At 35.0% G+C, this 72,089-nt stretch overlaps 2 protein-coding genes and 1 long non-coding RNA gene across 4 annotated transcripts; 1 reads left to right on the top strand and 2 right to left on the bottom strand.

Moving 5' to 3' along the window:
• Positions 1 to 27,066: 27,066 nt before the first annotated feature.
• Positions 27,067 to 31,151, top strand: LOC137402742 (P2X purinoceptor 4-like). The gene is made up of 4 exons (XM_068089246.1): positions 27,067 to 27,179; positions 28,336 to 29,402; positions 30,422 to 30,505; positions 31,012 to 31,151. Exons 1-4 carry the CDS (start codon positions 27,067 to 27,069, stop codon positions 31,149 to 31,151), a joined length of 1,404 nt encoding a protein of 467 aa, XP_067945347.1.
• Positions 31,152 to 36,977: 5,826 nt separating this feature from the next.
• LOC137401615 (uncharacterized) lies at positions 36,978 to 66,765 on the bottom strand. Of its 2 annotated transcripts, XR_010979363.1 has the most exons (7): positions 66,619 to 66,765; positions 63,194 to 63,250; positions 61,384 to 61,440; positions 51,234 to 51,366; positions 46,550 to 46,663; positions 40,895 to 41,032; positions 36,978 to 37,420 (listed from the first exon to the last, which is right to left on the bottom strand). It is a non-coding gene; the product is annotated as an uncharacterized lncRNA (long non-coding RNA). The 2 variants fall into 2 exon arrangements; XR_010979364.1 differs by lacking the exon at positions 51,234 to 51,366.
• On the bottom strand, positions 52,158 to 54,649 carry LOC137402069 (uncharacterized). The gene is made up of 3 exons (XM_068088536.1): positions 54,516 to 54,649; positions 53,561 to 53,576; positions 52,158 to 53,494 (listed from the first exon to the last, which is right to left on the bottom strand). Exons 1-3 carry the CDS (start codon positions 54,647 to 54,649, stop codon positions 52,298 to 52,300), a joined length of 1,347 nt encoding a protein of 448 aa, XP_067944637.1. The 3' UTR covers positions 52,158 to 52,297.
• Positions 66,766 to 72,089: the final 5,324 nt, after the last annotated feature.

The following is a 72,089-nucleotide window of genomic DNA, read 5'->3' as shown; positions in this document are numbered from 1 at the left end:
TTTATACATATATCTGCATGTACACAAGCCAACAAAGCATAACGTTTTGTTCGTAGTTGACTTCAAATGTCCCAAACTAAAAGACTCATACCATAGCCTTTACCATGATTAAAGAAGGAAAAAATACGATTTAAAGCAATTTTCAGTATTAGGATTCAAGCCTTGCCATCATAGCTGCAAATTATTAACATCACTTAACATTTAGGCAAATGAGCATCTTTGCAGATACCTGCTTTAGTTGGCTGAACTAGCTAGAATATAGATGGGATGTTTACCTGCACAGCTCGTCCATGGCATCAGCCATTACTTTGAAGCAGGGCTACTAAAGATGATCTTTCTCGGTAAGTTGAAACTAAAGAATGCAGCATTGAAAAGAACGTTACAGCGATGAATGAAGGTCACGTAGAAGCTAGTTCAAAGCAATCATTACAGTGGGTCAATTATGTAAATAAAGACGATAGGGAAATCCCCGTCACAAAATTTCCACTGTGACGAATTGTTACTGAACTAGGCTGTATAGCTACTAAAACAATGACTGACATCTCTGACTGTGTGGCGTTAGATCGCCTTGTCAGGCTTGAGTGATTCAGCAATGTATTGTTGTCCATTTGAGATAGAAAGTACGAGTACATTTTTTAAGTTAATAATCGAGTAGAGGCTATGAATTTTACTACAAAAAAGCAATTTAAACTTCTTAAAGTTATTAAGACACTAACTTTACTGTTTAAAAAATTCATCTGCCAATGCAGTGCTTTTGACTCAATTTGCATATCGTTCAAACATTTTATATTTTACTAGACACCACCTATATAAAAGTTAATCTAGCTTTTAACATTTGCAGTCAAACATGGTGGCCAATTTGTAAAATTACTGTAACATACATGTAAATTAAAGAGAACCTGATTGCTTGGCTGATTCAATCAGCCTGTCAAAACTGAGCCTAAAAAGAGTGTAAGCTACTGCTACGAGGGCATTCCAAGCCGACTGATTTGTGATGCATGTGCTCATTTGCTCAATTGTTTAAAATATTGATCAGCGAAAGCGCATTGAAAAGTTATCCTGGAACTGTAATCGAAATACACAGGTTGGTCAGCATTTTGCAACTATGCCTTTCAAGGACAGGCCTAATCTTAGGGTCTACACAATGTAGTATTTGACTTTCAAGCAAAATCGAATGAATATTACAGGTACCTGGTGAGGTTGTCAAATTATATCAATGAAAATCAACAATCTAGTTTTTTGCATCAGCTTACAGAGTACTGATAAATGTTGCACATATGGTTTAGGTTTTCTCTTAAACTGCCAATCAATATTTTTATATCAAAGTAACATACATGTACACCGAAAGTTGATTACAAAACACAGATAATACTAGTACATAAATGAGTAGAAAAGGTTATATTAACAGGAGATGTTGATAGATTAAGGGTTAATGGACAAGCACAGAATATTATTGAGTTTAGGTTTGAATAACGTTCATGGTATAATTTGGAGTGAATACTATGTTTTATCAGCTTCTTAAAGTTGTGAAAGCGGACAAAAAGATTCAAAATCTTGGAAGGATTTTTTGATGGAACACTGCTAAATGATTAAATTATAATCACTTATCTTTGAACCTTTAAACTACATGTAGGTTACATAAAATTATCCGTTCAAAAGTTTTATAAAAGTGGAGCATGTGTTAAAAGGCAGTAAATAGAGAATTTACCAACAATATCTAAGTTTAAGAAGATTTTTTTATTGATATCATCGACAAAGTTTTTGTTAGCACGCTACACGGGATTTATGCAAAAAACAGATTGATGCAGTTCTATATCCATTGATTAAATTTTACCACGGGATGTATAAATACAAACCAGACCTTTCGCTGTAAAATCATGGAATTCGCTAAAAGAATCCGCTTGGGTTGTACAGTACAATTATCTATCGTGTTGGGTTGCCTAAGCATGCCGTGTGACATTGAGATGGAAAAAAAGCATTAGACTAGTGACTGACAAAAATGGTTTCATTAGAAATTCATGCGCTGGCTACTCGTTGGAATGTTGCCAAAAAATGACCGCATGTCACAGCTTGGAGCTTGCATTGTAATTTTTGCCTTCAAAACTGGTGCTTTGCTTTTTATCATGTAGGTTGTTGCTTCAAAAAATACTAATTATAACTTTTAAATAAATGTAAATATTAGAATGGTGTCAGTTGACATTTAAGAATAATATCAGATTGTTTTAAACTGTTAGAACACCAAAAATGTGTTAGAAAATTGTTGTCCAATGTTGCCATTATTGTCATATTATAATAATAAGGCATGTGGCATATAAATATTTTTTATATCAAAATACAAAATGTAGTGCTTTTCACATTTAATGAAACAAAGCTTGCTAGCGTCACACTTTCGCAACATGTTTACTGCGACTAACAAAAACAATTAATTTCTAAACTTGTATGAATTTAAATAATATAGCAAAATGATATATGTGACACTTTGTACGTATAGTGTATATAATCAACTGAAGGGATTTGTCTGAACACTCAATCAGTAGTTTTGTGTGGTGCATGAGTTTTAGTGACTCTCAGATGCCATTGAGATGTTTAGTCATCAAAATAAAGAGCCTCAAATAAAAATAGCACTAGCTCAAATTGCAAAGGTATTGCATACATACCTCTTCATGAGTTAAGTATAGTGGTCTTTGTTTCTCTGTTTCTGGCTTGTAACACTCGGGTGTCTTGTACCTGCAGAGCTCTCAATCTCGTCAAGATAGCACTTGAATCATGGGTTTCCTTCAAATCCAAGTGTGCAAACTGAAAGGAAAAAATAAAAATCTCAATGCAAGACTGAATCTGAGTCAGTAATAATAATGTTATTGTGAAATAACCAACTAAATTCCTCTGCTTGCTCTACAAAGAAACAAAAAAACACAAATGCAAGGCAATAAATATGTATATTTTTTAGCAAATGTATAATGATACAGTTAAATATGCAAAGAACATGTAAGTAGCTGCAAATGATGAGACTTCTAATTGCTCTGTTTTCCTTGCCTCTGTAGCTCCGTTTTTACTGTTTGTCTCTGCTTCGCTCTGACCTTTGGAATGCTATACCGAATACTTATATGCAATTAACATTTAAGTATTAGTGTAAAGGTTTTATGCACAAATCTTACTGCTGTACAAGTACAAGACTCCGTGCAAAGAGTTCATACACAAATTTGTCTGCTTTGTTATAAAGAGTTACAATAAATGACATGCAAATGTAATGAACAGGCGCAGGGCAGCTCTGCCTTCTCATCTGAGCGTGTGTTCTTATATAGTAAGAGGCCCCCCTCTTGTTTCACTTAGCTGGACTCAGCTTGGCTCGATTTGGCTTGGCTTGGCTCGGCTCGGCTCGGCTCGGCTCGGCTTGGCTGGGACCACAATAGCACAGAGTGAAACTTCCCGACGCTCTGCTCTTTGTTGCTTTTGCGGCTTATTCATATTTTTCATTTTTCCCTGGCTTTGCCTTGGTTTTTTGTAGCATGGTTGACTCAGCAGCCAATCTTTTGCCAACAGAAAATATTACCGGAGGTTGTGTCTTCTGCCTTGTTGAAGTTTGTTTCAGTTGAGACATAGGTTGCCTCGGAGGTCAGCTAGGCTCCACCATTTGGCTATGGCCTAAGTGACCATTTGCCACACTCTTTCCTAAGTGAAGGCTCTGAAAGTTGTCCATTTAGCGCTGAGAAGACAGATCTGCTGTGACAAAGATTGTTATGTCAGGCACTTCCCTCTAGGCATCGGAAGTTAATCTTTGCAAGCGTAATGGCCTTCCCAGTCAGGTTCTCGGCCTTTATTAAAATGATAGTTGTAAAAACTAGGTCTTGTCAGCAGCAGCTGCTTTCCATAAATCCGCACACTCTCCCTTCTTGCCGGCTATAACACACTCGAGCTAGTTGCTCCGAGCGTGACTCAGTCCAAGTTGACGGCCTTTCGGCAAGCCTCCTAGGCTGGCAAGGCGAGCTGTTGGCTTGCTGCTTGGTCCAGCAAAGCTGGTTCAGCTGTAGAAAAAGGACCCTGAGTCTCCGAGTCAGCTTCAGTTCCTACGAGTGAACTTGTCTTTTAGGTGGACCTTTTTTAGACAAGTGCCTGTTCACACTGATCAACATGGCTTCCAGCTCCTTGGGGGCAATGCGCTGCAGTCCATGTGGGGTTACATGAGTTCATAGAGAAGTCAACAGGCCTACTTCTCTTCTGCAAAAAGGTAGTTCACTTAGCCCCATCAACAAGGTAGACAACACCCCAACACTTGTCTCTCCTCCTTCTGTTTCTCAGTGCACATAACCTGATCAACGGAAACGTGTTGCTATCAGCAGAGACACACATAGATAGCAAATTGTTGTAGCATATGCTTCCTACTCCTTTGGCTGCTCGGCATCTCTTTAAGAAGTTTGATCTGAACTGGTTTTGATTGCTCACAGAAACACAGAGCACTAACTGGGTATGACTCAACATGAGTCCCTCTGTTTGAAACAGAGTTGCTCATAAAGACTTTGAAAATAAAAATAAAACGTAAAAAAATAATAAAAAAGTCTTTGGATAAAACATTTATTAGTATTTAACATATAACAACATTTGCTGTTCTAACTTTCAAAAATTTCATGAGAAAACTGTTTTTTGTAGTTGAAATAAATTAAGAAGGAAAATAAAAACAACCGTAGCGGTTTTCAGACTTTGTGAAACAACTGTAACTTTAAAACTTCATAACTTTGGTTATTAACCATAACAAATGTTTGTGTCTCATGATGCTAAACCTGCTTAACCTTGTTCTTAACTTCTGTGGCAAAGGTTTTTGTTCTTATCATAAACTATATTAGAGATTCCACTGTCATACAGCCAACAACCAGAGTGATATTGGAAAAAAGAAAGGGTACTGATGGTTGAGAAATGCAATATTAGCAGTCAAATGGCACTGCAGCGCACTAGGATAACTGCAATGGTAGCTGTAATGTACTTGGTGTGGGTGTTATTATATACAACAAACAGCAAAATATAAAACCAATGCACAATTTTGTTTACATTTTAAAACGTCATAGCTAACAATATCAAGAAGTAATATTTATATAGATTTTTAGAAAATATATTTTAAAAAGAGTTTGGTCATGACAAACAGCAATAATGAAAGGAAAATATTATATGTTTATATCTCTCCTCCTGCAATAGGAGAAATATTAGAAGTAAAATGCACTGATATTATTAGAATAACCAATATTATTAATATAGTAATACAGTAAAAATAGAAAACCAATAAACAATTTCTTTACATTTACAAATGTCATATCTAACAATATCAAGAAATATAAAAAAGAATATCCAAACTTAGTAATGGTAATACAGTAATAATAGAAAACCAATGCACAATTTTGTTTACATTTCAAAACCTCATAGCTAACAATATCAAGAAATATCAAGGAGAATATTCAAACTTATAATTAAATATCGTAATCTCATAAAAATCGTTAGAAAAATATCATCGTCATTTCCTTTACTTCCACTGTGTTGGACATCAGTTAGAATACCATAGCAGTCAAATCTGTCTGAAATGTCAGTAAATTTGAAATCGGCAAAAATGAAACGATTTCAGTACTCCTTACGTTAATTATCGAAACCTTCGGCAATTCGACAATGCTATAGACTAGTGAAAAGTGCACGTTATATTTTCATGAAATGCGCACGACTTAATCGTTCTATTCTTTGTTGCTCGGCGATTCAATTTCCGGTCTTAACTTTTATAAAAGTGAGGCTTAACAAGTTTCAATAACGATTTTTGTCTAAATAAATCTGTCTATTTGTGTATAATCCGATCAGATGGGTAAGTTTTAAGATGATAACGACGGTTTACAAAGACTTGGTAACATATTTAAATAGTTTGTATGTGTTTTGTATCGTTATTATACTTTAATGACTCTACAAAACGATGGTAAAATTTGTTGATGAATTTTTGATACAAGGGTATCGTCTCATTGTTGATGAATAATTTTCGGGAGTTGTGTGCACATGTGCATTTATCATAAATCTCCCAACCAATCGCTTCGCTCTGTTTGGTCGTGGGAATAGATAAAAGGAGCATCATTATCTTTTAGGCTACCTACCCCTATTAGAAAGTTCCAAAAAATGTTTATCATCAACTGAAAAAGGGACTTTTGGTAAATTATCTTACTACATTTCCCAATGTTGTAACTTTGGTTAAGCAAATGAGATGTGCATTACAAAAACACTTTACCAGTAGGGATCTTTACCTTTTTTATCCCACTCAAATATGCACCTATCTCAAACAAAAGCTAACTGCTTGAAGCCATAAACTTTTTTTTACCAAAAAGTGCACTATTCACTGATAAGAATTAAATTAAAACTGTTGAAAGTACTTCAGAGAGCCCCTTGTGAAAACTTGAATGGCATCATACCATGGTGAACAGAATGGCGGCATATAATTTGACAGCAATTACTCATCGGTAAAAAATGTGTTTGGTTTATATTTTGAACCAGAAGCACAGTTTAGTAGACTTCAACTTTTTTTGCTGCTAATGAGCCTCAACATTTTATATAGTTTTATATGGTTTTATAGTCTTTTAGTTGTATACTGAAACTTTTTTCTCAGTTGCATTTGGCCATTTAGCTTTAACAAAATGTTGTTTACTTTTATTTCGATGATGACAATTGCTAAAAACAAAATGATCTAGAGCTAGTACAGTAATATAAGGTTACATTATTGTGTTAATGTTTATTAGTTATTTATTAGGTAACTACTAGTGTCAGTTTATCTTTAAGTTGCTATTAGACAAGTCAGTGTTCATATGAAGACAAACACTGACAAACCATGAAACTTACACTTATGGGCAAATCAAAGACTAACAGAAATTTTTAACTACATTCATGATCAACTCAAATCTTTCATGAAATGGCTCTAACTTCTTTATTTTCACCATATATTAGATTATTTTGCCAGTACTCATTCTTTTAGAAGCTTTAACAATTTGGCATTTGATTGCTAAGTACTGACATAATTTGGTTAAATTAAATCAGCTCATTGCAGTAGACTACGTTGAAGGCCTATGTTAACACACTACTTTTTAGGCATTTATCACATGCAAGCAAATATACATTTTAAAAATAGTTATAAACGAGCCGGCAATGTGCCAATGGTGGCTAAATTAGATCAACTGTTAATTTTCTCTTGTATGTGTTTCTATGAAAGCTAGATTGAAGCAGCGTCTAGAAAATACTGGTGCAGTAATTGGCCAAAAGCCTAGTTGAAATTTCACTGTAAAGCAATAGGTACGTATATCAATCCTCATCACTATGTTATAATGTTTTTCAACATGTTCTATTTATTCTATACAAGCAGAAAATATTCAATTCTACTACTATTAGTAATACAAATATTTCTAATTATAATCAGATTGTTGTGCAAAACATGGAGTAATGCAGCAAGATCTGTAAAATTTCTCTTTGAACTCTTGTCTTTCCTCAAATACAGAAAAGCAAACAATGAAAAAGACTAGATGCCGGCTCTGTGCTGTATCGAAAGGAAGGTAGCTCGGAATATTTAAGAACTTGCACGCCAGTTTACCGCATGATATCAAAGTAAATAAAGGAATATACAACAGTTTTAACAGCAGCTACTTACAAAGGTTGCCAACCAGAATAATTTCTAGGAGCAGAAACATTTCAAGATACAGATGAAATTTTAATGGAATCCTCTTTTTCTGATCATGGACTTTCCAAAAGCACAAATTTTAAAGTACGAGAGAATTCATTGGTAAATAACAAAGGCAAAGCATTTATGTCAGAAAAAATTGCAGCTATCCATTTTTCTCACTATTTTGCAATACATCTACAATAATCTGTGCAATATTAATTGCTTCAGCAATGGTGATTGGCTGCTGCAGACTGCTTGAAATATATTTCCCTTCATGCCAGTTGTTTGAGACTAGCATTTCAGCATCCAAATTGTGTAATGAGAATATTATGTGGCAGAATATTTGCTGATGCAGATAAGTTTGTGAAAATGTGAACAATGATCACAGACTATCACATACTATCACAGACTATCACAGACTATCACAGACTATCACAGACTATCACAGACTATCGCAGAATATCGCAGACTATCGCAGACTATCACAGACTATCACAGACTATCACAGACTATCACAGACTATCACAGACTATTAAATATGTATTGTGGGATTGCTGCTGCACACTGTGATACGATTTGTGCAGGTATTTACTGACAAACACAAATATCGTTGTAGAACATAGGTATAATAAAATAGTGACGTGTAGAACACAATCATGAAAGCTTTTAAGTTTGCTATGGGCAAAAGCAATAATACCAAAATCGTGCAGGTACCAGGTAGTATGACTTTAATATGTTTTAACTGACAATGCAAGTATCAAATTGCAGTTGCTTTTGAAGGACATACATGTAAAATAACACAAGGTTTTGCTTTTCTACATGCTCTGCAGCTTTGACTACTTTGCTTTCAGTCATTTTTTGTTTCTGAGGCCTGTGTTAGCGGTATTAATAGGGTTAAATCTGTGTATTACTTAGCTCATTCAGACTGAACGTGTTACACAGGCATCCCTTCAGGTTAACCTGACAGTTCCAGAAGTGGTAGATACTGAGAACTCGGTCACCTCTTCTCTACTATACCACTCAACCCAAGCATGCATCGCTAAGATTCAAGTCATTGTCGACTCCAGCCCTATTATTATTATAACAGACAGCCCTATTATTATTATAAATCAGCGATAATGATGCTGTAAAGCTCATTTTAAAAACTAACCATTTGAATTAGGAGGGGGAAGACTATCAGACTACATCTTTGTCATGACTTACAAATCGATGGTTAAATGTGCAAAACCAAACATAAGAGCACAATTCCTAAATGCTATTGAATATTTTAGCAGAAACTACCTAAAATGAAGTGAATGAGCTGAAACTGCATGGGGGCAGATTTCAATTGTCTAGACTATTGATATTTCTGGATGACGGGCAATCATTTCACCGAAGTTTTTCATGAGGAAAAGATGAGAAAGATTACACTACTGTTTGTTTTTCTATACCTAAATACATTATATGCATGTATGTAAACCAACAGAGCATGACGCTTTGTTCATAATTAATTTAAAGGGCACTAAACTAAAAGATTCATAACATAGCCTTGAACATGTTTAGGATATAGAAAATACTATTTATAGCAACCTTCGGCATTTTGGATGAAAGCCAAGGCATTATAGCCGCAAACTATTAACATCCCTCGATAGTCAGCAACAACTTAGGAAAGTGAGCATCATGGCAAATACCTTCTTGAGTTAGCTGATCTAGCTGAAGTATAGATATAGTCTTTACCTGCACAACTCGTCCATGACATCAGCCATTACTTCAAAACAGTGCTTTAAAGGTGATCTTTGTCAGTAAGTTGAAACTAAGGAATGCAGCATTGAAAGGGAGCATTACAGTAATAAATGAAGGTCAAGTGGAAGGCAGTTTATAGAAATTAATACAACTAGTAAATTATTTAAGTAAATAAACAATAGAGAAATACCTGTCAAAATGTATCCACTCTGGCGAATTGTTAGTGAACTAAGCTGTATATCTACTAAAACAAAGAGCGAGGTCTCTAGCTGTTTGATGTTATCGGTATACAGTGTCAGACTTTGCTGATTCAGCCTTGCATTGTGGGTTTGAGACAAATATATGCACACTTTTTTTACAGATAACAATCAAATAGTGGCTATGTATGACCTTTACCAGAATAGCAGGCAACTAAAACTTGCATTACTAAGACATACTATTGCCTAGGTACAAAATTTACTATTTAACCAGTTCATCTGCCACTGCTGTGAAATTTACTCAATTTGAATGTTGCACATTGATAGTATATATTTTACTAGGCAGCATTTTAATGAACAATTTTTCTAGCTTTTAACATTTGCCGTCAACTATAGTGGCCAAAGAATAAAATGTTTTAACATAACTTACAGAAAATCTGTTTTTATGACTGGTTCTGCCAGCCTTTCAAATCTGATCCTGAAAATACCACAATTGATTGCGTATAGGGTATCCAGAGCTATCTGATTGGTGGTGCAGGCACTCATTTGCTTTATTTTTAAAAACATTGGTCACTGATAGTCATTATTCATTGGGTTTCCACGCTTCAAATAAGTTTGGAGTTGACCTTTGCCAATGAATGTACTCTACCATTTCAACAATACTGAGTTGCGCTTCACCAATTGTTCCAAGACCAGCGATACACTTTTTAAATCAAAATTTGTTAATGCAGACTTGCTTTCGGATTATAGTCACTTTCCATTTCATGCTTCATACTCATGTTGCACTGTCAGAATTTCCTCTATTGGTAATATTATTCCTCAATATTACAAAACAGCAATAGAGATTTTTATTTGCTATACAGGTATTACTTCAAAGATTGCATGAACGACAATTGCTTCTAATAAAAAACCTTTTCTATGCTAGAAGAGTTAGGCATAGGAAAAGGCCGGCTCCAGTTCAGTGGGAATCTGTGCAATCGGTAAGTTCAGTTAATTATTGAGCAAAGTAATCGAATAAATAATAATGTAATAAACTCATCATTGTCATATGTGCAACCTATTGTCAGCGACAGTAATTGGAACATACTGGCGTGGTAGTGTGATGAGGCGTGCTGATTTTCTTTACTTTTTTAAGGAAAGCCTAACCGCATATTATCCATTTAAATCTATTTGCAGTAATGCGTTTCTGCAACTTTAAATAGTAATCTCGTTGCAAATTCCTTTGCTCAAATTTTTTCAAAGCAAAATGACGTCGAATCTGTTCAGATTTTACTGTTTCTATGATTTGGGGTGGAAGCAACTCCAAAACTATTTGAGGCATAGAAACCAAGGAATAAAGTGCTCTGGGGATTTTAGTCAAAGCAAACTTGTTGATTGGAATCTGACAACAATGCTAATGACATGCCTAATCTTAAGGCTAGGTCTTTGTGGTGTTTGAAATAGAAGCAAAATTGTCGAAACATTACTAGCACCTGGGATGATTGTCACATGATGTCTATGAAAATCATTAATTACATTTTTTTCTCTACTTACAAACTACAAGTTAATGTTACACATAATATAGTTTAGGTTTTCTCATAAACTGCCGATCAATAATTTATATATCAAAGTAACATACACTGACAATTGGTAACAAAACACAAATAATACTGGTAAATGAATAGAAAAGGCTATTTTGAGAAGAAATGTTGATAGATTCAAGGTTTAGTGACAGCCCAAATAAAATATTATTGTAACAACAGTACTGGATGATGGTAAGATTTGGGTTTGATTCCTGATTTTTGTGTAATTTTAGCCAAAGACAATTTTTTATTAACATTTCAAAGTTGGGAAAATGAACAGAAGGATTCATGATCTTTGCCAAAAACATTGAATATAAACAGCTATATAATTAAGATAACTCATTCTTAGAACTAGATTATCGAAAATTGTTTGTTAAAAATCCTTATTCAAAAAGAGTAGAGCATGTTTTATTAGGCTTAAGTAGATGATTTCCAGAAAGAACAAACTTAAAAATTTTTCTTGAGTTTTTGGGTTGTGTAAAGGAAAAGTTGTTTGTCATCACAAAAAATAAAATGTACAAACTGATCGATGCAATTCTACAACATATTATCAAAAGTTAATACGGAATGTAGAAACACAGAGCAAACCTTTTTGCTGTGAAAAGATGGAATCTACTATAAGGATTTACTTTGGCTGTGCATTACAATTATCTGCCATGTTGGATTGCCAAAGCATGTAGTTTGGCAATGGGATAGAAAAAATGCATTAGAAAGACAGCCGACACAAGAGCTATTTTTTGGAAGTCACGTGCTGGCTACCGGCCAGCATTGACATCTCTGCATTGAAAAAAGGATTTCCCTGTGTCCCAGCTTAGAGCTTGCATTGCAAGCTTTTGTCTCCAAAACTGGCTGGTGCTCTTTCATATTTTGCAATTATGCAAAGTAATCTTAATTTTATTTAAATAAATGTAACATTAGAATGCTGTCAATTAACACTTGAGATTGATATCGTCTCCTGTCAGGCCTGAAACAGCATTAAATGGTTAGGAAATAGTTGATTCTTGTATGTAACTATTTTTCTATCCATAACTTGGTAACAAGGTATGTGGCAAATAAATATATTTGTATTTAAAAAGAAAACTTGGTGCTTCACTTAATGAACCAAATAAAATTTGCTAACAGAACTCAGTCACAACAAATTTAGTGTGACTAACAAACCATATTTAACTTTCAATAACTTTACTCTGCATGTACTGTATAGATATCTGCATAAAGATATACTATATATATAAACTATATACTGTATATACATGCATAATACTCAATCAGTAATTTTGTATGGTTCATAACTTTTAGTAACTGTCAGTTGCCATGAACATGTATGGTCATAAAAATAAGGAAGCTCAAATTGAAATGGCATTAGTTCAAATTAAAAAGGTACTGCAAACACATCGTTTCAGAAAAAACACACAATAGTTTATTGTTTCTCTCTGTCTCGGGCTTGTCATACTGGAGCGTTTTGTATCTGCAGAGCTCAATACTGTCAAAATAACAATTGAACCGTGGGTTTTCCGCAAATCCAATCGTGCAAAACAAATGGAAAAATATAAAGGAGACTGTTAAAACGAGTCTGATTTGCCAATAATAAAATAAGAAACCATTTTTGCCACTTTATAAGAAACTTGCTTAAATTTGTTTATGTTAAACTTAAATTTTTATAGCAAAATATTATAGAAATGCAGCAATAACTTGAACCGGGTAAAAATATCAAAGAGCTCCTGTATTTTTCCGGTTGTTCAAATTATCAATTTTAAAAACTCAAAAGCTATTAAAACCCCCAACCCTAGCTAGTACATTTATTTTTAAATTTATAAAAAACTTCTAACTTTTAGGCAGAACTAATTATTAAAATAAATGAACATAATAATTTAAAATTTTAAGTCTAACTAATTAAAAAAACAATAATCTCAATAAAACTAATAACATGTAAGTTTGCTAGCAACAAACTTTGAAGATCAACACTTGGAACAACTTGCTGTCTGAAAAATCTTTTGAAATTTGTCACGAGTCTTTGTTTCAAGCTATATATCTAGGCTTAACTGTTACAGTTAGCAAGAGAAACAAACCTGCCTGATATGCATTCTTAAATAAATCAAAGTTTTGCTTCATATATTACTTCCCTTTCTCAATTTCATGAAAGGCGCTGCATATACACTTCACCATCGTTTTTTGTAAAATTTCTATGGAAATAGTACTATTCAAATAATAATTTCCACAAACAGAGTTGCTCATATCATCAAAATGTTTTTGTCGCTTGCTTGGTTTTTGACGTACAGAAAATTTTCAAGGTGACTTTACACAAAAAACTGCAAAACTTGTATGTTCATCATTGATGTCTTTTATATGGTGAAACAGACAACATTTTTTTGGATTCACATTAACTGTGGGTAGTACCATGGTTTCACCAAAATGTGTTTAGATACAGAGATCAAAATTAAAAAGACTATTAAAAGACACCAAGTGTTTTTTTACTTTTTATGTATAAGCAAACCAGCATTTTTATAACACAGAAATATACAAAATGAATAACAAAAGATTTTGTATGATGCTATGCAAATTAATCATCTATCTAAAAAACAATTTGTGGTTATTTTGTCAATGTATTGTGCTTTATAAAAGCTGTTTTCTACTGATTATTTGAAGCAAAATGTGTTTTTTTGTAGTTATACCAAACTTTTTATAAGTAAAAATGTTTTATTGTTTTAAAACATAAACAGGTGTTTCTCTGCTGATTATTCCTTGCATAAAATAAAACTTTTAACAAATGTTCTTCTCTTAATCGCACAGCACTCACAGTGTTCAATGTTATCTACAAGAATCAAGTGAAGTGTGAAATGTGTGAAGTGTGAAAACTTTATATGAAATTATGATTGAACCGATGCAGGTATTTTTAAAACATTCAGTTAACCACTTGCACTAACAGATTTTTGTTCTGTCCAAAACGTACTATTACTTGTTATAGTGAGGATGTAGCCAACTTTATGGTCATTTATTGATTGCCAGCCCTTTTTTAGTTTGGGAACAGTAAACTTCATCTAGAGAGAAAAAATAGACACAATTAGAATGAAAACTATATCAAAGAATTTATGATTTTATAAAGTTTGCATTTTACCATAAGCATTTGCAAAAATTTGAAGTCATATAACGGGTACGACAAAACCATGTTTAAATTTGCCTAATAACTGCTATAAGGAAAGCGAGACTAAAACTGGACTTTGTTCATACCAGCAAGTGGCAATGCATATACATGTATGCTATTGCTTGCTCTTGTCAAATAGATCGCCATTGCATGAAAATTTTGTTCTCAAAAATGATTAAGACTTTTAAAAGTTTCAAGCTGAGTTTGACAGTAAAATTTGTATTTCGTGTAGTTTAAACACTTCGAAATAGTGCCTAAACTACTCAAAAATGATAGTTTTTAAAGTTAAGCTTAGTACATTAGCTAATATACGTAGAGCTTGGGCCCATGCTGATTCCGCTAATAATCATGCAAAAAATTGTTAACATCATGGAATATCACTCTTATGACACTGAATATTATTCTTTAACCTTGGAATGTGGCTAAGTTTTATAATTGATTTTGTCCAATATATATAATTAGCAGTATGAAACAGCACTTGCTGCGCTAAAACTATGCTACGAGCTGATCTAAAAATGTCAAAACAATTTACAGTTATGCAAATATTGTTGATTTTGTGCAATTTAATAATTTATTCAAGCCACTTTAACAAATATATATATATATATATATATATATATATAAATATATATATATATATATATATATATATATATATATATATACTTGTATATTAATCTCAATGTTTTGTGTTGCCTGTTATATATATGTCCAGTTACAGTGATTGAAATCTAGGAACAAAAAACTCACTTTTCGACATGGCGTTGATTTCTCAGACACAGATATTGTATCCTATTATGCCCTGGCAATAGATGATAAAAGAAGCTAATCACTACACCACGTTGCCCTAGTCATATTATTGCACAATTGTACACATACTTATTTCGAGCTTGCAGATAATGTTATTGATTACTACTACGAGTGTTTGAACATCATGATCGTGAGAGATCATTATGTCTAATGATTATGAACACATTCAATTGTAAGCACGGCTCTTATTAAAGTAGAGATAGAGTACCTTAAGTTACCAGCATAAGCTACTCAAATTCATTGGTCAACTAGTTTATTATCTGTGCAACGCCAGTCATTCAGTCAAAATCTATGAAAAGAAGCTCTTGTTTATTCCCAAAATATTCAATTTATTTAATATATTTAATAATATTTTATTTAATACGCAAAAAGAGCCATTTTATGTGCATTTGAACAATATCTGATGATTGTTTGTGCACTTTTACTATGTGCATCCAAAAATAAATATAGAAAAATCATTTTCAAAAGTAGCTGATACAAGCTGCCAAGATCAACTTGTTGTAAGAAACAGTGTTAAATTAAGCAATAGCTTATTATTTATATAATATAGACTATACGTTAATGAAATTAACTAAGATTCGGCATAGATTTTAAAAATTATTTGAAAAGCTGCAAAATATCACACTGAGACCTTATAAATGGTCACAAAAATTGTTTGCCAACATTTTCTCTGAAACTCAATTATTGCAAATACCAAGATGTTTTGCCACATCTCTTGTAGAAGGTTTGTCACAATTTGTCCTTCTCTTTCCTTCTCTTTTCCTCTCTTTCCATCTATCTCTCTCTCCCGCTCTTTTTTTTTTCTTTTTCTCTCTTTATTTTTCTCACAGTCATTTGAGGCAACTAAGACTGTCTATAATTGTGGTTTTTTCATGACAACAAACCCTTATCAGCTCGATTACAGGCAGTTTCCTGTCAGAAGTTTGTATTGACTTGCCTCTATTTTAAAATTATTTTAGCTGCATGTTTATAGTAGAGTCTAAGCCTTCCTTGAGTTCACTTACCATAACCCGGTTGCAAGTAAGTATATTAGTTGAAGTTGAAACCGGCTGTGTTCCATTTTATGTACATGGCCTATCCATCTCAAACTTCTTTTAGTAAGAATTTCAGCCAATAATGATAGGCTGGCCCGTTTCAAGATTCCTAAGTTGTGATTTTATTCTGCCACTTGATTCGTACAATGTTCCTTAGGTGGATTTTTTTAATTGAGCTTGATAAATTTTTTAGGTCTCCGTGTCATATTAGCGGGTTTACAGAACCATTGTTCAATACGCTTTACAGTTCACTCTGAATGAGACATGCTGGCGCTTCGAAAGTCTTTGCTGAAGCTTACCAAAATACTACCATTTTGCCAATTGATATACCAGCAGTACTTATAGTAGGTAAATAAATAACAAATTAACTTTTCCATAATGATATAATCCTATATTCCTCTGCTAGCCATGGAAAATTATATTTTTAGCTGTTATGGTATTTTGAAAAAAGCAAACGGAATTATATTTAGGCTGACAGTCCAAAAACTACAGGAATTTTTTAAGTGTCTTGTAAAACAGCATGGAAAGTTTTTTACCTACATGTACATGCAAGCTTTGATGCTCATTTGTGACATAGAAAGTTAGTTTTCTAGAGTGTGAGGCCCATTAAAATATGAGCCTAGTTGTATTTATAGCGATCTAATATTACTGGTCAATTGTGTGCCACATATTTGTTTGTCAATTTATGATGCCATTCACATTTTCCCAAAGGAGCTGCTGCTTGACGTGCTTTACAGAGGTTTTAGAATGTTTCTTATTCAGGTTAAAAATACTTGTTGATAAGAAAAAGAGCTTATAACTTCAAGTAGTTGGTTTATAATTTTGTTAGATTCATCTGTGTGTGTGTGTGCGTGCGTGCGTGCGTGCGTGCGTGCGTGCGTGCGTGCGTGCGTGCGTGCGTGCGTGCGTGCGTGCGTGCGTGCGTGCGTGTGTGTGTGTGTGTGTGTGTGTGTGTGTGTGAAATTTATCTACCTGTAGGTTATTTTGCATGGTTCACATCCCATTTCAATGCCAAAAAGTTCCAAGACATATAATTAAGCAAAACAACCTTTATAATAATAATCCATTGGAGTTTTAATTTGTCAGTTTCCAGTATTAAACGTTTGTTTAAGCAAGTGATAGGTGTTGTCGACTTAAAGGTAAGTCTAGGTTTAGTTATAAAAAACAAGATCAACAACTTTTATATACAGTGATATACTGAAACTGCCAACTTGTATGGTTTTTAATACAAGCTTTAGCATTTTAATCATTGCTTTAATAAATGGTTAAAGCTAAATTGCTGAATGTATATTTATCGTCAATATTTGATTATATACCCAAAATTGCATTAATTCACAGAAGTATCAATCTTTCAACAACCAAAAAAAGGTTAAAAACCTGAAATTAGTTATTGGACGATGATTTAAATTTTCAAAGCTGAAATTAGTTAACACATATACTGCTAAAACCTCTGCCGGTGAACATCTTGTTGCCATAAATACCTTACATAAAAATATATTAAGATATATACATGCATATGTATATCTTTATACATTAATATAAAAAAATGGTTTCCTTACCCCCGGTAATCCATATGGGTGATAACTTCTGCTCTAACTCGGGTCCGCTACCAGAGACCTGAGAGTTTGAGCACTCACTTCAGTCTTAGCTGTTCCCATTACTACACTTTTCTTTAACTCACTTGAATTGATTGCAGTCGGTATCTATGCAAGCCACATTTTATGCACAGGTGTTATTGCACCCAGTGCCCCAATGACTACTGGAATTACAGTTGTTCTTACACCTAGCATTTTTCCATTTCTTCTCCAAAAGGGAGATACAGTATTTCTTTACTTTTTCTTTTTCTTTGCTGGCTATGATGTAGTCACTGGGTACTGTTATATCTATTATAGTAGCCCTGTTATTCTTCTTGTCCACCACCACTTTATCCGGTTGGTTTGCTAGAACATGCTTGTTAGTCTAGATGTTAAAGTCCCAGAGAATCTTAACTTGGCCATTTTCATTGGCCTTACCAGGAGCTTTCCACCAGTTTTGGGGTTTATTAAGGCCATACTCATCACGTAGGCTTTTATAAACAACACCAGCAAAATGATTACGCCGCTCAGTGTTTGCGTTTCCTGCTAGCTGATTGCATCCACTGATAATGTGTTGGATAGCCTCAGGTGCATCGTTACACAGCCTGCATCTAGAATTGTTTTTAGTTTGATAGACTTTCGTTTGGAATTGCCTTGTTAGGAACACTTGCTCCTGAGCTGCCATGACTAGCGACTCTGTATTGGCCGTTAGGTTTTTTCTGTTCAGCCACATATATGTGTGATAGAGATCGTCAACCCACGATATTTGTTGGTGGCAAGCAACATGAAGAGGTTTCATATGCTAGTCCAGTTCCTCATCATCAGTGCAAAGCTATATTGTCAGAGCAGCTGATTGAAATTCAGCTAGCAACTTATTTGAGGTGGCCGTGGAGAAAGCATAAACTTTAACGCTTCGTTTTTTCTTTTTCACTGTCTGCTGCACATTTTTGAGTCCCTTACTTCCATATTTCCTATCGAGATACAGTTTAGTAGTATCAGATTTGGATGGAGTACTGCATGCATATATATATATATATATATATATATATATATATATATATATATATATATATATATATATATATATATATATATATATATATATACAGTAGATGCAGTATGAACAGTCTCTTGCATGAAAGTGCTCAATATTAAAATAGAGCGATGTAAAATTGGGTAAAAATGAAAGTTAAAGTTAAGTTTAAAACAACTTTATTACTAATAGTTTCATATTGCCATGCAATAATCATCAGATAAAATTGTTAGTCACGTCAAACAATTTATTAGAGTTCTTCTTTGACCAGAACTCTAATAAATTGTTTGACATGACTATGGGTAGCTATGACGGAGCGGAGACTTGTGAATTAGTAGGGACTTACTTACTGACCCAAATACCCAAAGAATTGACTTGCAGCATTGGACTATACAGAGACGACGGACTTGCGGTTTGCAAGGGTACACCCCAAGCTATAGAGAGAACAAAGAAACTAATATGCAACATATTTAATAAGAACAACTTGAAAATTACTATTGAGGCGAACAAACGATCAGTGAATTTTCTTGACGTAACTTTAAATCTACAAGATGGCAGCTTCAAGCCTTTCCAAAAATCCGGCAACACAATACTATATGTGCACAAACAAAGCAACCATCCACCTTCCATATTGAAAAACTTACCAGACAACATAAACAAACGATTAAACGCACTTTCATCAGATGAACAACAATTTAACAGCACAGTGCAACCATACCAAGAAGCACTCCACAAGAGTGGATACAACAACAAACTACAATATGAAACCAACATGAATAAACCTAAAAAACGTAACAGACAAAGAAAAATTACATGGTACAACCCACCATTCAGCGCCAATGTTGCAACAAATATTGGACAAAAATTCTTCAACATAGTTACAACATGTTTTCCAAAGAAACACCCACTCCAAGCAATATTTAATAGACAAACCTTAAAACTGAGCTACTCAGTAATGCCAAACATGAAAACAACCATTGATGGGAGCAACAAAACCCTTAATAAAACCAGTACACTACAAAAAGAAGACAATGAAAAAAGTTGCAATTGCAGACAAAAGAACAACTGCCCTTTGGAAGGAAAATGCAGAGCCAAAAATGTAATATATCAAGCAACAGTCAGCAACAATACAAACAACCACGTAGCGACCTACATAGGACTTTGCTCAACCGAATTCAAAACTAGATACAGCAACCATAAAGCCTCGTTTAACCACAAAAACAAACAACACCACACAGAATTGAGCAAACACATTTGGAAGTTGAAAGAAAACAACTCAACATACAACATAACATGGAAAATATTAGCTCAAGCACAACCATATACAAACAAGACAAAACGATGCAAATTATGTTTACTTGAAAAATACTTCACAATATGCAAACCACACTTAGGCACATTAAATAAAAGAAATGAATTGACTTCTAATTGCAGACATGCTAGGAGTTATCTTCTCGGTTACACTTAGCACTAAATTCCATGATTAACACAGCGAGCCCATTTCTGATATTTTGGCACATTCGGTAATGCTTTTCATTTTAGTACAATTGCGTCTGAGGAGTGCTTCGCACGAAACAGATTTGTAACGCAAATACTAAAAGTTTACTTTTTTCGCAATAATTTTTCAAATATATATATATATATATATATGTATATATATATATATATGTATATGTATATATATATATTATATATATACATGTATATATATATATTTATATAGATTTATTTATATAGATTTATTTATATATATATTACCTTATGCAGTTTGCTTAGCCAAGTAGATCAGGCTTTAGATTTGTTGATAAGTTGTTTAAATTAGCTCTCCACGAAAAGAGTTTGTGATAAGGCCAAAATTATGCCTGAGTAAAAAAACAATTTTATAATTCGATAAGAAAGAGTACCAGAAAGCTCACCTTAACTCGTAGCCTAAACACTGAAATCTCTGATTAGCTGTTTACCTATAAGGTTATGCACTTCCTTGCGCTAAGTCTTATGCATCAAAGCATACTCCCTTAGCCTCAGAACTTTGAAGTGGTTTACGCTGTTCTAATAAAATGCTTCTTTTATGCAGTTAGAAAATCTGCTTTGCATCTTTATTCCTAAAAACTTACATTAAAAATATATTTAACAAAATTCAAATTTAGCAGCACCCACATTTGTAACAAAAGGCTATTTGAGTTCAATTCAAACCATTTCAATAAGAACAACAGAAATCTTTTTTTTACTGTTACTGTATTTTAAGACTTTAAGCCAAACTTGTAAAATACTCATAAAAAAGCTTTACTGGTTTTTTTGCTGGCAATGACTTCAGGTCAGAGTATGTTAAATACTACAAAGTCTGTCATAGCTGAATTTGAGGTGGGAATAAAGCTGCAAAAAGGATTTTTGTATGAACAAATATTTTGTAAATGTAGGTGAAATCAGTAAACCTCAAATCCAACTCTAGCAAATTAAATAAATGGTTCTGTGCAACCCTGTTGTGTAGCTGATATCACTCCAGACTCGATAACAGTGGGTCAGTGATTTAATTATCATTGCTGTTTGCCAAGAAGAGGATCCCATCTCAAATACATATGGCAATTACATGTACAATTCACTTATGATACCAGGGTATTTATGATCGTAAGGTTTATATATATATATATATATTTATATATATATATATGTAAATATATACGTATATATATAAGTATATATATACATATATATTTATATATATACATATATATGTAAATATATACGTATATATATGTATATATATACATATATTTATAGATATATACTGTATATATATCTATATATATATATATATATATATATATATATATATATATATATATATATATATATGCGGCACTCCATCCAAGTCTGATACTACTAGATTGTATCGTGATAGGAAATATGGATGTACTATATGGAGGTAGGAACTGCATACAAAAAGCAATTTGTTAGAACAGAGTAATCCTCTTCAAAGTTCTGAGGCTAAGGGAGTATGCTTTGGTGCATAAGACTTAGTCCTAGGAAGTGCATAACCCCATAAGTAAACAGCTAATCAGAGATTTCAGTGTTCAGGCTACAAGATAAGGTGAGCTTTGGGGTACTCTTTCTTATCAAATTATAAACAGTTTTTTTACTCAGGCTTCATTTTAGTCTTATCACAAACTCTTGTCTGTGGAGAGCTAATTTAATTAACTTATTGACAAATCTAAGGAATGATCTATTTGGCTAAGCAAACTGCAGAAGGTAATGTAAATAAAAGATTAAATTGGTGCTTTGGAATTAGGAAGATAAAGATCTCTTATATTTAGATCAAGCTCTAGACTATTTAGCGTACAAGTTAGATAAAATGCCAGCATCTATAAACAGGTGGCTTTGAAGAAATGATTTGAATATTGCGCCAAATGAATTGTGTGAATTGTGTAGCCTGCAGGTTGTAGCTGGTACAGCCTCAAATTGATTTGAAACTGAATAAGCAAATTGCCATGCCATACTCGATTACTTAATTGAAGATTAACTCAAACAAACTTTTAGTGTATTTTATAAATAATTTTCGGTATCTTTTTATCATTCGCAATTTTTTTTGATAATTGAAGCGATCTGTCTGCCAGAATGTGTCGCGATTTAAATGAACAAAAATTCATCAGGAGTAAAATTTTTAAAGGCAAAATAGCTGTGAAATGATGCGTTAAGTTTCAGTATCACACGCTTGTATTCTGTTGGTATCTTTGCTACTACAGACATTATAATTGTACTTTCACTTGCTCTTAACATTTTAAACGTGATAAATCTCTATCGGTTTTAAACTTAAAACACTCTGACAGTCAGATCATTTCAAGTATCAAAAGCAATCGCAAATAATGGAGAAACACCAATAATTTCTGATAAAATCTACTAAAATTTTATGTAGACTCATCTTTAAAGTTTTGGTAAATTAAATACAAGAAACGGACATAATGCAGTCTGTTTCTTTGAAACTTAACACGTGAAACATGATCTGTATATCACATAAAAAAGCATGCTGCCTTAGTGTAAATGTATGCAACATAAAAGTCTGTTAATAAGATGGCGACCTTCAAGCAATAAAACATTTATGCATTTATTTGAGAATTTGGCAGCGTAATCAATATTAAGACAGATTTTCAGCTTTTGAGGGTGATAGAGTCCGAAGTGAGGTACAGTACGTGTAATCAGTAAAATTATGTTCAAATCAAGTTTCTAGAATGTTTGGTTGAAGACCTGACCTAACACCACAAAGCGGTGTAAGGCATGAACATCAATCCACGTATTCACGACAAAGCAACTCAGGAAACACCAAACCCAGATGCATCACACAACCTCATAAAAACACAATAGGCAAAAACTGAGGTATCAATAACTTACCAATTATGCTGAGCTGGGTAATGTAGGATTTAGAAGTTCGGTTCATCCAAGTTAATGTTTGGGTTTTCTGATTAAAGATACTGCAAGGCACTAGATATAATTTATGTATACTACTTTTAAAGACTGGCGTAATCAGCTTATACCCATAACAAAGGTAGAACATCCATGCAGGTTTTCCTCCATATATTTCTAGCGATGGCTATCCCTCTTGAAAATAAAGTTTTTGCTGTGGCTGTCACTTCATGTTATGAGAATTTAAATGCATCATAGATCTGACCTTTAGTAGGGAGCATGAGTTTTTTTAGTTTTATTTAATTTAGTGACGGTAAAAATAAAAAAATGACAAGGACTAATCATTTACATAAGAGTAAGATAAAAAGCGTAAACATAGAGTGTTTTACAAGACAACAGCTCCGCAAATTAATCTTTGCCGTGAAGCGTCTCTGTAAACACACTTTTTTGTATCTACTGTATATCTGATAGATCCATAATTAAATGGTTGATTAGTGCTAAACACTTTTGAAACTGCAATCGTTTAATGGATCGGAATCTAATGAGTTTTAAAAATTTTAAACTAGTATGACAGGGCATTCAATGTGGTGCAAGGTGGTGGTAAGAACTTTTAAAAGAGAGTTGTCGGTGTTTGCAGCAGAGTTTCTTTGGTAAAATACCAAACAAAGTAAAATAATATATTGACTGAGTAGGTATGTATGCGTCCTGCTGCTTTTAAAAATAATTGCCTGCCAGGATTGCGATACTAGGCCTGCAGTCAAGCTATGCATGGTCAGCACCTAGTGCGTCACAATATCAAAAGTTACATAACAGCTTTTAATATCAGTATTGTGGTGGATTTTACCGTGCCACTTTCACGGTTTCCCACAAGCCGAGTAATCACGAAGACTGAGTTGTTATCTGAGCATACAATGTATATTTACATAATAAATATAGTTGTATTAATATAAAGGCGTCATGCATACATAAATATTACACAGTATAAGGATAAAGTGTCTCTCGTATGCAGGGAGCTGCGCTGCTCTGCCTGCCTCTCCATCGCGTCTTATCTTTTATCTGCTTCATTGTTGTTGGTTCTGCCCACTAGTGGTTTTACTTCTCGTATGTTTGGTGGCTACATGACTCGCGTCACTCTGCCTTATTGCCGGCCCAGCCTCCGGGCGAGAGGGGGAGGCCTGGCCCGGCCTGTCACTTTGCCGTCACGCTGGCACCGGCTCTGCTCGCGATGCGTTTCCCTCACAATATATTAAAAGGGGACCAACGTTCCATTATTAGTGTAAAGGCTAACTTTTGCATAACATATAAAGAACAAATTAGATATCACATGTGTAAAGTATACAAATACAGTATGCATTCCATAAAAGGATTGTATAATATATTTGAGATAAAGTGTTGGAAACCTTCATCTGTTGTCAGGTTGGGCTTTTACAAATGATAGTTTGTGTGACATTTCTTGCGGCTTAATTTAACAGAATACTAATGCGTAGTATACTTGTACATGTATAAGGCAACAAGGAAGTTACCTAAAATTTGATCATATCCGGTTATAACAGTTTCCTTTCAATTTGGAAATTTGCCAACAGGTAAGATAACCGGGGCCCCATTACTAGTGCTAGTTTTGCTTCTTCTTATATAAACATTTGATTAGCAGCGAGGGGCCGCTTTTGTCACTTTACCATCATCCCACTAGCTTCATCTACACTTTATAGCCAAAGGTAAGCTAGAAAATACAAACTAAAACTATGCCTACTGCAATCTCTTTTTGCTAAATTTTGTATTATTTACCCTAAATCGAAAAGAGTAATCATAGCACCAGTGTAAGAAGGGCTGTCATGAAGTAGTTGATCAGTATAGGTTTCATTATCACTTTTCTGTGTATTTTAGTTTACGAACAAAAGTCAGCGGTTTGGTTGTAGTAAAATTATTAGCAAGATTTACATTAATTTCGTAAAAGCTTTATATTCTTGGTTATTTAAGACATTCGATCAAAGCTGTTTTGTGCTGAAAAAGGCTAGTAAGAATGAAAATACAAAAACTTTGGAGTTCAAAAAATGTGACTAAAATTATTTCTCACTTCACTATGGCTGAATAAGCTAGGGCATAAGAGTTTTGGCACCTTGATAAAATACAATATTTTCAATAGATTCATGCCAAAAGCCAGTTGTATTTTGGCTTTCATCAGACTAACTTTTGAGCAGTAACGTGTTAAAATGGAAGTTGAAACTGAGAGAGTTTGAACATTTAGTTTTGAAACAATTCGAGAAGTTTAATAAAAAAAACCAAATGACTTTAACTTTGCATAAATCTACTTGCATATATTCCTGCTACAGCAAAACATTGACATGCAAAGCTTAATTGTTCTGACATTTGCCTCATATGGTCAAACCAGCAAATTTTAAAGCAAACAGTTTTAGAAAAATACATCCTGCTCTGTTTAATTCACTTCAATACCCACAGAAACAATAATTATTATAAGTAATTTTTAAGACAACTAAACCAAAGAGTCAATTTGGCAATATGTATGTTTGCCAATAGGTTTGTCAGTGTAACTTATTCTCAATTACGCAAGATTAGTTTTCTCTGTGAACTCGACCAGACGAAAACTTCTCTGGTCATTTTGTCCAACTGACCGATTCCAATAGTCCGATATTACAAACTATAATCGGTACTGTCAGACTTGGAAATGGTGAAAGTAAGAGTCTGCCGCAAACAGCGTAACAAAAATGCATCATTGATTGAATCGCTGACAGGTCAGCGTGAGAAACAACGGGGTTAGGAATCATCAGTGTTAGAAGCATCGGAGCATTACGAGGACAGCATAATAGTAGCTTTGAAGCATTTCCACCCAGCTGCCACAAACAGCATTTTAAATCATGTGCTGATAAAAATATCAAGCATATGAGCCATTTAACCATTACAACTGATGAGAGACATTAACAAGCATGATAGATGTACTCCCAATTATGATTATCACCATTATGCATGAAGGAGATGTGTGACCATCTACGAATCAATTACAATTGTCACCACTACATACAAAAGAGAACAATACATCACAAGAACTATCCAATATTATTTTGCAGAGTGACAACGAGCACAAGCAGGGACACATATACATCAAACCATCAACCGATAGAGTATTCACAACACTTTTATATATATAGCTTATCACATCATTTATTATAGACAAAATGGCTTTGTGAAATCATAATATAATTGTGTATGAATTTTAATGTTATGAAAAACAAAAGAAAAAAAAGTTATATACTAACTATAGAATGCATCCTATGAAACATCTCTTTCTCTTTTGCCTTATGTTAGATAGATAACTACACATGTAGGTGTCTCAGGATGAGTATTATAGCAAAATCCATTTTCTATGATTCAGCTACTGACGGTTTTCAGGTTATGGCCAATCTTGTAGAAATTGTTGACTTAGTCTCTTAGCTTATTGACTTGTTAGCTTATTAGGATTTCCAACATCGTCATAGAATCCCAAAAAGATGATGTCAGATATCAGCTGTCAGAAAAGAATGCTGGTTGACATCGAAGTTACTAAAATAGACATTACAGGAATGTTGTGAGATACGCAAAAATGAACTCAGGCAGCCAATGACATTTGTCACTGATCCGAAAATGAGTATGTAAGTAGCCGCTGGCAGCAAGCCAAAGCATGGGGTGAACTGGCAACGAGCCAGAGAAAGGCAGAGCGCAACTGGCAGCGAGCCAGAGAAAGGCAGAGCGCAACTGGCAGTGAGCCAGAGAAAGGCAAAGCGCATCTGGCAGCAAGCCAGAGACAGTAACTTGGCAGCGAGCCAAGCAGCAAAAGAGGGCGCAGAGAGAGGCTAATATAAGCCATAGGAGCCTGCAGCAAACAGCCTGAAAAGGATCATCCCATTGAGGAGGAAACATTCAGCAGATATAATCTACCCAAAGAGCCATGAAACTACAAAGCCCTGAGAAAATAGAACTCATTCAGCCCCCTGCCAGCAGAAAGAGCCGTCATTACACGCCTCGTCACTACACGCCTCCTCGCTACACAGACGCAAACACGTAACTATTAAACATAGAAAGGCCATAACTAATAAATCTAATTATACCAGCGTATTGTTATTTTTGCTTTGGCTAGTTAGTATTGACAGCCTTACTGTTATTTTTGATCTAAAGAAAATAGAGTTTGCAGACACTTGAGAACTAACCACTGTCACATTCTTGTTGTTTATTAGATAACTGCCTACAATCAGTAGTAGGCCTTGCATCTCAAAACTACTTGTGTTGAACTTTGATACTTGGGCTCATCATTGCAATAGCGAGCTACTGTCAAAACAAATTGCAACGAGAACTATAGGAGTGCCAATCTCCATTGATTGAGCTGTTATTCCAATTTGGCCTCATAGCAGCAGTCTGAATTTTGTGGGCGGAAGTGCCACTTTGTCTGCGGTCAAAATTTGTCTTGGGAGAAATTGAACTCAAGGTCCAGAGGCTAACTATTACACATAGAACCATAGAACCATAACATCATTACAATCAGAGGAAACGCACAAAAACAATACAGTTTTCATTCTTATTTAAAATTCTTAAATATAATAAAATTTAATAATTTCAAATTTCTCCCTTGACAGTACAGAGCCTGAAAACTTCTATTCTTTTGCAAACACTTATCTACGACATAGATCTAGTTTCATCTAGCAACAAAGCAATGAAAACTAAAACTAACCAATCATGGAAATGTTCCCCCTTAGCACTTTAATTATAAACTCTGATTTAGCTTTATCGCCACACTTTTTCTCAAACAAATTTTGTTTCAAAGTTTTATTCCATGTTTCTGGAAAGGTTTTTTCCGGTATAAACCAGGCAATAAAGTGCTCAGTATATTCCATTTCCATTGTTACTTGATTTAGTTTAAGTACGATAGAAAGTTTCACTAGAATAGAAATGAACATTTTAAAATAGTCTTTGTGCTAGTCATAGCACCGTAGAAACTTTTAGGCTTTACTGTTAATCAAACATAAGCTTTTCTGCTGCAGAAAAAGTGTCTGAACCATTTACAGATTATTATTTTAGTGAAAGTCTGTTTTATATACTTATGTTGTGTCACGAAAACATAACATTAGTTGTAAAAACGCTATTTTTGAATGAAGTTTTGTCCTAGATAATCTTATAATTTTAAAGTAGTTATGCTAATAGCATACATCAATGTTTTTTGCAGAGAAGAAAGTCTGGAACATGCCATGGATATCTGCTCTGAAATACGCTCTTTCATAGTAACTTACGAATCAACTAGAAGGATTCGTCTTGAAACACCGTGTATCAACATTACCTTGTGGCTGATCAGAATTGCGATCTTTGTAGGTATATTACTAATATTAATAAACAATAAACTATATCAAAAAGTGGATACAGAGCCAATTTCAGCGTTCACCACAAAACTTGATGGAATTACCTACAGCGGTCCAATTAATGACTCGGAAAGAAGAGAACTTTGGGACTCAACCGACCTTCGTATTCCACCACAAGCAGAAAACTCGATATTTGTAACAACCAACTACATAATAACAAATGGTCAAGAACGGGCAGCATGTGCAGATGTGCAGGCAGAATCTACTAATTGTTCAACGGATCTAGATTGTCGAGACAGCGGTCAACCATATCAGGAGGCCAATGGAATGAGCATAGGCAAATGTAACATGACGATTGGATACTGCATAGTAGAAACTTGGTGTCCTCCTGAAGATGATACCTTGCCTAATAATGGTACAACAGCCGTTTTAAACTACATTCATGATTTTAGAGTGCTCATTAAGAACCATGTATACTTTCCATACTTTGACAAAGGAAGAAGTAACCTAATTGAGTCTATCACAGCTGAAAAGTTGAGAAATGGTTGCCACTATGACCCTGATCATGACCCCTACTGCCCAATATTTCAAATTAAAACTATTGTTGGCCTCGCAAATAGAGAATCATGTAAACCTGATCCTGAAGAAGATGAAAGGTTGTTCAAGGAGATGGCTATTAGAGGTGGAGTGATAGCCATAACAGTAGAATGGGACTGTGACTATGATTTTGATGAAAGTAAATGCAAACCAACTTATAATTTCTCCCGTATCGACAAAAATCACCAGCAAAGTCCATTGGGGGGATATAATTTCCACCATGCTAAGTACTATTTGGAGAACGGAGTTGAGAAACGCAAACTGATTAAAGCATTTGGTATTTTATTTCTTCTGCGTACGGAAGCTTCTGCAAGAAAGTTTGATTTTTTTACCTTTATGGGTAATTTTGGCTCTTATCTGTCTTATTTTGGAATTGCCGTAATTATCACTGATTTCCTTTTATTATATGGACACAGTCATCGCAAATACTTTAGAGAGAAAGTTTTTGGTTCAACAGTAACCTCTGCCGATATAGAAGCTAATAGTAACTCTGACAACAGCAAATGTTGGCAGCCTCTGCGAAATGTTTGTGCTAGCTGTCAGCAAGTAGACTAGTCAGCTCGCTAGCAAAAAACTTTGTCAGCTCGCTGCTAGCTGACAAAGATTTTACTTGTTTTTATTACTTGCATAAGACTAAACAGTTCTAAACATGATTAATTCAATATTTTGATATCGTTGTCATTTTTAAGTTCAGTTGTGGTGAAGCTTCAGTGTTTATTGTCATTTTGACACTCAGAGCAAATTGTATTGAAACTAGCTGAGTAAAGATTTATCTCTGTAATGTCGGATTCAAGTATGCTTGCTCAGTACCAATTTAGTTATTATGTTGTAGATTTTTATAGCTTGATTGATTCTCACAAATTAAATAAAAGAAAATTTTTTTGAACATCTACATGTATAACTTTAGCTATGGCAAAAGGTTTGCAAGTAATCCAACAACCACGCTGAAAGATCATAAAACTGTGTGCAACCAGACTATGATTTTAAATATTTTCTGGAACATCTAATCATTAATCATACTTGTAACAATGCTTGTCCAAAAATAGAAGTCAAAATAACACAGCAAGCTTTGAGAAATATTTTACTACATAGTTTTTATGTTTTGTCACATACACTATTTCTTGGCGTATTAACAGGTTACGAGTTCATAATGTTTTATTACTTATAGAAAGTCTTTAGCAAATTTATAAGCGGGTAACTTATAATTCAATAAATGACATTGTAGTTTTATTTGCAACTTAAGGAACTATTAGATTCTCTTGATACACTTGAAGAGTTGCACATGTCATAATATCACTAAAACATGCATTATGATACTGAATAAATTATTTTCTCCATAACAGAATTCCTGTTCTGCAGGTACAGCAGAATTCCTGTTCTGTAGGATGATTCAGGATGTTCAGCAGATGCATCTCATTAAAGGCTGGTCTACACTCTATCTCTGTATGTTGGCGTTGTCCTTTTTGGGGTCATTTGTTGAGTATGTGCATACATATTAATATCTATTTCGAGGGCAAAGCGACTTTTTTGTCGCTTTTCGATACTCCTTCAAATGGTCAGAGCGACATTTTTGTCGCTATAGTAGCATATTTTTTTATTGCGGCTTTTGGTTTGCTAAAAGCTGTTTTTTGTTTACTTTTGTGATCGATAGCAAGCTACGATATATTGGCTTCGATTAGCCTCTAAAAAATTTTTCTATCTGCACAAAACGATCATTTTTAGCAGCAATAAATGAATAAAAATTGTGAAAAAAAATTAGTAAATCGCTCTAAATAATTTTTAATTATTTTTTTTGTTCTGTTTTAGCCGTTATTTACTGAAAGCTTTGAGAGTTTTAATTTAGTTTATCGTCATGACGACTTCTAAGAGAACTCTCCGTGATTATTTTAATACAGCAAGTACTAGTACCGGAGTTACTAAGAGAATCACAGCTGACTGTGACTTTTTAGATTTAGTAGCCAAAAACGACAATGAATCAGGTTCAAATTGTGATTGTAATTATTTTACATATGGAAGTGATATTGATGAAAAAGCTGCTAGCAGTAATGATGAGGTGATGCCAGTGCCTGGAAGAATACTACCAATATGAAAAGAGATAAATCTCCTACCATTCATCAGTTTGTAGTAGTGACAGGTCAGTATTTACTCCGGTAGATGCTGTCTGATTGGTACAAAAAGACAAGAATAAGCACAGGATGCAAAGACTGTGATGTGGGTCTTTGTAAAGGAGAATGCTTTTAGATATATTATACAGAAATTGTGCTTATTAAAGTGAACACTTGTATCATAAAAAGATGTACAATATATATATATATATATATATACATATATATATATATATATATATATATATTTATCTTGGTAGGTCTACATTTATAAATATTTTTATGTTATACATTTTTATTCATTTATAATATATAGATATACGTACATCTGGACATATACATGTATACATATGCATGTTTATACATAGATATATGCACACAATAACATACGAAAGAGTGTATAAACCTTTTTAAAAAAATTGATTTTCCAGAAAACTAATTCTCCTAGGGAAGTCTGATATAGTCCTGAAAATTTGCTCGCGAAAGGTTTAAATATTTTTATGTATATTTATAAATATATGTATAAATATATAATTTTTTATAAGTGTCGATAATTTGGTGAATGAGTTTATAGTTTTTGGTTAATTTTCAAAACATTTATTGACAAGTTATACTTATAACTACATGTAATTACAGGTTTAAGAATTAAAATTGCACCATGCTTTGACTTTCAGTTTTGAGCACTGTCCGATTTTCTAGATGTACCTTAAGGGCTACGTGCGCCATAATATCACAAAAACATCTACTATTGATTGAGAGATATCTTCAACATACAACTTTCAGTGATAAACAAACAACAAGGTAATAAATCTATTGGGTATACTCTATGATGAATCCATTAAAACTACTTTAGCTTACACACAATTAGTTTTTCATAAAACATGGGCTTAAGCATCATAGCCTAAGAACATGAAAATCTTCACTATAGTAAGTATAGTCTATCTATGACCATCCATCCATCTTTCAAAGACTGCTGAGAACGAGGATTGTTTCAAGCAAGAATCAAATTTAGTTATTCAGCTTCCCAGCCAGGCACACTTCTACCTTTCCCCACTCTACCATCTTGCTGCATTGGGGAGTAATTGCGCTGATTGATGAGTAATTGAGAGTAATTGTCTAATCATGATGATCTCTCACCCCGAAACAGACTGTCTATGTACTAGTATAAATAAAGGCATTATAAAGGCATTATACTTGCCCTTATTTTCTGTCAACAAGCCCTACCCAGCAAGCGTCATGTCCTATCTTTTATCTTAAAAAGCAAACACTTTAATGTTTTTGCTAAAATTATGAGAGAAGAGCAATTATCATTCAAACGTCTCATGTGTGCCACAATTGTGTAGCCCGGTCGTGTACTCCAAAACAAAAAAATTCAAAGGCATGTTCATATCTGTCATAGAACATATACGAGAAAGCTCTAGCTCATGTAATGCATGTAAATTACGTCAAAATTCTTCTAAATATCATACTGATAGCAACGAGACATGTACATTTGCAAGTGTTGACAGTACTCCAATAATTTTTTATTTTTATAGGTAAGATTTTAGTACGCATTTCGGGATAAGATTTAGCTTAAATACTAAGCATAAATATTTGCCGAGCTTAAACGTATCATATATGAATCTAGATCAGTCAGTGCTAGCAAGCACCTTTTACATTTTCTAAGTTTCAAATAAGGATTGTAGCTTATTTTGAATTTCGAGACAATTGTAGGAGTATTTTAAGCTAAAATATGCTCTACAGCCAGTGCGCCTTTGTGTAACAAAGCTCTATAGATAAATTGCTCATCAAACCAGAAAAACCATGAACATAAAAACTTTGAGCACTTGTTAATTGTAGCTGGTAATGCAAAAAGCATATTTGCCATTATTTCAGTATCTGGTATGTAACATCTTACTTTGGATCTTGAACGCAGTTATTTTTATATCCAGGGAAATTTAGAAAGATTAAATATTTGTTTCAAACAAAATCACATAATCTTTGAGAATATATCGTTGTGGAATCAGCAATCTTTTTCATGACCTATTTTGTGAAACTAACCAAATTTGTTGACTATTTTGGAGTTGCATTTTTTACTTACCAAAGATATCATAAATCCCAATATAAAAACCATAAAAACACAGTCCACAACAGAGATTTAAACAATTATATGTACAAATCAAATTAGTATTAATACCAACAATAATGATTATATTTTTTTACTCTTGGAACTGGTTTAATTTATTTTAATAAATAAATAAATTAATTAGGTTTAATTTATTTTGTTTGAGGCTAATTAATATAAACTGAAAATTTTTTGTAGTTTTTGTGTTTATCACCAAAACCACAATAAGCAACAGTCGATTAAGAACCAATCAGGTTGAAGTATTCCAGCTAACTAAAGAAATATTTGGTTTGAACAGTCTATCAAAAGTTTACTTTGTGTTAGTTAAGTATTCACCATCAACGTGCAGTATCAATAATGGACCACCTCCATTTTTTGTATATTTTAAGCATTTGCAGATTTATCTGTTTATTGTCGAGAAGGAACATAGACTACTCATTTTCACAAATCCATTTTGCCGCAGAAGATCTCATTCTAGCTATTTCTGATTGCAAAACAAAAGTGACGCAAATGCAATTTCATATTCTTAAACACTTTTATCCCTGATCCTACACTTGAGTAAACTCAACCTAAGTGCGTCGCTTTGTCTTTTTGTTTTAAACTTTTGTAGAAACACTAAACTTTGCTTGTTTTGTGCTCAACACGTTTCAAGTTTAATTCCAAAGTTTTAGAGAAATTCAAATACTGGTTCTTTAGATATCACTAAAATACTGAGGACACTTCTAACTAACCAAGAAAGGAAAATGGCTGCCAATAGAGCATTAGTTTCTTATGACATACTGAGTAAGATTCTTAGTAAAGAAAGATCAAAAATATAACAAACTAAAAAAACTTCTCTTCAGCAAAATTAGATTTACACTAAAATTATTTGTTTTTCTTTTCATAGAAAATACACATTCTATCAGGCTCAGTCTACATCCAACAATTACGTTTCTTCAGTTGCCTCTAAAATGTTTCATCATTGAAAGGTCTAAATGCAAAGCTATAGATTATATTTGATTACCAATTTTTTTCATTGCATTCAACATGTTTGAAGCTTCAAAATGATATTCGGTGGAAAAGGAATTTTTCTATCTTGGGGTCTTTTACAGTCGATTGAAAGTTATTACTGTATCAGGATACTTACTTGCTTTTATATACTGTACAACATTAGGCTTTAGTGTTTAATGCTGTCTAAATCGGCTAAGGGCTCTCGTGTTGATTTGACTATAAAAAATACATAAAACTGTATATGTACGTGCAGTCAGTGGTCTTACTTGACTGTACATATATATAGAATGTTTCTGATATATCGACCCAACCTTTTTTCTTGGCTAAATTTCATACATCGGTCTTGTTTGATAATCAACTGCTGCAACATGCTCCATCATTATATATACATAATCATTTTGTTATCTTAATTAAATGTTTTTAGATTTACCCCTTCATAGCCAAGCATGATAAACAATAAAAACCATGTTACAAAAGCATTGGAGTAATCTGCCATTGTTACTCCCAAAAACCTAAGGTAGGATTTCTTTACAAAATGAGGGAACAAATAGAACAAATTCAGGGTCGTCTGTTACTGAGTAATTGTTTACATGAGCAAACGACTACGTTGATAATTTTTACGATTTGAACTAAAAACTAAAAAATTAAAACTAACATAAAACTACCTAATAACTGAAGTAAAGTATTATATATATAATTTAATAATAATGTAAAATAATAATATAATAGAGTAAAGTATTATATATATAATTTAGATAATATATCATATATTTATATATATTATTATATAATTATATAAATACATGTTATTATAATTTATTAATTATTCGCTATTACACACGCTTATATATCTATAAGGAAAAGCGGCTAAATCCGCTGAGAGGCCGCTAGTTCCTTTTAGCGATGGCGGTCTGTATATATATATATATATATCTACATATATATATCTATATATATATAAATATATATAGCTTTAATATATGAGGCTTCAATAGTCGAAACAGTACTGTCTGTAGCATGAGTACACGCTCCCTCACTTCGGTTTGGTTGAGCACTCTGTGAAAGGTGCGCCACTATTAGCCTTTGTGCAAAGCTCATCACTCTTGTGATTGGAGCACTCTGGTGTCAGCACTTTGACTTTCTTAAAGTCTGTGAGGCAACTTAGTTGTTTCATGGCAGAAAGTCAACTCTCATTGGTAATGGGATTTGTCAACTCTCGCCGATAGGATTTGTGTTCCTTGCCTAAGCTCTGAGCTGCACTGATGAGGCTTCAATAGCCGAAACCGTACTGTCTGTAGCATGAGTATATATCTATATATATATATATATATATATATATATCTATATATATATATATATATATATATATATATATATATATATATATATATATATATATATATATAGTCAAATTAGATTGAATAGGAGGCCACTTTGGAAAATATATCCACGATATAGGGCTTTCGGATAATAGGAGGCTTCTGATAGGAGGCTTCGCTAGAAACATGCTTAAACAACTCTACTCGTCATGCTGATCGCATATGTATCTATTTTGCATTTTGCATAAATTTTGCCGGAGAGTTCAACATTTTGGAAAATTTTGCAGGTTAGGAGGCTCTGTAGTTTGAAATGGAGGACCTCCCATTAGCGTAAAATTTGAAAATTTTTATACAAAATTCTGAGTTGTCTTCTCTTTTGCAAGAGAAGTTATCTTCTCATTAAATTCAGGGCCTCCTAGTATGTTTTTATATCTTGAATTAGATAGTCCTAGTTCCAAGCTCTACTTCTTTTCTTTTTATATAAATTTAGCTAACTATGATATTTAGTTTGGTTCTTTTTACTTGTAATGAACCTTTATTGCATCATTTAATTTTCTATCAATTGGTTAAAAAGGCAAACTAATCCCTGCAACCCCATTTCAGGGATTTTGCCGACAGAACCTAAGAAAACCGATTTGCAGGCACATCTGTGTGTGCTTTGATCTAAAGTTTATCATACATATTATTCATAAAATTGAAAACTTATGCTTTCCCTTAATAGCTTGTTAGTGGGCATGCATGGCAAAAACAAGCAATTTGTCCATTTAAAAAAAGTTGTAATAAGTTGCAATAAAAGCTAGGATGGTATTGACATCAAGTAATTGGTATTGAAACCATCCTAGTTGTCAAATAGAAAACTTTTAAAACGTATATTAATTAAAACAGTGCATATATTCATGCTGCCAAATATGCCTGGTAGAGTCAGAGACACCCAATTTTTAAAACATAAATGTCAAACATGGGAGATTTGCATACCTGTGGCCACATTTATTACTTATACAATTTGATTTAGTCAATTCATTGCTACTGAGGCAAAACTGGGAAATATAGCATATGTGGGGCCCTTTGGATTATAAAAGGTTTCAGATAAGAGCTTTCAATGAAACCATGCAGTAACATTGAACACACTGTGCAGATTGCATGCATGTATATCTAACTCGCATTTATCAACATTGGTCAGCATATTTCTTTAAAAAAAAGCCCAAACTTACTCAAAAGGAAAAAAATTGACTCTTTAAGCAACCCCGTCAAGGAGTTGAGTTTACAGAAAAGGAAAGCTCAATATAAGTACGTCAAACAAATTGCTCAAGTGAGTGCAACGGTGACAAATAAAATATTCTTAAAACACAATGAGTTTGTATAAATCTAAAAGTCTTTAGTGCAAATGGAGCAACCTATCAAAAGCAGGCCAAACAGCTGTTACATTACCAAAAGATTAAAAATCAAAGCATTCACAAGAATACCATAAAACATTTATCAACAAAAGTGGACTATTTTATTTCTGTCAAATAAAGCTGTAGAGCTTCAAAACACTGAGCTCTATAATTGTCTTGCAAATTGTGTGACCATCTCTTGGCACCTCGAGTATAATGTGTGAAGTTGTGGTAGCTGTAACTAATGGCTCTGCACAACGTTTAAAATATGATTTTAGCTAGAGATCTTAGAAGCGATTCGCAAGAGAACTTTGCTGATTGTAGACACGCCCAGCTACAGAAAGAACTTTAAGGTTGGATGTCATTCCAGTCACTGGATGCCTTTTTGGAAATTGAACATCAACTTGTTGTTTGAAGGTTAGGCAATCTAGACCACTTTGCCTCCACTGGTAAATATGCTGCTCTACCTGCAAAGAAACCAGTTATTAACCTGTTAGTATAGTTAAAAATTAGGAGAATGTTGAACATTACTCATTTTACAGACTTTCCCAAGATATCAAACCAGCTTTAAAACAATACTGACTAAAAAGTGTGCTCCATCATGTTGTTTTAGAACGCTTAGGAGATTGGCCAGAAACTTGAAGAGTAGGCTTTTGCAGCTAGCTATATTGGTGGCTGTACTAAATTTAGGTCACACAGAAGATGCTTTCCTACTGAAACTCTGCATAATTATGTTTGCCCTAAAGAGATTGCAGTTCTCACTATGTTGATGTTTTGCCTAAAAAAAATTAACCTAGTAAGCCTTAAAAAATTCTTGTTTCGATGTTGTTAACACAAGTTAACTCAATAAAAGTAAAAAACAACAAACATTATCATTAATGCTTTCTTTTAAGCTAAAGCTTTTTTGTCAAACTATTAGGTAATAATGGTATCTTTTAAATATAAAATGTAATGAATAGTTGGGTTAAGAAAAGCTTTATTTTACAAACTAATAATTACAGCGTTACCATTCCTCTTATTTCTAAGCAAAATGCACCAAAATCTACAAAATTTTACACATTCAGCCTGTACTGTGATGAGAACCATGGCTGTCCATATAAAGCCACCGTTGGATAATGGAAAAATATTGCATCCCGCTGGATTTGAACTTGCAACATTTACCTTGCTAGACTGACACTACAAAAACTATGCTAATTAACCTTGTAATAATTTGCAATATTTGAATGCATAATTATTGCAACTGATAATCTTTTACAACACTCTACACTGCCAGGGTATTTGTTGGTACAAGCCAAGTTGATTCAAAATCTTGAGCTGAGTAAAATTCCTAACTGTCTACACGGTCAATTTTTTCCATGCACAGATTGACTATGAATTGTATAAAAGTCCCTTTTCATTCAGTTGGCCTTTAACACTGTAAGGTTGGTGTGTATGAATATGCCTTTCACTGCAATGCGTACGTGTACAAATTAAGCATAGGGTTACTGCCAGGTTACTCTGCAAAGCAGAGTTGTCCTCTCGTGCACTCCAAACAAATCCTAAATATTTAGGATTATACATTAATCATTAATTATATAGACATTATTGAAATTCTTTAAATAGTTTAGAAGTTTCTATTAAAACAGATTTTCAGCTTTTGTTTACACCATTTAGTCTCTGCTTATATTATATGATAAAGCTACTCTTTGCCATTAGCATGTATGTGCAAATGTGCTCGTTTATAACAGTTCATCTTCATAGACTATTTGAGATGACCAAAATAAATTCTATCTCAGCAAAAAATTTAACTCTGATGCTCATATCAACTGATTTGACAATTAAAAAACATTCAGTTTTGAAGGTAGTAAACATGAATTTGGAGATCAAACAGAAGGTGAGGTGAATAAAAGCCACAAGAGACAGACTGCTACTTGTTGCGGCTAGCTAACAAAGTAAAATCAGTGTCTGTATGACTTATCATTTATCCATCGTCGGGAAGAGCTTGGGAGCAAGATAGATTTTGATGAGACTAGATATCATGACATTCAGCTTGGTATACAGACGGTCCCCAACCTACGAACGAGTTACGTTCCGAACAATTGTTTGTACAGTGAATTTGTTCGTAAGTTGCTTCAGTGCTATATTTTGTATTATAACTGATGCTTAAGGCCTACATGTATATAAGTATATTGAAGGTTTATATTAGTATGTTTAAGGCTTGTATAAGTAACCTGTAAATTGGTTTGTACTGAAAAAACTTTTTAATAAAATGGAGAGAATACTGTGGTGGACGCCTGGCCATGACACAGCATTTCTTATTGATCGTATGTGTTGTCCTTTTTTATTATATCGTTGTTTTAATCGTTATGCTAGAACTTATCTTTGTTGTCCTTTTTTATGTGTTGTCCTTTTATTATACCGTTGTTTCACTCGTTATGCTATTGTTATATCTGATATCATGTTATAACACTATCATTTATCGTCACTTTTATTGTTGTCATACCAACTCGCTAGCGGTCCTATTTATTCACCTTGTTAGCCGGTGTTCTCACCGTTTGCCGTTAGGACGGAACAGTTGATATTACTGAATATAACGGAGCGCTCTCATTTATTTGAGCAGAGCAGATAGATGTACGCTCCTCGAATAGTGAAATTTCCTTCGCTAATAAAAAAGCTGAATGGGACTACACACACTCTCTTCTTTTTAGTTATTAGTCTAGATCGTGCCAAGTAAAGGTCGGCAAACTCCTTTACAATACATACAGGAAAAATAAAAAAGTTCTTTGCGCACTGGAGATACGCTCACGCACTTATGCACTGCAACGAACTGGGCAGAGGAAGGTGGATGCTGGGTGATGCTTCTATGTAGCGCCTCTTTCTGCCGCTAATAAGTCGGTAATACCGTCGGTATTATCGATGAATATACGCGCAGACCTGTTCGTATGTACCGTTGTTTGTAACTCGAATGTTCGTAAGTAGGAAACCGTCTGTATTAACACTCCAAAGCTTTCACTGATAGATCCCCTTCAAATATTTCTGATTTCTTGCGAGGCGAATCATTTTACATATTTTTGACAAAAATGACAATCTCTAATGACAAACTAGTTTAACAATGTATTGGTATCTATAATAGCGAACCCTATGCATCTTATCATTGCTCAAGTTTGGCAAGAATGTAAGCGATATTTTTAAGGACAACTATGAAAATTTTGTTAATAATTTTGGGAACTTTCACCAACTTGACACTTTACCCTATATGGCATTACTTATGTTGGTCAAACAAAAGCTTTACATAAATTCTTTACATTGAGAGGAATTTGCGTTATAATAGGTATACATGTACATTATAGCAAAATTTGCTGTACAGCTATTCAAACCAGATAAAAATCTGACCTATGCCCATACTACAAAAAATTCATAATTTGTGTTAAAATACTTGGATTTAAGTTAGAATATGACCTAAAAGTCAATGAAAGGAACTTAAGATTACTTTTCACATAGGAAACAAATACATTATGCTTATGAAACAATGCAAGTGTTTTGGCCTTAAAGTTTGGCTTATTTATGTATATACTTAAAAACATTACTTTTTATTTTGTGGGTTTTCACTGTCCACAAAAGACCCTGGTCCCCGTTAATCCCGAAAATTGAATGGTGACTGCAGAAAACAGCTATGACAGGCCGAACAGGATTTGGAACAAAAGGTACATTTCTCACAAACAGAGATTGTAAATGGTACTAAAATGCAAGTTAAGCAATACGAGTGTCATTCAGAGTTTAAAAAAAGCTATAGCTTGTTGCATACTATTAGATACATTGTCCAAAAACATATTATTGAAATTTTTGGACTAGCACAAAAGTTTTCATCTCAATATTTGTAAAATACATCTAAAAAATATTGTTTTTCACCAAGGTTCATTCTATGTCACTCAATATTTTGGTGTTTTGACACCCTAATTTACCTTCACTAAGTTCCTTTGTCCGCTCTCCTCTGACCAGAAACCTCCCCAAATATGTAAGCTTTTGTAACCTTGAATCGCCAATTCTTTAGATAACTTGTCTAGCACCAGAGTGGGTGCAGAACATGTTATAGCAACACCCTGCAATTAGTAATAACAAAATAGAAATATCACATTTTTTGAATGAATGATTTTCCGATTTAAATTAAACTCTTTTCATAGTTAATCAATTGAAAGCTCATTGCTTGCTGCAAAAAAAGGAAAAAACTGAGCAAGCAGAAGTGCATCTGATATTTTAGCTTATGACTCTCAATCCCAGCTTTGATATTTGTCACCATTGTGATTTGTAGGCGATAGAAGAACGCGAGTTAAGCAATGTAAAAACTTATTCATATCCTATTAAAAAAAGGACTTCAAATATTGAAGTGGTATTTCAAAAGCAATTACTCATTCGTAAAATTGATAGTCAGTAGTCTGACTCTGATCTGGACTTGGCTTTTAGATATTATTGCAAAGTAAAGTTTAGAGCTGGTCACCATAGGTTTTAACTGTGAGTTTCAGTTCCTATCCCAGACACTATGCTTAAATATAGTCTGTACAAGTGCTATCGTCAGTGGACAGGCAACCAGAATGCAAGAACATGACAACTATAAACATGCAAGGGTGAATAGGAGCTGTATACACAATTAAAATAAAGCAGTTGTTTCACAAGGCATAGTCCAATTTGTAAAACGGAATAACTAGTAAATAACATTCAACTAAATTGTTGTTGATGACAGCTCTGCACAAGCTTCAGCTAAACATTCACAGATAATAATTACATAAGAAAATACACAAACTAAAAAGCAATAATACTTAGTCAATACTAAGAATGATTATGAAGTTTAAGAATATTAATCAAAATTACGTACAGTGGCACTCGCATACCGTTGTTGCTTGAAAGGTATGTTTCCAAAAGAAAATCTTGTCATTTTTCTAAAAGATTACTAATGCTTAAAGGTTGACTTGCAACAAAATTCACGCTACAGTTATTTGGTATCAAAAGATTCACCATGTCTTACTCTGTTGTGTTGCATGTGCAATATATGTAGAAATGTGATAACATGCTCTTAAAAGCTCAAAAGCAAAAAGTTAATCGCCGCCATCACGAAATTGCCGAAGATCAGAATCCCGTTCCAAAAACGGGTCAAATGGAACGTAGCTCAACAAGATGGCTTCTGTTTACACTTTCATGCAACCTCATTCATTCAAATATTTTCACAATTACACTTCACGCATTCAATGAAACGATGTCTATTGTCCTCAAGCATCTGTTTCCTCATCACTGTATTGATGTCACTTTGAGCACTGATATCTCAAAACCTACCGTAAAAAATGGTTTAATTTTTAACCTTAGCTCGAAGGAATGCATATCATCATCTGATAAGCATGACAAGCCTGTTGGTCACCTGTGATAGTCAAAAAATGCTGCGGAAATTATGCGCGCTGTTTGGCAGGAAGCATGGGTCACATGATCAGATTGCGACTAGACGATTAGATCAACCCAAAACAAAATTGCAAACTAGCGAGCGTCTATATTTAGTAAGAGCTATTTGGCGAAACCCAAAGTTTATGTCATAAACTAGTGCTACAAGAAGTTTTATATTGAGCCTTTTACGGAACTTACAATTCATGTGAGAAGATCACGTGTCAAAACAATAACCAAATCATTTTACTATGTCAAAAAAATGAATTGATTCCAATCTACGGCGGTTTCAGGATCGCGGAGATTAACTGTTTCTTTTTTAGCTTTTAAAAGCTTGTAATCACAGTTCTCCATATTTTGCACCCACAACACAGCAGAGTAAGCCATGGTGAATCTTTTGATACCAAATAACCGTAATGAAATTTTGTTGCAAGTCAACCTTCAACAAGCAAAATGATAACAAGCTCCAGTACCATGCATTGACGACTTGGGCAGCTAAGTCGTACATGCAAATCAGATGAGTATTTTACGGTATTTTGGAAAGGCCAATAATTAACCAATATTTGAGTTTTCATCAAATTAAAGTACATTTAATGGGCCATTTTAGCAGCGCAAAGAAAGCACATTTCTGATGACCATTTGCACCAATTTAGGGCAGGTAGTAGGAGTGAAACAAACTGGTTCGACTTATTTTAGTCAAAAATGTATACAAGTATTAGCCAAATGAAAGTTTGTTACGGAAAGTTCTATCATAAGAACATAATTTGAAATAAATTCTATAATAAACCTCTTGCAGTTGCTTCATTTTGTCCTGCAAACACATTAAAATCTGTAATAGAAAACAAGACACCTATACAAAATCAAAACTGGTAGTTAATTTCTGTTAGTGATGACATATTTTTTATTGTAGTTCTACAATAGCACTATAAGTTCCAAACAGTGCATTAACTATTAATATGTGTCATGATCACTGAATTCATGGTAAGTCGAGATTACAAGATTTAGCAAACAAAATTTTGATTCTAGCCTAATTACAGCAGATTATATGGTCAAAAAACTGAAGCACGTTTACCATTAGTGCAAAAACATAGTTCCAAGAAAACTGGTATTAAAGTTTGAGAAACGAAAACCAATGTAAAGTTTTGTTTACATTTCAAAACGACATAGCAACCAATATCAAGATATTGTGATATTAATCTAGATTTCTGTACTTGGATTCAAAAAACTATGCTGAATTTAAAAATCTAAACAGATTTTAGCTGGTTGTCAAAGAAATAGCTGTATATTTATAAGAAAGTGTATTACTTATTTTTGCAGATATTAAAAACAGCTTGATTGTATCGCGATATTGGGCACACCCAAATCATCAACCAAATCTTTAGAAAATTAACAACAGTAACATATTGCACACCATCGGTCACTATATACTTCGACCTTGCAAACTCGAATAATTATTCTCATAACTAAATCTGATTATAATTTCATAAAAATTGAATAATTATTCTTATTATTAAATATTGTAGTAATCTTGTAAGAATCGTTAGGAAAATATCACCACAACTCCCTTTACTTTCACTGCTTTTGACATCAGTTAGAATACCAAAGTACTCATTACAAGCGTCCAAAATGTCAAAGTTACCTTTAAAATCGGCAAAAAAGAAACAATTATTTTTAGCGGACACCATTTTTCAGTACTTCTTGTTTAACATAGCAACGGTTTTAAGTTTTTTTTCGATGGTAAAATACTTTTATTGGCTAAACTGACTTCAGATTCAGAAAGATCACTCTTTGATTGGTCCAGACCTACAGGTTACAAAATTTGTTACCAATATTATAAGTTATGTTGGTGCAACTTCAAAGTCGAATAACTCAACTTCGTGATTTGCGACTTAACCATGGTTTCTGTGACCGCAACCCATATGATCTACCTGCAGATAACTTCAACTCCTTTACTACCAAATGGATCTCTCTACCGCGACATAAGTGTTTCGTGAAACTTAATTTCTAAAAGAGTGTATAAATGGTTATAACTTTACACCCCAATTGTTTATTAACAATATTTTTATAGCAAGTTTGTCAGCATAAGTTTTTATGTTAGTTCATGCCCCCAAAAATATTACAAACGAGTTGTCGAGTGAGAGGGACCACTTTTCGTCCATTTTGAAATTACTGTGAGGTAAGCACAAAACTCTAGTCGGATGATTTATGAATATTATTAGTTTACATGTTAATTAATCTGATGAACATAATTACTCTCATTAGTACTATTGCTCAATAAAGTTGCTCAGTCTATAGATCTGAAGTTAGTAACCATTTATGGCTGTATTGCTTCTGAAATTACTGGTCATCAGTAAGAAGATTTCATAAAACAAGTTTTTGCAAAGCAAAACTATGCTCAGGTTGTAAACGCATTCTTATTTGCTCAACATATGCAAATAATAGCTTTTTTTCAATCAGGTATAGATGTAATAAGATAATTTACTAATTAATCAGTGATCGGAAACAATTTGTACAAAAGCTTGCTAAAGCCGCATCATGCAGCACTTGGCCATACAGAAACACATTGCCAAACGAGCTGTACTATTGGTAGTTTAAGAGTTCACACTGAAACAGCTTCAACATAAAATTAAGACATAAGAAATCAGTGCAAAAACTGCTTCGTATTACATTTACTTCATGCCTTGTTGTAATTGAGCATCATACTGCGTGCACAATTAGGAAAAATGGCTGCAAGATCAAAATTTACCAAGTCTTTAATTTGTTAATGAAGCCGTGATAAAAAACAATTTAGACAATTTATGCACAACTTAAATGCAACTGCATTTCATCAGCATTTTTATAAGCAGGCTTAGTGTAAAAAAAACAGAGTAAGAGCCATACTACAAGTTCATGAAGTTTTGAACAAATTGTTACTTTACCCTTCAATATGTTGTTAAATGCTAAGACAAGGTTAAAAAATTATTGACGCTGTTGGAAGAGAGAACGTTTCAAATGCCTCTAGATTTCATAAAAAACAGCTAAAAATGATGGCCAGGGTTCTTGAAGACACTTTTATTTGTATGAAAGATTGGTAGATAGAACATTATTACACAAACAGACAATTCCATAATTAAAGCGCAAACATTGTGGCCATAAAGGGTAAATAAAAATTGTTTCAAAGTAAAAGCCAAAAGGCTATTGTGCCTGGTAGTGGTAGCATCATTACCATATCATTTTTCTATTGAATAACGTAATACACTTTATATTAGAATAGAACAGACTTTGGTACATTAATTTGTCCTACATGTGATGGCTCTTATTAAAGACCTAATTTTCACCAATGAAGTGTGCCCTCAGATTAAGATGACCTTATTTATGAACCACACCGCCTATCAGAGTTTTTTAACATACACATTAATCAGCAGAAGGTTTTACGCCTAATGTTACCGACAAAAAATCTAAAAAGTGTGTTGCAGTATGAGCTTGGCAGGTTCTGATCCTCTTTTGCTGATACAATAAGTAGCAATCAGTAGTCCATTTTCCAAAGGTTTACTTATTGCCCATTTCTAAAACCTTGGTAGCTGTAAAGGTCTAACACAGCTGTTTATTGCAATAATAAACTGTAAAAACAAAAATAATGATTCTCAAAAAACTTTGGTCGCTGTTGGCTGTTAACATGTTTTCTATTAGTTAGATGCAGGATGGCGATTGGTTTTTTCCTATTAGGTACACATATGACCGGCTAACTAATTGCCTACTCACTAATAAGAAATGTTTTGTACAAAGATTTTTCAGCGCATTGCTCTTGGTTATAAGCGTACATTGTGCTGAGCTGCACTGCGCAGCCTGTTGTACGCACTCAGTTAATGGACTAGACCAAAATCTGATTGTGTTTTAGACTTTTTCCATTCGGAAAACCCAGGCTACACTCATTAAGAAATACATTCAATCTTTAAAAAATGGTTAATATTTTAATACTTTGATATTGTATTTGTACAATTTAAATATCAATTGTACATGCCACTCCATACATGGTTATTTTGCTTCATAACTATTGTTTTACTGTTTTTGCGGATTGTCAGTGCTATAGTATTTTAGTGTAGCCAACTACCCAATGTAATGACTGCAGTCTCCAGAGCTCACTTTAGTCATCAAAGCCCAATTTAATTATCAGAAGATTAGGACTACAAAAAGTAGAGGACTCATCAACTTACCCTTCAGTTTTTCAAAACACTTGTAGGCCAATATGATTAGTTCTGTGAGAACATGATTAAAGAACAATAGTTCTGCGTGGTGAGCTCATCTTCGTTCTCCAGATTAAACAACTTCTACAAAAGAACAAAGATTTTAACATTGTATAAAAAAATAAGTTGATGAGGACTTTATGCACAGAGTCTCTGACCACCTTCAATTTGGTATTGGAAAAAATGTTGAAAGTGAGCTACCGTTAAACCTATATTTGAATGCACCTTGATTTGATTGGCACCGCTATTTGGGACCACATCAGGAGATTGCTTTGAAAATCGAGCGCCATCTTTTTAATGAACGCCAACTCTATTTGAGGAGGTAAGTTACCTTATCAGTATATGTATAGGTTTAGCTATATTCGCCTTTGGTAAAAATATAGCAAGGAGCTTTTAAGGTCCAAACACACTAGGCGATTTTATTGCAAGCGTCATGAGGGCGAAGATATCGCTGGTGCGTGCATAAACACACTTGAGCGATTTACTAGCAAATGATATAATGGGCACGCTCACAAACTGCCAATAAAAATCCGTATCATTAGTTTTTTCGGAGTTGTTGATAAATTTAGGCCAGTCAAAATGTCGTCGTCTAGGCTACAACATAAACAACCTCCACATTTGTTATTAAACCTATCTCCCTTTCAAAGAGTGTACACTGCCTACACTACAAAAAGACAAAAGAAAAAACGATTCTTGTATTTTTAGCTGTATTGTTTTTACAATTTTTATACATATTTTATTTTGTAGTGGTTTTTCATATTTAATTTATTAAATATTTACCATTCTCAAGATGGTCAACCGGCGCAACGATTGACTCCGGATGTTGGTTTTCAACTCGGATTTTTTTTAATTTTGTTATGATGGACAGAACTGGGAGTGCTATTATTAAATTCATGAACAATTGAGTGTTCGTTCTGAAGATATTTCGTAACAAAATAGAAAATTGGAGCTGATGTACGTTGTTGAACATCGGTAAGAAATAATTACTCGCCGTAAAATTACATTCTGGTAAGAACTAACCAATCGAAATGCATCTCGTTAGCAATAAAGTTGTGTAGAGAAATTCTAGCTTTATCGCTCTGCATGAACACGCTGAGTGAATTTTAACGCAGATTAGCTCTAACGCAGATTAGCTCTAACGCAGATTAGCTCGAACGCAGATTAGCTCTAACGCAGATTAGCTCTAACGCAGATTAGCTCTAACGCAGATTAGCTCTAACGCAGATTAGCTCTAACGCAATATCGCTCTAATTATCGCCTAATTTGTTTTCACCTTAAGAGAATGCTTCAGCGATAACACTTGTTCTATTGAGTCAAATATGCTACAAAGCAAAAAATTACTCTGAATTTGTTGTCGGGGTTTTATAAAAACACCATTATCAGCTTTTTAAATGTCTTAACCGCCAGTACATCAGCAGTCATAATTAAACATTGTCCCAAAAACAAGCGGCCTCAAACTGCCTAAAATATCGTACTAATCAACCATTCCATGTTAAGTGGAAAGAAAATGGGATAAACAACAGCATTGAAATTAAAGCACTCTCACACTCATTTCATGAACAGTTCTGTCAAAATCTTTACTGATAACTCAGCTTGCACTTTTATTCCATAAGTGCCAGAGTCACATCTAGGAGCAATAGGTCGGCTTTGCGCTAGAGGACAAGCAAGGCTAAAAGTGATAAAAATTAGATAATACACAATAAACTTTCAAGTTCAATTAGTGATGAGGGAGCAAAAGTATCCTACATGGGAGCTATTGCACACTTTAAACATGATATTTGTACCTCACAAACTCACATGGTCTTTTAGAGTAAAGTAGATGCTCCTATAACAAATACCTCCTATAGCATAAATTCTAGAAAAAGTCAGGCAATTTTGTGAAGTTTTTGCTTCGTACCGCGTAACAAACTCCATATAACTTAAAGTGTATCATCGGGCGAGTTCTAAAGTTTGATTTGAGTTTTAGTCTGTCTCGCCACACCTGCGAGAAAAGAAAGCGACATACAGCGGTGTCAGAAAGTATTTGTCCACCTCAAACCTCACTGCCCATTTTAGGTAAATTTGTTGTAGTAGTCATGTAGAGGGATAGAACCCTGACAAACCATGCATCATTTAAAAGTAAAGTAACATTAGATCTTGTTGACACCATCAGTAATAAAATTACGGTTAATCAGGGAACAATAATCATTTTAGGCCAATCAATGTGAATCAGTGCTTATTAACTCATTTTCAAACGCAATATGACATTATTAATTTTCAAGTGGAATATTATCACAACAATAGAGATCCTGTTGGACAGCATGTGCAGCAAAGGTTTACAGTTTTGCTTGTTAAAAGAGGAACAGCTAGAGATCCCAGAATTCATACCAGCGTCAACATCAACCATGGATAAGAAATGTGTCAACGACCTCATCATTCGCCTGCATACGATGGGCAATCTGAGCAATAAAAAAATAGCGAAGAAGCTTAGAGTATTTCAATCTAAAGAAAATTAAGTGGTAAAGAAATGAATGCAGCATCAAACCACCAAAGATCTACCACGATCAAGGCGTTTGAAAAAACCAGCTGTCCAACATGATTGCTGGTTTCAGATTATGAACACTCAAGCGCTCGTGAGGCTTGTTCGCAGCATGCCTAAGGCTGCAGAATGGTTACAGTCTGCAAAGGCTACCAGATAAAATATTAAAATGCAAAACAACCCCAATGGCTTTTTTCTGGGCCCATAACAGTACAAGACTGTTATTTTCAATTTAGAAAATAATTAAAGAAGAGATAATAACGAAATTTGCGATGACATATTTTCTGGTATGCAGTGTGAATTAGTAGGCAGCGGTTGATACAATAGAAGATATTTGGCAATTTTAAAATCTAGTTATTTTTATTTTTCAGCTCATTAGGATTGTTTTGATACAGGGTTTTATGTATGCAGTGCAAAATATTTCCAAATTATGATGAATTTATTGCAGTGCTACACTTACTTAAACAGGCAGACAAAGATTTTTTTCCAACACTGTACATAAAGCATTATACATATAATATATACAATTTCCATGACATTCTGACTCTTGTGATAATTTGCCTGAAGTGACAACGGAACAGAGAATAGGTACATATAGCAGTGCAATTGTTGATAAATATTTTAAGGCTATTGGTCGGTGCATCTGAATGTCACGAGTTGGAGTTGCAATCTTGAGCTCTTAAGAACGAATAGATGACGAAAAGGTACTATCGCTTTTTTATAGTGAAACTATTTTTTCTTAGTCAATTGTTGTAAGTCGCTGTCGCGTCAAACTATGCGCTCTTCATCAAATTATTGTCAAATTACCACAATCATGGTCTATTAAACCAATGAGGTTGATCATGACAAGTTGTCGATGAAAACCAATAATACAGTTAAGGCACCGCCAATACATTCAAAAGAATTTAAGTCGGATTCTCACATGAGCGAGTTTGGAAAGGTCCTGAAATGGTTTAGACAATTTACATGTATGTTAACATTCTTTTAATGAAAAATCCTTATCATGTAAACGTTCCTAGAACTGATCATCTCATTTTAGCAGCGCCTACTGTACAGTCATGTCTGATATGAGAGCAAAATGCATTCTGGGACAAAAGCTCGCAAGTTAATTTTCTTAAAGTCCTATCTCAAAAATGTTTTTTATATAAATTAACTAAAGATAAATTATTGTGTTGCCATCCTCCAAAAAACTACCAATAAGAGATATTACAATGAAAAAATACATGATTTTATCTATTCATGCTCTATACCCATGCCCCCAAGGCTACAAATACCTATGTAAAGGTTATGGTCTGCATTAAAATGTAGCAGTATTATGCACAACATAATTTTGAGTAGTGGCAGTATGCAGCAGTCCATACAGTAGCATACCGTATGGAGTTCTTACCTTTCAGAGAATTATAGCACTAATGATTGTGAGAGAGAGACCTGATGCAACACGCTTGGTACGCTACACTTTTGTGGCATCGCATAAACAAACTTAAAGTATAAATTTAATATAACTGAATTCAGCTTAATAAAACATCCTTGAAAAAAACGTTCTGATCTTATATTAGAGCTAATTCTATTTTTTCTTCATTTTAATTTTTAAATCATCTCTTCCTGGCTGGAAACTTCTCGATTTGCTTATACTCTCATTTCCAGCCAACCTTTTTAAAACAAATCTGAAGCAGACCTGACGGGAAAACCAAGTGATGTAGTTTCCGTAACTGGCCTTTCGCATCTTTGGGCATTTAGTGATACATCAAAAACCACCTTGCAAGCTCGCATCTCTAATTTTCTAGAATTTCAAGGCGAAAGTGGGTAGTGAGATAGTGAATGGTACAGAATTTGTGTAAACATAAATTGCTTGAATTCTTAAATCTATTCATTGGTTATTGTTATATATACATGTATATATATATATATCAATATATTTATTTTGAAGGTTTGGGGTAGACTGACACAATCTTCTGAAGAATCAATTGATTTCCTATAGCCGGTTTGTGTATTGACTCGTGTTCGCTTCAAATTCTGTATCATTTACGATTTTGCTACCCATGAAAGTTTATTATAAGTTATGACTAATGTGTTGAGAGTATATGGGAGGTCATTAAGTACAAAGCCCATCAAGTCAAGTAGTCAATGATGACTTACCAGCTGTTCAAAATTAGGTTGGGTACGTGTCTAATGACAGGGAAGAAGCGTTCAACTGACATTTATGATCTACTCATCGCCAAAATCTTCCGGAAGACAATGCAAGGAAGAGGACCTTGATGACCGCCCAGGTCTATATAGATGAAAGAACCGTGAGTCACCACCGGTTTGTATGTCAATGAATTTGATATAGAAATACATAAAGTGCTGGTCAAATGAATAGCAATACACGAGATGTTATGGATGAATAGCTATGCAAATGGCTTTGTACTAACTGTAGAGTTTTAAACAAACTCTAAAACTCTGGTGATTGTTGGGATTGAGAGTAGAGGAACTTTACTGATGTGTACTATGCCAGTTATTGCTTTATTGCATAATAACACCGTGAAGCCTGTTAAAGTATGGAAATCGTAATAAATTCAGTCCATATCAAGTACAGAAAACATGACAATAATCATGGTAATGCTTGAACACAATTGCTGCCAACAGTATTAATTAATTCAAATTGAAATTAATGAATATAAACTGAAACATGAGTGAATAAAGTTGCGTAACTGACCTGTTCTATCTCTATGGTTGCAATCCCAGTGGTTTAATAAGTTCAATACGTTATCTATAGTTCGCGGCTATGCCTTAGTGGATGCTCTGTTGTATCGCATTCACTGAGTCAAGCTATACTTGTTAATAAAGGCAGGTCAGTAGAAGGGCAAAAAACTACCAGTAGAGGTCACCCGTTTTCTGTTCATTGGCCAGATTTACGCGCCCATATGCCCCCACAACCAACCAGAAAGCAACTGAGTCAGCTTGAAGTGTAACGAACACTCAGACCGCTGACCCGGCAAACAATGGTCTATCAAATATACGAAAACATAACCTCCTGCTGAGAGTCAGATGCTTTCCCTACACTCCCATCTAAATTTACTTAAATTTACCCTACAGTTTAAAAGAACTTATTGTTGATATGTTTATTTATGCTAGCATAAAATATGGAATACCACAACCCTAGCATTATCGTAACAAATACTTGCTTAAGCTGCTTAGCATGAAATGAGAAAGAGTGCGATTTATGATCTCAGGAGAAGCACAATTTTATTAACTGCTCTCCTCAACACAGTCGGGGGTTGTAGTTGCTTCCCTTCACTATCGATGTGTCTGTTTCCGAGTATGACTTCTACGTTCCTGACTAGGCCATCCTTTCCTGGTGATGTCTGTGTGACCTTGCCAATCTTCCAGTCAGATCTAGCCACATTTTCATCCAATATCATAACGATATCTCCCACCTTAATATTCTTACGCTCTGTTTTCCATTTCTGTCGCGGAATTATTGAGTTCAAGTACTCCGTCTTCCAAGCCAGCCAGAATTCATCCGCCATCCTCTGTGATATCTTCCATCTAGCCCTACTGTACAAGTTCTCGTCAGGAAACTCACCCGGTGGAGGTGCTACCAGTGTCGACCGTTTCGAGGTCAGGAGGTGGTTAGGAGTGTGGATTTCGTCTTCGGTAGAGACGATTGAGGTGGCATTTAATGGTCTGTTGTTGACAATGTTGGCTGCTTCACACAGTGCTGTTCTCAAAGCTTTTGTGTCCATCTTGTGTTTGAACTTCAGTGCCATGCCGTTGAGTACTGCACGCACTGATCGGATCAGTCTTTCTGTGGCGCCACCTTGGTGACTTGCATTTGGCGAGTTGAACTTGAAGATAATCTTGTTTTTCTGCAAGTACTGCTTCAAGTCAGGGTGAGCCAGGTCAAACTGTTTTTCCAGCTCGTTTTTAGCACCAACCAAGTTGGTTCCGTTGTCGCATACAATTGTTTGAATTGGACCCCGGATAGCCATGAAACATCTTAGTGCCTGGATCAGACTGTCGGAGCTCATGTCCTCCAAAATTTCGATGTGGATGGCTCTGGAGTACAAACATGCAGTTATCAGCCCCCATCGCTTTAGCTCCGTTCGTCTTTCTTTGACATAGAATGGACCGAATACGTCAACGCCTACGTGAGTAAAGGGTGGTGTGCGGGCTAACCTTTCTTCTGGAAGTTGTCCCATTAGTTGAGTCGCGGGAGCCTTCCTCAAGCGTTTGCAGTTTACACACTTTCCTATCAAGTTCTTAATTTGTCCGGTGCTGTTCACTAACCAGTATCCAGCTTCTCTTATTGCTGCCAACGTGCTTCGCCGTCCCAGATGATAGATTCTTTCGTGATAGTGTTTGGCAATCAGATATGACACATGGGTGTGTTTCGGTATTAGAACTGGATGCTTTTCCTCCATAGTTAAGTCTGTTTGGTTTTCCAGTCTCCCACCAACACGCACTAGCCCGTTGTTGTCCACATATGGGTGTAGTTTAGTAAGAGATTTATTCTTTGCTTTCGTTGGGTAAGCTGTGGTTTGAATCTCTAAGATAATAAAAATTTCGGCCTCTTGTAGCTCGCTTGGTGTTGTTTCGGTTATTTTCCAGGTCTTTTGTCTTGCGAATTTCTTCAGAATAGCTATGCTTCTGATGAGCGTCATCCAGTTACTGTATATATTGAATTTCTGCGTGATATTCGAGGTCCTCGTTGTAGCATGAGAGGTTACCTTGCGTAGCTCTGGATCATTCTCGGGAAGAACAGCGTCAGCTTTGTTGCTATGAGTATACACTGAAATGTCTAGTTTGTGTAGAAACTTCGGTCCTTGGAACCAATTTGGACTTGATATGAGACCACTAGTGGATGATCCACGGGACACAATGTCTGCGGGGTTGTCTGCTGTTGTTACATAGTTCCATTTTTTAGTGTCTGTGTGAAGTTTTATTTCTTTGACACGGTTCGCGACGTACATGTGGAATCTTCGACAGTCATTGTTGAGGTAGCCTAGAACGATATTGGAATCCGTCCAGAACATTTCCTTGTCGATCTCCATATGCAACTCCTTTCTCAGTGTTACTGACAAACGAGCAGCTGTCACTGCTCCTTGAAGTTCGAGCCTAGGGATAGTTGTGGGTTTGTTCAGAGGGGCTACTCTTGACTTGGCAAGAATTAAGTTGCAGTTAATCTTGCCTTGATCATCGATTTGTCTCACGTATGAACAAGCTCCATACCCGGCTGTACTCGCATCACTGAAGTGATGTAACTCAGTTGACACGATGTTTCCCTCCGGCTTGAAACATCGTTGTACATTTAGCTGCGCCAGCTTGGGCAGTTCAGAAGTCCATTTTGTCCATTGTTCTGCTTCATCAGTAGGGATTAGTTGGTCCCATGACAGTCCAGATGAGATACATCGTTGTAAGATTCGCTTTCCATTCAATATTACAGGTGATATAAGTCCCATAGGATCATAGATCTGGGCTATTGTGGAAAGCATGGTTCTCTTTGTTGACGGCTTGTTCAAAGAAGCAGGGGTGGTGAAATGGAATGTGTCTGCTTCGAGGTTCCACTCCATCCCAAGAGTTCTGTCACATGGTAATTGATCGGCAAAAAGGTTCAGACTCTTGGTTGATTCACCCCTCTCTGAAGGGGGTACTGCCGCTAGCACTTGCTTGTCGTTTGAAAGATATTTGTGCAGGCGTATACCTGCTTTGGAACATAGCTCTGTGGCGGTCTGAATTAGGTTTACGGCCTCTTGATAGGTCGCCACGCTTGTGACTCCATCGTCTACATAGAAATTGTTCATCAGAAAATCTGCTGCCTTCGGGAATGTTGACTTGTTGTCATTGGCTAGCTTTCTAAGCCCATAGGTGGCTACTCCAGGAGAGGATTTTGCTCCAAATAGATGAACAGTCATACGATATTCCTTGATGGTCTTGGGGTCTTCGCCTGTTGTCCAGAGAAATCTTAAGTAGTCACGGTGAGGCGGGTCCACCTTGAAGTTGTAAAACATGTGTTGGATGTCACAGGTAATGGCAGTGGTTTCTTTCCTAAATCTTAGCAGTATTCCTAGCAAGGAATTTATATGGTCAGGTCCAGTGAGGAGCATGTCATTTAATGATACATTGCTTGACCGTGCCTTACCGTCAAAAACTACTCGTAGTTTTCCCTTTCTCTTATGCCGAACGGCAAAGTGTGGTAAATACCACACTTTTCCTTGCTCTGCGGGAGTTGACATGACTTCTTCAGCGTGTCCGTTGGCTATGAGATCCTTCATGAACTTTGTATACTCTCTCTTATCCCCTTCTGATCTTTCGAGCTTTCTCAGCTGTTGCTTCAGTCGTAGTTCAGCTTGCTGGCGGTTGTTTGGTAGCTCTGGTTCAGATCTAAATGGTAGCGGCATCATCAGGTTTCCCTTGCCGTCCTTTGTGATTCCCCTCTCTAGTATATCGATGAATTTCATATCTTCTTGCGAAGTGGCCCCTTCAGTGTTAATATCTCTGAAGTCCTGATCAAGAAGGTTGAGTAGTTCGGTATCCCTAGCGGTATATGTATTGTATGACTTTCTTGCGGCGGTCAGCTCTCTACCACCACACATGGTCCATCCGAATAGTGTTTTTGATGCAAACGGTCTGCCATCCATGCAAGTTCTACTTTCTAGAGGTTGAATGATCTCAGTATGATTCATTCCTATCAGTAATGCTACTGGTATGTCTAGCAATGGTGGTATTTGGCTTGCTATATCTCTGAGATGAGGTAACTTTCTTGCTTGTTCTGGGGAGGGCAACTGACTTTTGTTGCAGAATATAGCTCTTTGGTATGCACTAATGTTAGCTTGGTTGTCATTCATGTACCCTGTTAGAAGTATGTTGTCATACCTCTCGAGATTAGTCGTTTCAGGACCGTTCATTGTGTGGATAGTTATGTCGTGCTCTACTGCACTAGCCGTGGCTCCCAGCCGTGAGATTGCTTCTGGTGAAACGTAGCAGGAATCAGACATTGTGTCTAGCAATGCATAGACTAGCATTTTCTGGCCAGTTCCTGCTGACACATAGACTGGTATAGCCATACTTGTCAGTCTACTTCCCAAACGAGTGGCCTTACAAGACTTCTGCTTGTCTTCTTTTGAGGTTTTGGGAGTTTCGTATGTCGCTTGATCCATAGGCTTCTGAGAAGGTGGACCGGTAGTTTGTGGTAAGTTCGCAGGTTGTTTACGTCTTTGGCCTTCCTTGCTTTCACTAAAAGCTGATACCTTCTGAGAGTCACTTCTGTTTGGTTTCCAATTGTTATCGTGATTGGCCGTCGCGTGACTCTTTCCACACAAAAGACATCTTAAAGTCGAGTTGCAGCCCTTAGATCGATGGCCTTTAACATAACAACGGAAGCAAATCCCTTGTTTCTTTACAAATTCTTGCTTCTGCGATTTTTCCATCTCTTGCAGACGATAGCAGTCGACGGTTTCGTGGTTGCCAAGTGTGCAGTTCAGGCAACCCTTTGCTGTAGAAGTAGAGTAACTCTTAACACTTCTCAGGGGTTCGGAACTTGAGGTTTTGGTTGCCCTTGGAGACTCAGAAGCATTGTTACGCTTGATTCTATTGGCTTGCGAGCTGAGTGCCTGCGAAATAGGGAGTGACATAATTCGAGCCTCTTCTCTTACGAAGGAGCAGAATTCATGGAATTTTGGATATCTTTGCTCGCACTCCTCCAGCTTGCCAACCACTCTAACCCATTTAAGCTTAAGCCAATCTGGAAGCTTTTGGCACATTTTCTCATTTTCATTATAGTCGTTTAGAACGTCAAGTGTGCTGACAGATGACATAGCACTTTTTAAGTGACAAAGAAAGTCACTGTACTCTGTCAGTGCCTTGCCATTTCTTGGATGGATCTGTGGCCACTCATCTAGCCTCTTTCGAAATCCTCTGGCAATATTATGTTGGTTTCCGAATCGTTCCTTAAGAATAGCTCTTGCTGACAGGTATGCTTCGTTTGTATTTGTGATAAAGTGGCCTTCAATGCACCTTCTTGCGTCTCCAGTTATGAATCTTTTGAGGTGACGCAGTCTTTCATGCCCCTGTATGTTCTCTGCTTGTAGAAAGTTGTTGAGGTCCACTTCCCAATCAGAAAATTGGAGAACATCACCTTCAAAGATAACTGGTTCTACAGACCTTTTATTTGCACTTATTGCCAATGTCAGAGTTTCAGCTAATCTGTTCATTGCATTAGTTTCTGGTGAGATTTCTTGGTTAGAAGCAATAGCATGCTGTCGCTGTGTAGCAGTGAGCCATTGAGTTTGTGGTAGTGTGCCTGAAGCAGGCGCATCGGATTTTGCTATCACATTTACTACTTCTGGGCACGTCTCTACTGCGGTTGAGTTTCTTACTTCAAGAGCTGTCCTCGTTTGGGGTGAGTTCTGCTCTACAACAGCTGCCTCCACTTGACTAGAGTCACCAACTGCGGGAGTTGCCTCCGTTTGACCAGGGTCACCAACTGCGGGAGTTGCCTCCGCTTGGCTGCTGCTGGCATCCCCGAACTGTATGCTGCTGTTTTCTGACAGTCTAACCAGCTCTTGAAATTGTCGGTTTTCTTCTTCTAACTCTGCAGTTAATCTTCTTTTCATGTCTTCTTCTGTCTTTGCTTGTTCTTCTTCCAGCCTGTCAAGCCGATCCTCGATGGCCTCCCTGAGTTTGCGAGCATGCGCCATAAAATGATAAAACATTGTTTTGGTTTGTGGCGCTACTCTACCTTCATCTTTATCATACAAGTTCACAAGATCATTATATGAGTGCAAAAGAGTGTTCACTCTCTCAGCTAACAAATCATGCATGTCATACAGTGCCTCTAGGGCAACACCACGAGCTAGATTGTCCTGTATTTCATTAAGATATCTGTACTCTGAGTTGATCTCTTTTGAGATCTTTACTTGCAACTGATAAGCTTTACTTTCCTTACCGACCAATGTTAGCGCAGTTTTCCGACGCGTACGCGCTGAAAATTCATGATTCACGTCTGTTGAAGCGCTGCTTTCAGTTTCAGAGCTGCTAATACTAGATGCGCTAAGAGTCAATTTTTCTGAGTGTAGTTCGGTGACAACTGACTCACTAGCAGGGTTTAGATCGTGTTCCACTGCATTGTGAATTTCTGGTTGTTTGCCAAGGTCAGAACCCCCCGGGTGTTCCCCATCGCCATCAATCAACTCACCACCCCCAGAGTCAGCCATGGGTTAGCACAGGGCCACAAAACTCAGCCAAGTTCGCAGAAGTGGAGTGACCTCTAATGGTTTACAGTGGGTTAATGAAAATATTGAGTTCAAAAAAAAAAAATTTAGATTATACTTCGAATCAAATTCCTAAAACAATATATTCTGGTACTCTAATAATTAACTAGCTATCTTCTAAATGCATACAGTTTATAGCCGATTTCCTGAATATAAGGAGCTTAAAATAAAGGTATGAATGGCTTGAAATAGTCACGAAATATGCTTTCAGGTAATGATCTTCTAGAATTTGACTGGTTGAGATAACTCCTAGATAGGAACAGTTTGAGTTAACTCCTGGTATGAGCAGCTGCTAGATTGACAGTTTCAATATGGATAGATCGTATGCAATTACATGCATGTGGATACTCTTTCAGCTGCTGCTCCAGCAATACTCTGTAGAATGGCTACAGTAACAAGTTGACCTTTACTAGGCTACTTAGCTGACAAGATTCTGTTGATGCTGACTTATGGCTGGCTTGTTGTTCTTTTTCCTCCGCTCTGTCTGTTAGAGATCGGAAGGCTTCACTGTAGAGTTTTAAACAAACTCTAAAACTCTGGTGATTGTTGGGATTGAGAGTAGAGGAACTTTACTGATGTGTACTATGCCAGTTATTGCTTTATTGCATAATAACACCGTGAAGCCTGTTAAAGTATGGAAATCGTAATAAATTCAGTCCATATCAAGTACAGAAAACATGACAATAATCATGGTAATGCTTGAACACAATTGCTGCCAACAGTATTAATTAATTCAAATTGAAATTAATGAATATAAACTGAAACATGAGTGAATAAAGTTGCGTAACTGACCTGTTCTATCTCTATGGTTGCAATCCCAGTGGTTTAATAAGTTCAATACGTTATCTATAGTTCGCGGCTATGCCTTAGTGGATGCTCTGTTGTATCGCATTCACTGAGTCAAGCTATACTTGTTAATAAAGGCAGGTCAGTAGAAGGGCAAAAAACTACCAGTAGAGGTCACCCGTTTTCTGTTCATTGGCCAGATTTACGCGCCCATATGCCCCCACAACCAACCAGAAAGCAACTGAGTCAGCTTGAAGTGTAACGAACACTCAGACCGCTGACCCGGCAAACAATGGTCTATCAAATATACGAAAACATAACCTCCTGCTGAGAGTCAGATGCTTTCCCTACACTAACCCTTGGTATGAAATATTACCCAAGCCTGTGTCATTAGACAGCAACCACATTTGCTAGTTAAAGCTCTAATTTTCAAATAAATTAGACAATGCTATGTAAATACATGTAAGATAATATCATAGTTGTTAAATATAAATACAAACTTGTAAAAATCCATGATACGAAACCGAGTTTTAACCCGTTGATCCTTGTTCGATCTAATCAATGTGTGTCAGTAAACCTAGACAATATGTCTAGCAATCCGAAGTTATTAATTTTTTACCAAATATATCTAAACGTGCTAACAATGCAATGATATTTGGTGAAACAGCAGTACAAAAAGTCGGACAACCTACAGCAGATGTCATCAAACAGAAAAAAACAGTATGTCACCATTATTCGGGCTAAAACTATAAAAGTTCGCACGATTTTAAACACTCATTAAACATTTACAGATAATATTCATCCATAGCACGCTCATCATCCTTTCATGACTCAAAATATACTGGAAATTTATATTTACTATCATAAAATTCCACATTTGTATCACAGTCATTTATGACCTACCAACGAATGAGTCATATTGATTGTTTCGCGATATCATTCTAATAAAATGTGTTATTATAATGAAAGAAGTAGATAAAGATAAGTGAAAAATGTTACAAATGGAAGTAAAATTTTGAATCTAACATCCTGCAAAAGAATTAATTTTATTAGTTTTTGCTGTTGCTTAAAAACATATTTTGTAAACAGAACCATATGGAAGCCTGTATTCCGCCATTAAGGTTTCTGCCACAGCCTACGCAATTCCGTAATACCAGCTGTGAGAGTTCAGAGGGCTAACATTGATGAGATACTGCATTATTTACTGTTTTGGTTAGTATTGTTCCTTATACCTAAATTGTAAAAAAAAAAGAAAAATAATTTTCTTTTGTTTTGCAGGTACAACTACAAAAACATTGACAACAAGCGTGATAATCTCAAATCAGAAGATTGGAGACTAAAATTATAAAAACACTACACCATTCTATGTCATTTTAATTGAACAAGTTGAACTGACTGAAACATGTTACATCTCCGGTGTTTTTTTTTTGTAAAACCTAACTTAATACATGACACCAGCATAGTCAGCGTGATATTTAAATGCAACTATAATTATTTCCCGAGTTGCATTAGTCCATAGCAAGCATAGTTGCTGAATATTGCACATCTTTCAAGTGGAGTAAACCCAGCACTTATACATTCTGCTCAAAGAGTTCTTGTGCCAAATCTCAAACTCAGCAGTCAAAATTCTAGCCAACAAGATAAAAATACTCAAACTTTTAAATATCAAGATTTGAGAGAAGATAATTCCCGAATTTCCAGTGAGTATAATACTACTTTGTACTAACAAAAGTCAACCAAAATACCATGAGAACAGTAATACACAGTGTGGGTAAGGTTAGTCGGCTAGGCTATTAAAAACTAGATGAAATCATAATTGTTATATACAGGGTTTAGCTTTATAAGAGGGTCAGTATGGTGTAATCTCAAGAGTTCAAAACTTTCAAGTTGGAAACATTGGAAAACATTGAAATCAATGTTCAGAGGCTAAGCATGACACTAAACCACAAAAATGTTCATTTTAATGTCATTACCAGAGCTATATTGATTGCTAATTATGATTTTTGTTATGTGGGTCTACAGAAAAAGCTATCTTAAATAGTACTCCACCCTTTCCTATTATAATTAGTTAAAGCAATATGATTTTTAAATTTCTTGTTGGCATGAGTAACAGTAACAAAATAACAAGAAAAGAGGGCGTTCAGCTAAAGACTAAGACACAGTTGTTATCAAAATTATAGACCATATAATTAAACCCTGAAAATAAAATTGAAAAAGGAGTCACACTGTTTTATCTTGTCAGTACATACCTGCAACCAAAAGCAAGTCAGGCATCATAGCATCATTACGACACACGATTGCAGAATCTACAGAAAAAAAAGACAATTGATGGTGACCATGCATTCATGTTGACCAAGATAAGTTAGACAGTACATCACAAGTTAGACAAAGACACACGAGTAACGCATGTAAACAAGTGCCAGCGAGGTGTTGACAGTGGCTGATGGGATTAGCCATTTCTCTGAACTAAACAATCACCAGCCACGCTATTACATAATGCCATACACTCAGCTATACACAAATGGATGTTTAAATAATGCTAGCTACTAGATTATGACCTTCAGTTCTTGAACTGGGTAATGTCTGGCTCTGAAAGCTAAAGCTTGCAAGATACAAAAGGGGTCCCACAGCACATTGGATAACTATCAAGCAAATTTAGTCATTGATTTTGCTAATGCTGCACACAAATTTGTTGCTAACTAGCATATTAATGTGTATACAGAGAGCTTAATTATTTTACATGTATCTGTATCATGGTTCAAAAGCTAAGCTTGCTGAAAAATTATTTAGTAATTCATATCTACCAAAGCATTATGAATTATAGCAACTCTCGACTACTGCCAATCGCTTGACATTTCTACAGTTTCTTCGGCTTTTATGACTACAGAGGTTTTCTTGGTTTGCGATTAGGTTATCTGGAGTGTTCTTGTCCCTGCATACACATATATCTTTTTTGATCACTCAAACCTTATCTCTATCTCTTCTTCAAGTACATAGAACAATTTAAGTATTGTTCAATATATATACTTAAATTGTAATTTTACAGGTGAAAATAACTTTTTATCATTTTGCAGGTAGAACTACAAAAACATTGGCGACAAGCGTCAGAATCTCAAATAAGAAGAATGGAGACTAAAATTATAAAAACACTACACGACTCCATGTCATATTTAATTGTACTAGTAGAACTTACTGAAACATGCTATATCTATGGTGTTTTATGTGTACAACCTGAATTATTACAAGACACCAACTTAGTCATCATGATATTGAAATGCAATTATAATTATTTCCATAGTTGCATTAGTTCGTAGCAAGCCTGGTTGTTGAATATCACACATCTTTCAGTCCCAGTAAACCCAGCATTAATCCATTCTGTTCAAATAATTCAAGCGCCAAATCTCACACGCAGCAGTCTAAATTCTAGCCAACAAGATAAAAATACTCAAACTTTCTAATTACAAGATTTGAGAGAAGATAACCCCATGAATTTTCAGTGAGCTTCACGGCTAGTGCCAAACCCTAATTTGTACTAACAAAAATCAGCCACAATACAATCAGGACAGTACTACACAGTGTAGGTAAGGTTAGTCGGCTAGGCTATTAAGAACTAGATGAAATCATATTTGTTATAGACAGGGTTAAGCTTTATAAGAGGGTCAGTATGGTGTAATCCCAAGAGTTCAAAACTTTCAAGTTAGAAACATTGGAAAACATTGAAATCAATGTTCAGAGGCTAAGCATGACACTAAACCACAAAAATGTTAATTTTAATGTCATGACCAGAGCTATATTGATTGCTAATTATGATTTTTGTAATGTGGGTCTACAGAAAAACGCTATCTTAAATAGTACTCCACCTTTCCTATTATAATTAGTTAAAACAATATGATTTTTAAATTTCTTGTTGGCATGAGTAACAGTAACAAAATAACAAGAAAAGAGGGCGTTCAGCTAAAGACTAAGTCACAGTTGTTATCAAAATTATAGACCATATAATTAAACCCTGAAAATAAAATTGAAAAAAGAGTCACACTGTTTTATCTTGTCAGTACATACCTGCAACCAAAAGCAAGTCAGGCATCATAGCATCATTGCGACACACGATTGCAGAATCTACAGAAAAAAAAGACAATTGATGGTGAGCATGCATTCATGTTGACCAAGACCAGTTAGACAGTACATCACAAGTTATGGTGCGTTTACACTGGCCAGGACCGACTCCGATTAGGTGCCAATACCCTGACTCAGACCGGTACCTCAGACATTTCATGTATGGGTGCCGACACCGACTCCCCTTTACATTGCAACGATCGAACCATTTTTTTCGGTACCAACAGCCAATCACAGCGCTTCGCCGTTCTGACCTTCACCCGACCACGCAAAGACGAGTACACATAAAAATCAACGCGTTTGATATGGAAAATTATATACTAGTACTACACTATTACTACTGCTCCTACTACTACCGCTAAAAGCAACTACTGAATGCCGAATGGAATCTTCCGATGACGATTAGATTTTGTTGATGGCAGGATCAGCTGCGGGAGCTCTGACAGTCTGTATTATATGTAATTATATGTTTGTATATATTTTATGTCTATAAATATTTTATTATATGTGTTTTCCTTTTTATTATAGCCTTGTTACTCGTTAGGCTATCAATTGTCGTCGTTTATGTTGTCATATCAACGCACTAGCGGGCATAATTATTGGCCATTTAAACATTGTTACCTGGTGTTTCTACTCGGTTCCGTTAGCCGGAACGGGCAATTTTATTGTATATAAGGGCGCAACGCTCACTTAGTAGACAGAGCGAATGGCCGTACGCTCCTCGGCTAGTAAATTTCCTTCGCTAATAAAACCTTGAATAAAATCACACTCAATTTATTTCTGTATGAAATAATTTAGATCGTGCCAAGTAAGGACCGGCAAATTCCTTTAAAGTAGTACATGTAGTAGAACTAGTAGTAGTACTAGTAGTAGTCATACAACTGGCTATTCACTTTTAATTAATTTAAATAAAAGCTCACTATCAGAAAGAGCACTAGGGAAAGTTTAATGACAGTCTCCTAGCCTCTCATTAAACCTAGCCCTTTCGTTTCATAAACTTAGAACTGCCATTAAAGCTTAGGCTCATTTAATCAGAGGCTCCTAGCTTATGATTGGCTGATGAGCTGCTGGGATTCACCGACACCGACTTTCAAATCAGCACCAACACCGATCTCTCTGCTCACACCTACCGATGCCGACACTGACTCATCAAATTGGTCTGTGCTCGACAAAATGGGTGACAAAATCGGCCAGTGTACACGCACCATTAGACAAAGAAGCATGAGTAATGCATGTAACAAGTGCCAGCGAGGTGTTGACAGTGGCCGATGGGATTAAGGCGTGGTCACACGAGCACCGAACCGACGTAGGATCGGTTCGGTTCGGAGGCTGGTTCGGTTCGTGGCACATGTCACACGGTCACCGAAGTAACTTCGATTACTAGATACCATACGTATAGAGACAGGACACGGTTTCATTAGTAGTTGTTATGTATTTGAGTTAAATATTTCTATTGTAAACAAAAAAACTTTGAGAAACAATTATAAATTATAATTACACAACAGATTTATCAGAAGATCGTTCGGCTGCTCAAAATAAATCACTCGATACAAATATTTTGCTAACCCTTCCCATCAACATAATTATATTTTTTTTATTAACATATGAATGTTTTTCTATGCTGAGTGCATAACAAACAAAAACAGTCTTTATCATAGTACTGTGGTTTTACATAAATAAATCAGTCAACGATAGTTCATCAGGATGAATATGACACATTACTTATATTCTACACGAAGGAAAATCACAACCATTCCCCTACATTTATGCAAAACCTAAGTGCAACATCTTACATTTATGCAACCCAATCACAAGTCCGGGTGAACCTTGTCGTAAATTGCTTCATGTTGTTTATTTAACGAAATAAAAGTATCGTCCCATTTCTTTTTTAACTTTACTCACACGCACGTAAGAAAAAATGTGACGCGTGCTCGCTAGAATTCTAGAATTTTAACCAGCCAATAAGAGCAAGGGTTCGGCACGAAATTTCGAGCAGTACCGAAATAGTTCGCTTCGGCCAGAAATGTCCTCAGCCGAACTTTTTAGAGCTGAAAACGACGTCGTGTTGCGTCATTTAGTTCGGTTCGGTGCCCGTGTGACCACGGCTTTAGCCTGAACTAAACAACCACCAGCCATGCTATTACATAATGCCATACCCTCAGCTATATACAAATGGATGGTTAAATAATGCTAGCTACTAGATTATGACCTTCAGTTCTTGAACTGGGTAATGTCTGGCTCTGAAAGCTAAAGCTCACAAGAGACAAAAAGTGTCCTGCAGCAAACTGGAAACTATAAAGCAAATTTTAGTCATTGATTTTGCTAATGCTACACACAAATTTGTTGCTAACTAGCATATTAATGTGTATACAGAGAGCTTACTTATTTTGCATGTATCTGTATCATGGTTGATTAGCCAATCAAAAAAATGTTCAAAAGCTAAGCTTATGGCAAAATAGTCATTTTCTCTTAAGTAATATCTGCAACTGGGAATATTAATAATATCATTCAATAATATAAACATCCATGGTAAAAGATTTTTCTCATGTCATGCGTATCTAATATCCTTCACAAAGCCTTGTTAGCAAAACTGATGCTACATGTAGTTCTAGCATTATACAATGTTGCTCATTTTACATCCATTTTTCGTCCTAAATTTCTATACTGAAAAATGAACTACTGCTAACTTTTGCCTTGCAATGGAAGCTTTGATAAGCATATGGTACGGAAATAATTTTTGTATGAATATTACAATATAAATTATATACCATTTCACTATTCAGTTCTTAAACATCCTTCTGTAAACCATATTATTGAAACAGTTGCTGTACATTTTTGAATCCCTTGAAATCTTTAAAAAGTTGAAAAACTTATCATTCGCGACCTTGAAGCTTTAATGTAAAGCATGCATCTAGCAACCAGTTAGCAAGACAACATTTTTCTGTAATCCATATCTACGGAAACATTACCAAGGATAGCGACTCTCAATTCTTGCAAATCACTTGACATTTCTACAGTTATCTTCAGCTTTTAAAACTACATATGTTGTCTTGGCCTGCGCGGTCAGGTGGGTTTTTGTACCTGCATATTTTTTGCTCCCTATAACTTTATATCTAAGCATTCATAACAGCCTTTCTCTTCTTTGATTTTCTGCTTTTCAGTTGTTATACGACTAACACATATATAAAGTCAGAATGACTGCGTTAAAACATGAATATGAAATAAATGTTAGGCTACAATCATTCAGGCTTCTAATAAAAGTCCTAATTTTTTGTTACTTTGGATGTGTGACAACCATAAATTCTTTAGTTCAATGTAATCTCCAAAGTACATGGTAAGCCAGAGCTAAAGCATAAGCACACATAGGCTACCTGCTACCTCCACTATCTGTCCTATTTCTTAAATAGAGTTTTAGCCTATCCTTGTTCGTCTAAATCAGAAACTAAAGCTAAAAGCCTGACTGTAACGAGATGGAATGAGTTAGATTTACAGCCTTACTTAGGCCTGGTTCGAACCAATATGGCATCTAAGACACGTGTGACAGAGTACCTGTTATGCAAGCGATCGCTCATGGACTACAAGCTCAGAGTGCGCGACTATTATGTCCTACAGAAAGAAATGTCGTCATTTGCGCAATTAAATTAATTTGATGCCCATACGCAGCTACACAATTTGTTTGCTTTCCAGCTGTTGGATACATAATGAGTCGAGATTACGCAGCTGTCCCCAGGTCTGAACCCGGCCTCACCTTAGCATGCGCAGACAAAGGAGTGCCACACTGATAATTTCAAGATAAGATAAACTTCACTACAGGATTTGTAAATTTTTGATGGTTTTAATTTATACGCTACCACATGCACAATAATATATATATATATATATATATATATATATATATATATATATATATATACAATATATCATTATATTTTTAAAACAATAACTGCAAGAGACTTGCCAAATCATTAGTTCAAAAGGCAATGATGAAAGCGGGGATGAATTTGAGCACAAATTTAAAAAACAATATTTGCATAGTGCATAAAATGCTTTAGAAAAAAATATATTTGAAGCATATAGGTGCCTTTTAATGCTTTTTAAATGCTTTCTGGAAGGCTCACCTATCTGGTATGTCTATGAAATTTATTTTAAGACTGCAGGGCTTTCTGCAATGCTTTAAAACAGTATACAGTTCACAAGCTATCGGCATGCATAATCCATCATGGCTAACTGATTGTCAATGACAGTAGTTTAAAAACACTGCTACATTAGGCGGCAGTAAAAACTTTTGTTAAATCTTTTCTTTTTCAGTTTAATATATATGATATCTGAGTAAATACAAGATCTTTAAAATTTATTGAAAGCCTTTTACTAAAAGCATTGGAGTAAGTAAGAACGTCAAAGTTCAGAGTGACAGTGAAATGGCATTGCCTTAATTAGTGTGTCTCTATCAAAGCCGGGCACTGCCACACTTTTGCTGTGTCATTTGCTGTTAATTTCTCTCATCCTTTGTCCAGCTGGAGACACTCCATAGGTATTACGTAATTACTCTCGCATTGAGGGTCTGCTGCGCCAAATTGGACATTCACTGATCCCCATAGCTCGTTGCTCTGGCAGTGATTATTTCTAATCACAATCATTCTAAACATAGATGTTTGGATTCATCAAATTGAAAAACATTTAAAATCCCTAATTGGAAATTATGCAAGTCCTATTAAAACATACATGATAATAATTAAAAACTACCGTATGATGGAACAATCTTCTGCCAACACAATCTGTTTGAACTATTATAGCAATAACAAGTAACAGTTATTAGCGGAGAACATTGGCTAAGAGAACATTTCAGGGGTTGATGTAGATCTGGCCATCCATGGGAGCTTATTTGAGAATTGAACAATGAACCACAGTTTGAATGCCAGGAGTTCTAATTGAACAGGCAACGGCTGTCTAAAAAGATAATGAAACTTATGAAAGGTTGGGAAGTTAAAAAGGAGCCTAGCTTAATCATTCTCCAAGTTTGTGATGACAGCTCACACCTAAAAAACAGAAGAACATTGTTTGGTTTAATCCAAACTTGTAAATACTAATGATTGGATCCGATAAGCGCCCCTAGCCCATATAGGTTGCTGTTTTTTTAGGTTTGGCTAACAGCTGAAGCCAAATAAGTAACTAATGTATTATTATTATTGTACCAGAAAATTTGGCCAATATCTTATTATTGGGTTATATAACATCTATAATAGATGTTATATAACTCAATTATAAGATATTGGTCAAATTTTATGGCAAAAATTTCATTAAGAGTTGAAAAACATGTTTTCTTGAGTTGTTTGTGATAGATAGCCAAGCTACTTAATTGCAACGCAAATAAATGGCATTTTGTGCATTTCAAAAGCATAGTAGCAAGAGCTAATGCTTTCACTTCTACATATACAGTTAGGTAGTTGGTATAATGAATCAATTTGGGAGTGGCTACCGGTTTCTGTCTAGATTGCGTAATAGCAAATGTGCTGAGGTTCTACCGTTCTGCTATGTCATACTCTGAACGTTTGCTGAGCCCTATAGTTTGTTGTTGATCTGTATTTCATTTTCATAACAATAATTTTATGAACCTATAAATCTGGAATATTTGATATAAAAAAATTTCATAAAAGGCTTTTATAAATAGACTTGGAAACAATATTTCAGTTTGTTTTTATAACTTTTTTGTGCATTGATAAAGCGATGTAAAGTACAATCACTACAAAGCTAAAACAATCCTCCTCAATATTTCTTACTCTTACAAAAATATTGCTTTCACTACCATCAGAGTCAGTGCTGCTATTTTTTGTCGGTTTAATGAAAAAAAAAGTAAATCTGAATTAGCTATAATATCATCAACATAAGTAAGTATCTGTTGCCTAATGTAAGTTATGTATCTTGGTCTACTAAAATTCACTAAATGCCTCTCATCTTCAGCTCTGTTGTGATACTCTCCTTTACTGTTAAAGCATACGTAGCTCACTGACTCCAGCAAAACAATGCTACTAGCATAGCTCATCAACGACAAAAACAGATACAAAAACCACAGCATAATTGCTTTATAATAGCATACCATAACATACCTTAGGCAAGACTAACTAATGACGAAAAACATCATGAATACTTTAACAGATGATTGAATGTGAGCCAGTGCTAAAACTAATATTAATGACATATTTAATGACAGACTTAATCCTACTCTGCTTATGATAGGTAATCCAATTCACATGTATCTCGGAAGGTTCTTACATAAAACTTACACAATAATGTTGGTTTTTTCGGTTGGAAATTTCCAAACAAAAATTTAAAATTACCTTGTGATTCAATGCTAATTTTATACAACAAATTTTGGACAACATTGTCAATACCATAAAAGTCCTAAATATCATTGGTTATGTTGTCAACGGATAATAAAATCAGGCTACTACGCAATTACTGGGAAGTTCGCGAAAATGCGCTGTCGACCATATATTTCACATAAATGAGCATACGGCAGTGAAAGCGTATACGACACTGTATATTGTTAGTCATATGTATATTTAGTGATCGAATCTTAGGAAAACCAGAAACATGAGTGTACCAGGACCTTTGAAATTTAAATTGAAAATTGAAAATTGAAATCCATTGAAAACTACCAACTAAAAATGTATAATGGTAAAAATTAGATTTAAAAAAAACAAAACACCAAAGGTAATATCAATTAGCTACCTATAGGAAGTGCAACTTTGGCTTTTCCAATCGTTGAAAGAATATACAGTAGGCCTACATTACGAGCTCCTGCAGCATAAATAATATTTTCCAGTGAAGTTTACAATATATTGATTGTACAATATAAGAACAGTAAAATACATGTGAATTGCACAACCCATTCAAAGACCTTTCCAAACTGACCTTTCGGGCATACAAAGAGGAAAAACTTGACGTAATTTTTTTTAAATATGTGGGGTGTACTGTAACTGCAGTAATATTAAGGTGCATTGACAACTTTTCTCTGTTTTTGATCAACCTCATTTGTTTTTTACCATTTTTCAGTACTTCCACAATAACTTGGGGAGCGTACATCTTTGACGTTCATTTACAACGATTTACTAATTTTTCTAAACAGCAATGTATAATCTGCAAAGGAAAACTAATAACAAATATTTTATGTCTACAAGGAAACAAAACAACAAAATATTTTACAAAAGCTGTTCTGCCTGTTCATCACCTATCTGTATTCAGAGGTCAAGGTTAGGAAAAAATAGAACTAGTGATGATACTCCCACTCGTTACATTCACATTGGTGGACTTACGCTGTAACACCTGCGCCAATCAATCGCCTTTATATTTATGAACATTGCACAATTACCCTATTCTCTGTTTTGTCGGTACATCTGGCAATCTGTCACAACCAACTAGATTGCTACAAAAATTATATACATAATATGTATAATGCTATATTCACATAGTCTTCTCTCTCACATGTGAAGCAATCAATATAAACTAACGTTTAAATCAAAGTTGAGAACTTACTCGACTTAGCGTGTAATATGGAATTTTTTTGGTAGTCGGAAGCAAAAACTTTACAGAAATGTATGTCGTCTAGACTTTAGTTCTAAAAGGTATAGGCCTACGTTATAGGAGCGTTTACTGTATATGGTAAGAGTGATGGGAGTGATAAGAATGGCTTAGCCTTGTGGTTAGTCACTCTTGTTAGTAGACTTGCGGTCTGAATGTCATGAGTCCAATATACTGCAAGGCGATTTTCTCATTGCTAAAGCTTTATCGCTATAATTTGGTGAATGAATGACAGACAGACAAACATTAAGATTTGTGTATATATATATATTTGGATTTAACCCTGCATTTATTTATTCTAGCTTGTTCAAACTGCCATTGTGTTATCTTAAAAATTCTAGCAGCAAGGCCAAACGGCTAACATAAATAATATACAAGCTAGGGCCCAGACAGTTCTATTTTCCAAACAGCTTTCTGTAAACTGCATCATCTGATTTGCTCTAAGGTCAGCATATAGCATGCATGCATATACCGTAACAAAAATAACTATTTTTAATGTTTTATGTTTGAATGTACATGTTGGTTCTAGTAAGTGTTACAGAGCAGGCTTTATTATTCACATGTGTGTTCTACCACTCTTTAACTAGCTCTGCCTTACAAACCTGGCCCTTCAGGCTGAGAGCCACATAATGCGTATATAACGAGTATGTGATAATATTGCAAAATACTAGATAAGCAGCTGTAATAACATTGGCCTTGCTTTGACTGCAGCAGCCGTAAATAACATCTCTGTCACATCTAGAAATACTGTGACGATTAATGTTAGTCTTGCTTCATAAATAGGTGTATTTATAGGCCCGCAGGATAAACCCGGCAATCAGCTGAAACTTGACCACTCCGACCCATATTTCTCAGTCCATTGGTCACCTGCACCTAAATTAGGCAGGGCTAAGAATAAAGGGAGTAACAGACAGAAATTCGTGCCTGTCCCAGCAACTATAGGCAATGAATTGGTACACCACAATTAGCTCTAAAGGTTAGCTCTGAGGTTGATTAGGTAACATTGTTTTATGGACTGGCTTGATGATCTGGCCAAATACAGAGCTGAATGCAAGCTGATGATACTAATTAATCTTGGCTTCACTCACATTTTCATTGCTACATCATCCAATATGACTAATGTTGAAGTATAATCAAAATAACTATATTATAGCATTTGTAGACTCCTCCCCTCCTGATACATGGAGTTTTTAAAGAAGGTGCAAACCAACGGTGAACCAACGCCTCAACATCGCTTCAAAATCTTATAAATCGCACCGTCAAA

The sequence above is a fragment of the Watersipora subatra genome, chromosome 8, assembly GCF_963576615.1.
Source record: "Watersipora subatra chromosome 8, tzWatSuba1.1, whole genome shotgun sequence".
Taxonomy (NCBI): Eukaryota; Metazoa; Bryozoa; class Gymnolaemata; order Cheilostomatida; family Watersiporidae; genus Watersipora; species Watersipora subatra.
Note: the sequence above shows the minus strand (reverse complement) of the source record. Positions and strands in the feature narration are given on the sequence as shown.

Coding starts and splice junctions, on each gene's coding strand:
- LOC137402742 (XM_068089246.1), top strand. CDS start 27,067: ATGAAACTACAAAGCCCTGAGAAAATAGAACTCATTCAGCCCCCTGCC. Junction 27,180..28,335: donor CGCTACACAGACGCAAACAC/GTAACTATTAAA, acceptor TGTTTTTTGCAG/AGAAGAAAGTCTGGAACATG. Junction 30,506..31,011: donor CTGGTCTACACTCTATCTCT/GTATGTTGGCGT, acceptor GTGACTTTTTAG/ATTTAGTAGCCAAAAACGAC.
- LOC137402069 (XM_068088536.1), bottom strand. CDS start 54,649: ATGGAGTGGAACCTCGAAGCAGACACATTCCATTTCACCACCCCTGCT.